The sequence below is a fragment of the Callionymus lyra genome, chromosome 9 (assembly GCF_982586985.1).
Source record: "Callionymus lyra chromosome 9, fCalLyr1.hap1.1, whole genome shotgun sequence".
Taxonomy (NCBI): Eukaryota; Metazoa; Chordata; class Actinopteri; order Syngnathiformes; family Callionymidae; genus Callionymus; species Callionymus lyra.
Window position 1 is genome coordinate 22,648,193 of NC_141826.1, and position 54,735 is coordinate 22,702,927.

At 37.0% G+C, this 54,735-nt stretch overlaps 1 protein-coding gene across 1 annotated transcript; it reads right to left on the reverse strand.

Moving 5' to 3' along the window:
• Window positions 1-5,127: 5,127 nt before the first annotated feature.
• klhl4 (kelch-like family member 4) lies at window positions 5,128-45,364 on the reverse strand. Its single transcript, XM_087798746.1, has 11 exons — window positions 44,560-45,364; window positions 29,913-30,080; window positions 27,482-27,618; window positions 21,243-21,439; window positions 16,877-17,089; window positions 15,593-15,779; window positions 15,300-15,524; window positions 12,692-12,854; window positions 9,286-9,498; window positions 8,376-8,547; window positions 5,128-5,552 (listed from the first exon to the last, which is right to left on the reverse strand). Exons 1-11 carry the CDS (start codon window positions 45,003-45,005, stop codon window positions 5,493-5,495), a joined length of 2,181 nt encoding a protein of 726 aa, XP_087654872.1. The 5' UTR covers window positions 45,006-45,364; the 3' UTR covers window positions 5,128-5,492.
• Window positions 45,365-54,735: the final 9,371 nt, after the last annotated feature.

The following is a 54,735-nucleotide window of genomic DNA, read 5'->3' on the forward strand; positions in this document are numbered from 1 at the left end:
TTAATGTTTGTTTTTTCCATGTCGTGACATTATATTTTTAATGTGTTTATCAGAAAAATTATTAATTTAAATCATTTTATTTGAAAGATTATTCAAAACTAAATTGTAGATGTTGTTGAAGGAGGTTTATTATTTGACACTGTTATTTGAATTTGCTGATATTCTTATTAGATTTCAAGCATTGCTTTGAATTGTAAGAAGTGTTACATTCCAGAATCTAGAAAATAGTCCAGTTCTGATAATTTGCTTTCGTTCCATATATAAACCTGTGACAAATTGATAATGTGACTTTATTTATTTGATATATGTTCGGCACCTTTGAGTCACTATAATCAATAAAAACTCAGCTTTTTTTGATAAAGATTGAATGTTTCCATTTTTAAAGAATTGTTTTTAGCCTCATTTCAAATGTACTGGTTCAGCACCAATGGTCACAATGTTCTTTTGTGCCAGAACATGAAAGGACTCGAAATAAATACACAAGATACATAAAGACCAAGCACAGTGTTTGTAAAATAATGCAAGGCCTGAAAATGCTAAATGCGAACCTGAACCTTCATTGATCAACTAATCGAGGCGTCATGTACCAAATCAACCGGATAAGACTAGTAACTAAAAAAGCCTCAGTCGTTCTCGCTATCATGAGAAGATTCTACAAAGTTCTCTCCACTATGAAGAGAGAAAATCTGATGTCACACATACTCGCCGTCAAACCCTCCCTGATAAGACTTGGCTCCGAACAGACGGACGTCAAAGCACTCGAAACGCATCTCGGAGACGAAGGTTATGAAGGTGATTTATTCACTTTTATCACTCGGGTGTTTATCTGAGTTAGAAACAATTTATTAGATTGAATCTATGACTCCGTGACTCCAGACCTCTTCGAAGACTCTGACGGAGTGTTTGCCATCGTGATATATTATTCTCCGTTTCATTCAGACTCTCAACGCTCAAGATCACGGAGTTTAGTTGAAATAAAACGATAGATCTCTGCGACTCTGTAATGTTTTCATCAAGAGTTCGTATCAATAGAGAGAAGCACATATATATGACTTCTTATATCAGGATAACGTGTGTGAAAACTTCTGCAGGAGATAAAAACAGAAGCTACTTCCCTCAGTCTCATGTTTCCACGTCCTGCTGCTTCGTATAAATGTATCTCATGGCAGAGATTCTCGTCATTTAATCCCCTGTAAGGTGAGTTTAGGTAGAAGATAATGTCCAGCATTGATTTCCTTTACACCGTCGGACAGTTGATGCAGATAAACCAAAATAGAAAGTCGGTAAAAGGAAAAGATTTATCACCGAAAATGAATGATTAACAGAAAGTGTTGCTGTTAGAATTAATGTCTTTTCACAAGCTGTTCGTGCTTCAATGGTTTGTTTTGATCGATCTTGTTTTTTCTCTAGAAAGCCATTGACTAGTGTTGAAGTTCTCGAGAGTAAGTAAGTAAGTAAGTAATATATATTTATATAGCGCTTTTCGAGAGTACTTGTTTCGTGGTCTTGCCTCGGTCTCGACAGACTATGGTGTTTATGTCTTGGTCTCGGGGTCTCAGGGTCTCGGGCAGTATGAGCAAAATCAATTGACGGAATAAAAAAATGTCAAAGTTGACTCCAATGTGAAGCTAATGTTCTTCAACTTGAGCAAGTTTGTGTGTCATTGTTGGTCTTGGAAGATTCTTGGTCTCAACAACGAGTCGACAGTTTACATTACAAAAGAAACATTTAAAAGGGCAACTAATGTGTGTGTTAAATAGAAGTTGGACTCTATTGTATCATCAGCGTCTGTTTATAAAAAACTTTCTTTTCATCGAAATATTGACATTAGAAAATGATCTTAAGCCACGCCCACTTAAAAACACTTCGTTTTTCTGGAGATTAAATCTTTTTGACCATAACCACACCCACTCTGCTGTGATTGGTCAAGCATCAAGGTTTGTCATCAATCATCCATCCTCTAAGTCTCCACCTCCAAGGGACTCGTTGTATAAACAAAGCGGGGCGTGATTACAGCTGGCTGGAGGAGGAGTGAAGTCATTATTACGTTATAATGGACTCCGCTCTCATAACCTCTTGTTCGCCCAGATTTCAGACAAACTTTATAAAGTAATAAGTTCAAAACGTGGTCATGATGAGGAACTTACTGCATCTTGGAGAGAAAGATTTCAACATTTAAAACATGTAAGTCAGGAGGTTTTCACACGCTTCCAGATTTCTGTCGATCAACCTGAGATGGAAATGTATGAATGTATCCAATACGCGTCCACACCTGACTAACTAACCCGTCAAGTGAATAAGTTCATCTCCTAATATTCAGAAAATGTCTATAAATATCAGACCACATTGACAGATTCAGCACGAATTAAATAATAAAAACCCGGAAAAGACTCACTGGAGCATCAAACTTATGACACGATTATGAGATATTATGTTGTTATATTGTATCACTGCTGGTCTATTTATCACTCTTGTGTGGGAAACAAAGAGATAATTATTGGCTGGTGAAACTGCAACGACGATTATAACAGCGAACTAACAGCTCTGTGCTTTAGAAAGATTTCAGACAAGCATTCAAGAAGTTCCTTGTTGTTTTTCTTCTGACTTCAAACCAGATCTGACTACTTTTATTTGTTTAAGTCAGGAAGCAGCAGGTAATAAACAGTAGTGATTGTTTGATGAAGCTTCATGAAACAGTGTCATTAGTCTAAGAGTCCACTAGATGGCGTCTCTGCACTATTTTCCTTCGTATGCTTTGTTTGTTCATTTTTAAACTGATGGCGCCACCTACTGACCTCTGAACAACATGACCCTGTTTCATGAAGCTTCATCAGCGCATCACTAGTTTACGACATTGTCGTCTACTTTCCCTTTTAACAAATCTTGAATCTGGAGCTCAAATGATTGAAACATTTGAAACACTGAAGTGGATTTTATTTATAACATTGCATGCTGTACAAAATCATGTAAGAAGAGAAACATTGGCATTAAAATGTGATATGAAACAAGAGAATATTAGTTGAACACTGTTAGTTAAAATCTTTTTTGTTTTCTTCCAAGAAAGTTGTGTTTCCAGATGTCCTCAATGTAACAAGAAATACTTCAAATAAAATGTAATTCTGGATAAATCCGGATAAAAGTCATTTACAAAGATACTGATGATTTGAATTACTGACAAATCGGTAACTTATAATGTATAATTCAATAAAAAAAAACATTCATTTGGCCGGCATGCTCAAAACAACATGTAAGTAGTAGTGATGGTCTGATGAAGCTTCATGAAACAGTGTCATTATCTTCAGAGTCCACTAGATGGCGTCTCTGCACTATTTTCCTTTTTGTTTTGAACAACTGTTCTCATGAAACATCATTTTTAAACTGATGGCGCCACCTACTGACCTCTTAACAACGCGTCACTGTTTCATGAAGCTTCATGAAACATTGTCATTATCTTCAGAGTCCACTAGATGGCGTCTCTGCACTTTTTTCCTTTTGTTTTGAACAACTGTTCTCATGAAACATCATTTTTAAACTGATGGCGCCACCTACTGACCTCTGAACAACACAACACTGCTTCATGAAGCTTCATCAGCACATCACTAGTAAGTAGAATGGTTCCAGCCACAAATCAACTTCAACTAAGCAGTTCAAAGTCACCAACATCTGTACAGCAGTATGAAATATCAATATGATATATTTTCTAGAAATTCACATTTTTGCGAACCTTGGTCTAAAATATCTAGGACAAGCAAATTACTTTGGTGTTGAGTAGCTACAGGCTCGGTAAAGCGTATATTCCGTAAACAAGAAATTAAAGTAGAGTTAAAAAATACTCAGACCTCACAGTGACAGAGAAGCATCAGTCAAGGGATGCTGGGGCTGGTTTTTGGCACGACACGCTCCTCTCTGATGGTTTATCTTGCAGGTGTGAAACCCAAGCACAGAGGAAGCTAAAAACAGAGTTTTCTTTCCTAAAATGAGTCATGCTCAGAATCAAGATTATGAATTTGTATAAAGTCTTTTCGCTCCAGCATCATCAGAATTTACATTATATTTAACTTTCTTCTTCTATGTTTCTTTAACCAGTGAGCAATAATAGTGAAAGAATTAGACGTGGCCCATAAATATTTGGCTTAGAATCCGACATAGTAAAGTAAAAAAGAATTTCAAAAAGTTTGTTCAGAATCTGTTTGCATAGAGCAAGTACTAGTGATGTGTTGATGAAGCTTCATGAAACAGTGTCTTATCTTCAGAGTCCACTAGATGGCGTCTCGGCACTATTTTCTTTTATTTTGAACAACTCTTCTAATGAAACATCATTTTCAAACTGATGGCGCCACCTACTGACCTCTAGACAACATGACACTGTTTCATGAAGCTTCATGAAACAGTGTCATGTTGTTCAGAGGTCATCTTAAAAATGATGTGATGTTTCATTAGAACAGTTGTTCAAAACAAAGGAAAATAATGCAAAGACACCATCTAGTGGACTCTGAAAATAATGACACTGTTTCATGAAGCTTCATCAACACAACACTAGCAAGTAGCAGTTTTCTGTATAGATTTTTTACTCAGAAGTTTGATGTCATGACGACTGACAGCCAGAGAAATGAATTAATACTTTTGTTGCTCACCTGTAGAATTTCTTCTAATGTTTTTTTGTTTTTTTTATTCTAGAGGCCCTTTCCAATGATAAAATGTATTCAATATTTATGTAATAAATAAAGAAGTAAGCCTCCTTTAAAATAATTAAATAATAATAATTTCAGATTTCAGATTAAAACATATATTTAGAAAAAAAATAATAGATGTAACATTGAATTTAAACATTTCTGTTATATGTGACTATCCCAGCTACATAGGGCAAAAGTTGTGGGGGGGGGGCTGGAGTCACATAGTCGCACAAAAAAAACAAACTTGAGTCATTAATTGAACCTCTGTACTTGGAGAGGAAATCAGAGGGTTTGTGAGAAAACACACTCTGATCAGGGAAGAAACCGGTTTGAACTGGAGCTCCTTGCTGTGAGGCTGCGACACAAGACAAAACATTCCCTTTGGCCATTTTACATCGACTAATCCAATGAATTCCTTTTCAAGTCTGTCATTAAAAACACATGAAATGCATCATGAAAGTTCAGTAGATGGTTGTCGTTGTTTAATCATTGTCGTCATGGTACACTTTTCTGTTTATAAATGTGTATTTAAGTTGTTTGTTTTCTTCATATAAAATCCTGTGTAACAAAAGACAAAGCCTTGGCACCGAGTCGCTCTCGCTCCGCCAAGTCCATGAAAATTCTTGATGGGTTAAGAATGTGAAGCTTCTGAGCGAGTCGGCCCCAGTGGAAACACTAATGATGGGCCGGGCCTCGGACTGTTGTTGGAGAAGAGAAGGGAAAAAAAAAAAAAAGAATCAAAAAGATGTGTCCTTGATCCGTCGCTCCTCTTTGTTACTCCTTCATTTGTTTTTCCAAGCAGACGTGAGACGAAAGCGCTCAAGGCAATTTCACCACGACCACGCAGGCGCCGGCTCGGCCGACGTTGAGCGGGACCTCCTGCGGGGAAGACGGAGATGTTAGCTCGCTGGGTCGCGTCTGAACCTTCCAACGCGCCCGTTTTACCTCATGCAGATAAGATGACGAAAGATTGGAGCAAACATGCAGCAGAAAATTGATAAGAGCCACAAACATCATCGGAGCGATGGAGGTCACTGATTGTCTGCTGGTGTCTTTACTCACACAAACTTGTTTCACGGCTACTTCTGCGACTCGATAGGATTCAGCGACAGAGTCGGGAGTCGATCAGTAGCGGGAAAACATCCTAAAGTGTAGTCTTCAACCGCGACCACAGGGGGCAGCGTTCAGGTTATTTTACATTTTTAGTTTTACCTTTCTCTTGTCGTTGCTTTATAACATTTTTAAATAAATGTATTTTCATTCCTCACATCTGAGGCTTAATGCAGAAAAAAGTTTATGAGCAGCTTTAAATCTTTGACCATAGTTCTCAATAAAATACTATATTGGTTCATTTAGAGTTGTAGTTGTAGCTGCTGATGTGTTGACGAAGCTTCATGAAACAGTGCCATGTTGTTTATAGGTCAGTAGGTGGCGCCATCAGTTTAAAAAGGATGTTTTATTAATGTTGCGAAAATGTTGTATCCAAAACTCTTTTAGATAGTATGATTTTTTTCAGGCTTGCTTGTCTAATATTTAGATTTGCACAACATGATACCTGAATATATGTTTGTTACTGTTTATTTATTTTTTATTTTTGTTGCACTACCTCAGATCTCAAAGTTGTTATTATAGTTTTACTTTTTGTTATAAAGATTAAGCGTGGGGTTCTGTTAATATAAGCAGAGGTTGTTTTATGCATTTCTCTTGTTAATTAGATTATTTTACATTTGGGTTTTTAATCCTTGGGGTATTGAGAAATGGTATCAAATATTTTCCGGATTATTGGTATCAAGTGGAAAAATGTACTATCATGAATATTATTAATTTGCTTTTTCTTTATCCACGTAATTGAATACCTTTTTTTTAAAGCAATGCACCAATTGCACAACACGATGCACGTTGAAACAAGACCAACTAATTTAGCACTGGGGCATCTTCAGAAGATTAATGGATCCAGATGGTATTTGTCTGTGTTCTGTTATTTTGCCAACAGGCCAACATTTAATGGCCCTTGCACTTATTGTTCACCAAAGCGTACAGTAAGTACACAACAAGCCTAGAAATAGTTTCTCCTAACCAAAAGAAAAGTACTTTGAGAGCGCAGACCTCCACGAAGCAGCCTCATTTACTGAATATAATAGTTTTACTTTTTTATCTACATAATACCCTTTTTGGCATTCGAAATATAATTCCTGGACCTCAATGTGCCAGCAGGTGGCTGTAGCGTCATGAAACTTCCTGCTCATCAAGAACTGCTAATTCAGCGCCACAGAGAGAAGCATTCTTCAAAAGGTCAGTGGATCCAGATGGGGATTCTGAATACCACCAACATTTCTTTACATTTGACCACATGTTTTTTTTTAAATTATTTTGCCAACAGACAAACATTTGCGACCTTCTGAATTTCATGGTTTAATCCTGTATACTTAAATCCAAGATTCCTGTATGATTATTATTTTAATCATTTCCCACCAAGCCGTCTCATTAACAACAAAATTATCGGTTTAATAAAGCCTGGTATAATAATCCTAAATTTGTTTGATCAAAAATACTCACAAGGGGCCAAAAAGTCGGGAACAAAAAGTGTATTTACCAGGAAGTCTGATTGCAATATTGCATTTTTATTCTCGAAGTCTCAATGAATCTTAATTATTTCAGTTTTTTCCTCTTTCGACAAACACTAAAATTCAATTCTTTCACGATGCATTTCACTTTAAACGAAAGTCTCTGCATGATTGTTGACATCCATTATCTATGTTTATTGGCTCATCTTACCTCAAAAATCTTTACGGGTCACAATACCAAAAATTATGTTTAAATTGTAAATCAATTCGAGAAACCATCCAGCGGGCCACTTAAAATTACTTTTTAAGCATTTGAAATATAATGGCTAGCAATGGGCTCAACCTGTGCGCAGATGGTTGTAGCGCTTGGGGGGGATCGCTACATGTCAAAAACAGCTAATTCTGCACCACAGAGAGTGACCCTCTTCAAGAGAATTGTTGGTCCAGATTGTAATTCACACGGAAATAAATATAAATAAATATTGTATTTATATTCGTCCATGCAAACCGACCGTCTTCTGCATTTAGGTTGTCTTTTTGTTTATAATTCAAAGCAAGATTCCGGTATGATTTCTATTTGTATTTTTCCCATCAAGCCAGGTTCACAGGGACCTGAAGCCAGATATTAGCGACAGCAGGTCAAATTAATCAATCACAGAAGGATGAGTCAGAGTGAAACCATTTGTTTTCTGGAATGTTGGAGCGATGAAGTGTTAATCAAACAGTCAATCGTGAAGAGAATGACAAGTTTGGCTTGTAGTTAAACATCAACTCTCATCGTTGAGAATTATGAGTTTTCCAGAATGTACGCAGAGACGTATTACTTTGGAGTGGGAGTTCCACGCACACGATACTTGGAGTGAAACCAGGAGTCTGGTTCGCCATCAGTCATGGGATTTTGTCAGCACAACACCAGCCTCAGGGATCCATCTGGCAAGCGCTCGTCTGTTTGACACCGCTTTTAAATGTTTGCCGTGAAGTACGAGCTGGAGTTTCAGAAGTACTGGAGCTGCTGCCGCAACGTCTTAGAAACACGTCTCGACTCAAGGGTGGATGTTTGCTGCTGCTTGTTCTCTCTTAGTTAGAGGATTACAAGAAGTCTGGTGGGTGGAAGAACAAGGAGAAGAAAAAAAGATACCTCGGTCCACTCGTTGTTCTGCGCGTCGTAAGACTCCACGGTGTTCAAGTACGATTGACCGTCGTAGCCTCCGACGGCGTACAGTCTGTCGCCGAGAAGACAAACGCCGACGGCATCTCGTGGAATACTGAGGGAGGAGACGGTGGTCCACGTGTCCGTCTTTGGGTCGAACCTAAATGAGTCAACAAATAGAAATAGAGAAACTGTGTTAATACTTATTTTAATATAGATTTTAATGTTAATTTATTGACCTCTTTCTGTAAATAAAAACAAAAATAACGATGTCAAATAATCTAGAAAATAATCTTAAATTATTATTTTAATTATTGAATATTGTGACTCTTGAATTGAATTAAAAATGTTAGTATATGAGGCAGTACAGTCAGTCCTACAGCGTTTGAAATAAAACCTTCAATACACCGAAAAACCAGCAGATGACGCTAGATACTCTGAAAAGAAATCGACTTGCACAACATTTTCCTGGATCGACTCCAGCTCCACACCTACACTGACTCATACAAAAGTGTTGTTTTCATTCCATTTCTGGCGCTTTGGTCAACACAACTCATTGTTTAAACTCTCGCAGTGCAGTGGACGAGACTCTGGCTTGTAAACTGTAATACTTATAATATATAAACCTCGACTTTTTTTATATTTTAACTGTTGTTTTTAATCATATCTGTCGAATTAAAGTTAGATTTAATGCATTATTTTGGCTGTTATTTATAATCTGCAGAGCACAAAATGTTTTGTATAGAATTAGCCATAACTTCATGAAATTATTGCTAATCTTGCTAATCTTTGCACAAAAATATACTCAAATATATTCTTAACTTGAGAATAAATGTCAGTAATTCACAAGTCACTTTGTACTTGATTGAGAAATAGTATACCCAGTACTATTCCCTACCTTTCCACACAATCGGAGAGTCTGGAACAGTGGTTGGACGCGGGGGCGTCGTGCCCCCCCACCGCGTACAGGAAGTTGTTGTAGGTGGCCACGCCCACGCCTCCTCGCCTCTTGCTCATGGGCGAACACATGCTCCACTTGTTGGTGTGAGGATCGAAGCACTCCATGGACCTCAGGCACGAGCTGCCGTCTCGGCCTCCTACGGCAAACAGTCTGGAAGAGAGAGAAGCAATGGAAGCGTGGGTCTCTTTGCCTTGACGGCTGCCCCCTCGACACTGGCAGCAGCCGGTTCTACTCTCGTCAATCAAGGAGCTCCAGGTCTTTAAACTTCCAAACAGGGTGTGGAAATGTTGCTGCATAAACAAGAACTGAGGAGATGTTACTGCTGGTGTTTCAACATCAGCCATAGATTTAACTCGGAGAAATCCAAGTCTTGTGAAATTCATACATTCATGATCAAATCTTTTCCTGGAGCAGTTCCCTGAAGGTTGCGCAACTACTTCAGATTTATTACTCTTCGAGTTACGCAGCTTTCTTTTGGAGTTTAGACTCCAGTTTGTGGTCAAATAAGTGGCCACTCTAACCCGATACATCTTGTCTAAACGTGTTAAGACTGTAGGCTGCAGGATGGAAGGAAGGTTTTAATCTTTTTCTTTCACAACAAAACTATTTGATCATTCGATCCAAAAGTCGTTTCAGTTGTGGTTTTGCTAATATTGAAGGAGCCCCAGAGCATTTTTATAAAATCTCAAGATAATTGTATCTCACGATATTTGTATCTCATGACATTCATGTCGCGTTCATTTTTATGAAACCAGTAAGTAAGTAATTAAGTAATTTATTGAGCGCTTTTCTAGACCAGGGTCACAAAACAATACTCAATAAAATATATACTTAAAAGGTCAAGATAACACAGAGACAAACACTGGAGTCTCAGAGAATCAAGGAAAAGCCTTCACGAATAAAAATGTCTTCAGATGTTTCTTGGAGGAGTCAGTAGATCCATCAAGAAACTGGCAGCCAGTGAAGAGTTTTAAGGATCGGAGAAATGTGAGTTCTTCTACTAGAGCGGGTCAGAATTCTCGCTGCAGTTTTGTATTAACTGCAGGCGAGACAGATCCTTCTGGTTTAGACATGAAAACAAACTGTTGCAATAGTCCAGACGAGAAGACACAAACGCAAACACAAAGTTCACGACGTTTAAAATAAACAGTGATCATCGCAACTAGTGATGGAGACTAGTGATCTGTACGGCATTTGAAGCAAGTTTTAAACAAAGAAACAAAAACAGAAAGATTAAATAGTATCACTTTGTCTGTGTATTGAGTTTTACACATGATGTATTTGTTTATCACCATTTAATTAAGTGATGACCAAGTGATCGATAGAGAGACCAGGAGAAGATGGAGCTGGAGGATTTATTGAAGGAGGATTTATTGAACGAGAGCGACTTGAAGTGCCGCCTCCGTCTCACATTGATACCTACAGGATGCAGCTGTGAAACTAACAGACACTTTCCATACACCCACTTGCAAACCAAGGCCTGCTAACTGCTCATCAATAAAGTTCATCACTTCCTCTTTGCTTGAATATCTTTGACTGCAAAGTTTCTGTGCTATAGATACACTTTTTTGATCCCTAGAGATCTTTAAGGATCCTGATGCTAAAAAATAATACAATCTCTAGTTAAGAATCTCTTCATAGGTCATTTCTGAATGAAAATAAATAATGATAAGATTCTGTTCTTAAAATTGACCTTCTCCTTGTGTAAGTGGGCCAGGTATTACTCACTACATGTAGGTCTAAATTTTTCACTTAATCGTTTTGGGTAACTTTGTATGGGCGCAGATTTGTTTTTAAACACAATGTTATTCATGGAGCACAACTTAGACCTGACCTACATTATTGCTAACTACCTCCATCAACAGGCTCATCTTTTCGAAAACCTATTTTACTTGTTGGATTTAAGGATCTTAGAATGTGTTCAGTGAGTTTTGTTATCTTTTCAGGATTGAGTAAATAAATATTCCAAAATAAAAATATTTACTATTTTTCATTGTATATTTTTCTTTAAGCTAATTATAGGTTAGGTTAGGTTAGGTTAGGTTAGTTAGAACTTTATTGATCCCTAAGGAGGTCTCCTTCGGGAAATAGTTTTTTTCCAATTAGCCACAGCAAATAAAGAAATTTTTCATAAAAAAAAAAATCAAAATAAAATAAGAACAAGAACAAATTATCTTGTCTTTAGAGAACTTTATGACTTTATCTGCTGAAGAAAACTTTTTATTTTTATACTTTTTAAATGTGACAATTCCAACTCTACTGACTCACATGTTTGACATGTTTAACCCTTCCTCTCCAAGATGCAGTAAGTTCCTCATCATGACCATGTTTTGAACAAATTACTTTATAAAGTTGCTCTGAAATCTGGGCGAACGAGAGGTTACGAGAGCAGAGTCTATTATGAATTAATAATGGATTCACTTCTCCTCCAGCCAGCTGTAATCACGCCCTGCTTTGTTTATACAACAAGTCACTTGGAGGTGGCGACTTCTGGGATTGATGACAGGCGGTGATAAAGCTCCATGTTTGACCAATCACAGCAGAGTGGGTGTGGTTATGGTTGACAAGATTTCATCTCCAGAAAAACCAAGTGTTCTCAGTGGGCGGAGCTTAAGATCATTTTCTAATGTCAATATTTCAATGAAAAGAGAGTTTTGTACGGTTTTGTACAATAGAGAGAATTCTGACCCGCTCAAGTAGGAGAACTCACATTTCTCCGATCCTTAAAACTCTTCACTGGCTTCCAGTTTCTTTCAGGATCAACTTTAAAATTCTGGTTCTTACTTTCAGAGCTATTCATGGTCAGACTCCTCCTTACATCACTGATCTGATCCAGCCTTACATCCCAGCTCGGGCTCTGAGGTCTGTGGATCAGAATCTACTTATGGTTCCACGCACACGGTTCAGGACCAGAGGAGAGAAATCTTTTCAGGCTGTTGCTCCTAAGCTTTGGAACGATCTTCTCTCTCTTTGCGCTTGATGGAGTCTACTGACTCCTTTAAGAAACATCTTAAGACGTTTCTATTTGTTCAGGCTTTTCCTTGAATTTCTCGAACTCCTGTGTTGTTCTCGGTGTTGTCTTGATCTTTGAAGTATGTACTGTTTTGAGTATTGTTTTGATTGTTAAAGCGCTTTGTGACCCTGGTCTCGAAAAGCGCTATATAAATAAATATTACTTACTTACTTACTTACATCTATTTAACACACACTTAAATCAACACAATAGTTGACCTTGGTTGGCTTGTCAGCTGTATTTCGAGGAATTTGGCAAAGAAATTTCCCCAAGGTTTTGAATACTATCTATCTCTCAATCTATTCCTACGATAGTCAGAAAAACACATACTTTCCGTTCAGGGCTGTGACTCCCATGGTGCTCCTCGGTGTCGACATACTGGCCACGTAGTTCCACTGTCGGGCCTGCGGGTCCCAGCGCTCCACGGTGTTGAGGTAGCTCCAGCCGTCGTGACCTCCCACCGCATACATCGGACCCTCCAGTACAGCAATACCTGGAGAAACAATGGAAGATAAACTTCATTTTGAGCCATAAAATAGAAAATAAAGTCAGAAATCATTCAACACAAGTCATGAAAATAGAGGTTATTTAAGGTCGGAGAAGCGGGGAATTAGATTTCCCCTCCAGGACAGATTGTTTAAACAGGAAAACTATAAAAGTAATTGTCAGTGTTCGGTTCTGGACTCCCAGAGGAAAGTGATTTTACTCCGCAACAATGCAGATAGACCTTCGATAGAAAACATATTTTTGTGTTACCGCCCTTATTTCTGTTGGCAAAGTTTGTTCAGGAAAACTGGGACAATGTTGTTCTGCAAGACAAAAGTCTGACTCAGTCGTAAACAATTCTTTCTGATTGTTCTGTAGAAATAAAAGATTTTCTTTTGTTTCTTGGCAGCACTTCACACCACAGGAATCGGATATAGGGAGGCGGAAATGTTCCGCCTGAAATCTGAATTCAGATATCAGCAGGATAGACGAGAGAACGAAAGACAACACAGGTAATCTGCGCGGCGTAATCTCCCGCCTCGCCGATGCTCCGAGACCACCTCATGGGAGCGTGCGAGACGTAATCTTTGCGCTCTGTTTGACAGATCCTGTTTCAGGAAAAAAAACGCTTTTTGACACAAGATTTATTGGACAGGGAGGGGTTCACGGGAGCCTTTGATGTGGGAATTGAAAAACATCAAGTCAAAGAATTTTCTCACATGTTTTTTTTAATTCCAGAGCAGTTACCTCAACTTTTACTCTTCAGAAAACATGTTTCAGCTAGAAGTCTTGGAGCACATTTTTTCAAAATGTTTTTCCTTCCCATGTGTTTTTGTTCTTACTTTTATTACTCTCACATTCAAACCCTAATAGAGGCAACATTCATAGAAAATAAGTCGTTTTATGTGGTTCAGAATCAACGTAGATTCATGGTTATTCAGAATCAGAATTTTTTTTTTTGCAATTGTCAGTGAAGGGATCCACCAATTAGGAATTTGCTTTGTAGTTGTAATGTAGTTGAGAAACATTAAACATTAAACAACATCTTAATCATTAAACATGAAGAAATGACAAAGATGTAACTGGTTAAAGGTAGCGATGTGTTGATAAAGCTTCATGAAACAGTGTCATTATCTTCCACTAGATGGCGTCTCCGCACTATTTTACTTTGTTTTGAACAACTATTCTAATAAAACATCATTTTTAAACTGATAGCGCCACCTACTGACCTCTGAACAACATGACACTGCTTCATGAAGCTTCATGAAACAGTGTCATTATGTTCAGAGTCCACTAGATGGCGTCTCTGCACTATTTTCCTTTGTTTTGAACAACTGTTCTAATGAAACATCATTTTTTAAACTGATGGCGCCACCTACTGACCTCTGAACAACATGACACTGCTTCATGAAGCTTCAACGACACATCACTAGTTAAACAGTGCAGATATTGATATGGTGACCCATAAAGATCCCAGTGAAAGATAAGGAACAGAGATTATAACAATTATAAAGAGACTTCCAATGACAGTAAACCCTGGTTTTCAAAAGACAGACAAACACAGAGACGATGAAGGTAAGATTGCGCCTCCAAGAATAAAAAGACATATCACTAGTAGTGTCAGAGTAGCATTTTTGAGAAATCGGAACTAGATTTTAGACAGATTTGATTCAGTACTTACCATCAAAAAACATATTTTTTAATAAACTATTTAAACTTGTTTCTAGATTTGACCTTTTATTTCAGACATTGGATCTACTTCTTGTTCCAGACCTTGACTGTTCTTCTGGCCCATTGTGTGAATGAGTTTGTTACCCCTTGTCTATAGAAAACTAGCTGCTGGGGGGAAAAAAGTAGTCTTTCATGATGGAATAGTTGATAGAGTCAGACATGAGAGCAACAAGAATACTATAACCGTGTGTTTTACCAAAAATATGTTGCCTATGACCACAAATACCTTGAACTGTACCCCTTAAATCGCCTGTAAACCTTTCATACTTTAACATTGGTTTGATCTTAAACTTCTAATGGGGACCTTGTAAGAGCCTCTGTTTTTTTGTGTTTTCTAGTCAAATTTACAGCTGGTAGTTTGAAACCTCAGATCTAATTTTTAAATAATGCTTAAAACCCCCTGGAAAAAGAAATTAACAGCTTTGTTTAGTTCTTAAAAAAAACACTAAATTTAGTTGATGTTTTTCTTTATAAATACATCTTAAAATCACTCAATCTGCTTATTTACACTTGTTATACTTATTGCGATATATTATCTACGCATTTTCTCACATTATGTACTTTTTAATATCTACGATACCATTTTTTGCATTTAAAAAATCTAGCACGAGAGCATGCACTTTCAGCCTCTCAGGGATCTTCGAATCATCTGTGGATCCAGATGGTTATTTAGAAGACTACCCCATTATAAACACGTTTCCACGACAAAAAGACATCTTACCAAGTCCATGTCTGTGGGTTGACATGGGCGGCATGGTGGACCACACGTTGTTGATTGGATTGTAGCACTCCACCATGTTCGAGGTCTTCAGGCCATCTCGTCCCCCGACAACATACAACTTATTCTCAATAACTGCCACGCCGAACTGCAGCCGGCGTCCGTTCATGACTCCCGCTTGGACCCACGTGTTCGTCCGCAGGTCGTATTTCTCGATGGTGGTCGAGCCTGAAAGACAAAATACAATCTCCATGAGTGAACGATACTTTTTTAAAAGTCATGCTTCCAGGTTGTACCTTTAGTCGCATCCATCCCCCCGACGGCATAAAGGGACCCCACGGTGGACTTCCTGGGTTTGGTTCTCGGGCTCTGAAACATTGGCCGTCGCTCTGGCAGGAGGTGGTACTTCATAGCCTCCATCAGAAGCTTTTGACATTCAAGGTCATCGGAAAACATCTTGTTGTTTTCCAGGTCGGCGAGAAGCTGCAAATCAAATCAACAATCTCAGTATGAGAGTAGAGAGCGTTTTAGAGAGTCAAATTTGATCCTCGCTTCATTAAAAAGTCCTTCTCATTTTCCTCTCTTTTAGCTTTCAGCAGTTTTAATAATCCATGCTGAAGGGAGTTTAAAAGTTAGAAGAGAAAAAAGTTGACCCCATTTTAGCCTGATTTCCAGAGAACATTTCAGTTTCCTTCCAAGTTGTAACAGAGCATGGTCCATGACCCCAGGCCGGACTGGCTTCGAGTCCTGGCTCTAGAAACAAGGTCCCTATTATGGTCATCGCCCCTCAGCTCAGGAAGAAATCCCTGTAATCCCATTAAGTACTGACCAGGGAGTCATAGAACCGAGACCATAACACTGTTTGTTGATGATACGCATGTTTATCTGTCTGGTTGTGATCCATTGTAACTTTGTTAAAACCTGTATTTGTGTGCAGTACATTCATTTAGATCTGATAACTCACTCCTTGTTGATAATATTTTCATTTGCTTAATGGTATATTAATGGATATTTTGTTAGTATAGACAATTTGTAGACAAGTGTTTATTTAGACACCATTCTAAACAAAATGATTGTATAAAACATGGACGTTGTTTCTGTTACATCACCTGTCGTTTTTTGAAGCCAATTTTTAGTCGAATACATTTCCATATTTCCATATATGTATTGTATTTTATTAGGCAAGGTCAAGAGGCGGAGTTCATTATTATTGAGCAACGCAACCCAGCCGTTGACTTGTCACTCAAACCACGCCCCTTATTATACAAATCCAGGAAGACGGACCAAAGGGAATATAATTAAAAGGGAAATGTACGAATACAATTCAGTAAGTCAACGTCAGAAACTGCAAATAGTATACTTTTAATGCTGTCAAAGTCTGATTTTTGGCCAGGTGTGTATCTGACTTCCTCATTCTGCAACGAGCCCCAAGTGGACACTCTAAGAACTGCACCTTTTTGCATTTTTAAAATAAGATGTAGCAGTTTCTGCGTATGTCATAAAAGAAAGAAATCAGAGGCAGATGAAAAGCTTGAAAGGGCAGTATCTAAGAAGGCTTCAGGAGAGCCATTATGACTCACCGGTGGAGGAAGGAGAGGCAGACGGATGTACGCCAGGAGCACCCCGAGGTCCCGTTGTCGTTGCTGCACGTCGTACCTCAACCACATCATTAAAGCCTGGAAGATAGTTTCCTCATCTGGAACATTGATGTCATCACTTGACAGCAATTTAACAATCTCAGCGGTGGGTAGCAGCAGGAACTCCTGGTTCTGGATGACCTCGAGGAAGTTTTCCTGTTGCAAGGAGGTGAAGATGAAGAGACAGGAAATTAGCAAATCTGCCATGAATACTGGATTAAGTCTAACGTCTCATATCTCAGCATTACTGCTTTTCTTCCTGATAAAATGTTCCGTGTGCGGCTCATTTCATTTAAGGGTCCTGACGGCAGCATTTTGTAGATCAATCCGCTCACCAACCATCTTTACTGCTGATCTTTCATGAAGCTGAAATGCTTTTTATGTACGTTATGACAAACAGAAAGGGGGGGCCGTATTAAGATACGCCGTGGTTTGCTTGGAGCTCATCTATATTGCTTTTTTTTTTTCAAAGATTGATCTTCCATTTACTGGCTACAAGCCCAAGTCATTTTTACAAGCCTCTGCAAGGACAATGTCTCCGGGAGCTTCCATTAGAGATTATGATACACAAAACAACCGAGTGCTACAACAACTCTACACAAAACCATTGCAGTCGTCATCATGGCTCTCCGGAGCCGCCGAGTATTAATAATTAAGGAGAGTAACTTTTGACAAATGAACCCGACTAGAGTGGATAGCGATTACAGACAAAAAACAAAAACATGCTTCCTATTGATCATCGCCCTCGAAACTAATTGCCGTGTCTCGCGCTAATCTATTATGAAAGTTGCTCTTAGGAGCTTAACACGGAACGTCCTAATGAAAGATGGGGGGGGATCGATCGGTCGGAGTCAAGCGGAGCGTCGAGCTAACAATTAAATGTCGTTGGTCTGACAACACAACAGTGACTTTGTTTAATAACGTTTAAACAGGATTTGTTTTTTTTAAGCCGTCAACTAATTGCTGAGGAGATGCTGCAGAAATTAGAACAAAGGAGGATTTTTTAATTGATTCAACAGCTTCTGAAGAGCAATCTCATCCTCACGCTGGTTCATGAAGGGAACAGGAACCAAATATTCAAGAGTCATTATTCGTGTAATTGGTTTTTCTCTTTCTCTTCTAATTATTGTCTTTTTTTATTAGGCGAGCGAGAAAATACATCGATATTACCCCACAGATTTCCTCCAATACTTAGTTGTTTCCATGGCAACCATTTGAATAAAAGGCTCCAGGTTATCCTGTCCCTGGTTGTCCTCAAAGATCCTCAGGAATTCTACTCTGAGCCTCTTATGGATGACCAAGTGCCTTACCCTCGCTTTAACTGTTGACAGATTTTCGGAAAAATATGATTTGAGAATAACTATCGGAATTTTTTTATTGTGTTGTGAAAGAGACAAAAACCCAACCCAGGTTACCTCACCTAACCATGGTTCTACGAATGAATGCGAAGCCCAACTGGAGGGCCTCGCATTATGAAGTCGAACAGGAGGTTTTTCAAGATATATCTGTTGAGAGGAAGACAAACCTGGGCCATATCACTGCATCTGTGAGGCCAGAGTAAAACTACACAAACTATATGTATAAACTAGATATAGTTATTGTTGTTGAATTTCTAACACTGACTTTTTACATCATCGAAATCAATCTTTGAATTTGAAAAAAAAAACATGAAATTTCAGCAGTTATTCCTTCAATGCATGTTCAATTCAATTTTAAAATAAATCAAATGTAAAGAAATACATCTGTTTAAAGAAGAAAATGTAAAAAAAAAAATCTAAAGAAATTCAACGTAAAAGAATTCAGTCTAAGAAATTCAGTGTGAAAAAAAAAACCTGGAAAATGTAAGGTCACTATGCATAGCAAGTATATATGTCAAGCAACATTTTAACATCTAATTCTTACTTGGCCTTTTTTAATATTTAAATTAATTTCATTTATTTTATATTACATTGGATTTTTAATAGATTTTTTCAACAGTTAATTATTTAAACTGACTATTTTTTAATTAAATGTTTTATTTATTTTTGTTTTTTAAGGCACCATAACAAATTCCTCTCACTGGCAACAAAAGTTGATTCAAAGATTCTGATTCAAAGTGTTGCACAAATTCCTGGTGTGAGTATAAACAACTAAAAATGAACCTCCTGGTGTTCATTATGTTTATTCAATAGTTTCGGAGAGTTCTCGTTTCCCAAACAATAGAACAAAGCTCTGTCTTCTGCAAAATCGGAGAAACAATTCCATAAAGGAAGAGGATGTTGAAGGAAAATCTCTCTGGGTGAAAAAAAAGAAAAAAAAACTCTTATCAAAACATTGCCGGCGACGGTCAGAACCCAAAAGACAAGGGTTCCAGGAAGCCGACAGCTCCGGGTGCTCATTACTGGGGTGATTGAAAAGGAAGTCACCCCTCTTGTGCAGTTTGATGATTAGATTAACCCCCCGGCTCCTGCAGGGTCTCCGGTAAACAGGCCGAGCAGATGTCCTTTGGAAGATAACGCCTGTCGCTCCGGCATGGCCGACGAAAGGTGCTATCGGGGGGAAAGTCCGCCCGTGAATCCTAATCCGATGCAAATATCTCGCATCCAGGAATGTATCGAAATCACGCTCGGCCGACCAATCGACACGCGGCTGCGTCTCCGACAGCCGTGTCATCCAATTAGATCGACTGAAACCGAGTCACTTTTCCATTTCTATTCAAATGAGCCCGGTGGCAAATGAGATCCGGAAAAAACAAATATTCATTATTTTACAGGTTACGAGGTCATTTGAATCCAAACATTGTCTGAGATATATATGATTTCCTGTTTAGCTGGTTCGCGAACACAACTTTATAGAGCAAGCAGGAGTCAAAAACTTTTAGCTCTCACTGGTCACTTGTCAAACTGATGCTATAATTACCAATTAGTATCAAATTCCCATTAAATTCCTTCTCTTTTCCTCAGTTTTATTGTTATAAGAAGTCTCTGTTTGATTCTTGTCAACTATAATCTCTGTCCCTTATCTTATCTTAATCACTGGCATCTTTATAGATCACCAAATAAATCAACATGAATCTACTTTTGAGGAAACTATCCAGATAGAACTATCTATCTATCAAATCACTGTTTAACTGATGGCGCCACCTACAGAGGTCTGACTAATAAGACACTGCTTCATGAAGCTTCAACGACACATCACTGGACAATGACAATAAACATGAATCTACCTTCGACAGAACCATCCGGCAGGAAACGTAAAATGACTCGGTGGACACAAGGGTGTCGGTGAATATAATAGTTAACCCTTGTGTTAACTCAGGGTCAAAGTGACCCAAAGGCCTAAAAAACCCTTTAACATGACCCAGAGACAACAAAAGGGATACCATGAACACATTTGTTTTCTGGCCTTCGGTTCACATTGATCCCTGAAATAACAAAAGGGATATATACATATAATATTACAGATACAGACAAATATGTGTTATTTTTAGGATACTGTATAGATATTTAACAGCAATTTGTCAATATTTATATACAAATGTATTGGTTACATTTCCATGAATATTATTAATAATATTATTATTATAATTATATTAATAACTCTTTCTTTTTTTTCAATTCACCTTCAAAATATTACGGTGTTTGTTCAATTTTGTGTCGCAATTAAACTTCCGGACGCTAGATGGCAGCAGTCATTAAGTCCTCTGCAGCTAAAGGAACAATGAAATCCTGAAAGATCCTGAAAATGACTGAGGACGAGAGGATACAGTGACTCCAGCAGCGTTTAAAGCTGATGCTTGGACATATTTTGTTTTAAAAACAAATGAAAGCAGTTACGACTTCGTCAAGAGTCATGTGGTCTGTAAATACTGCAACACCAGAGTCAAGTACTCGACAATACTGAGGACATATCCTTGTATCTAGAATATCACAATATATCGTGTCGTTGTCCCTGTATCGTGATGTTTATCGTATCGCCAGATTCTTGCCAAAACACACTCCCATATATTTAAAAAATAATGTAATGTAATGTAATATTTCTCTTTCAACGGGAAATGAGCGCCTCCTTGTGGCGGCAAACTCTTTCACTATCCTCTATTAATTCAGCCTTTCATTATAATATGTCGCAGCTATTATGTCCTCGATGTTTGCATTGGCAAGAAAATAGATTTCACCGCTCAAATCCTCCGCAGTAATCTATATAATATCTGTTTATTTGCCGCTTTGCTCAGTCCCACAGATTTGTCTCGGGTTTTGTCAAAGGAATTCTGAGCCGGACAATGTTTGCGTTTGATTTTTCAATCATTTTTTTTCTATCCGTCGGTACATACCATAGTGAAAGTGTGCGCGACGTTGAGCAGGTCCACGCAGCCCTGGGCGTCGGCGAAGGAGCGAATGCCCAGACAGTTGGACGGGTGGAGCTGCTTCATGAGGAAGCTGCAGCAGACCTGGATGACTTGAGGGAGCTGGAGGAGGCAAGCTGCTGCCAATAAACTCTCGATGGTCTCCTCCTTCAGCTCAAGGACACCTGCAATGTCACAAGACAGGTTGTTTTTTTTATGTGATGACTCAAGATGGCGTCTCGGCAGGCGGTGCATTTACTACATTATCGAGAAAGACAATAAAGCTTTTATGAAATCAGAGTCAAATACACTAAAGTTACCATCTGAAAAAAATGTAATTTAGAAAATTGATGCTAGAAGGTTTATTTCATAAACAGCAATAAAAATACATTATTTTAATGAATTTTGTCTCCTACAGCTGAAAATAAAATGACATAAATAAATATTTAATTTGGATCCAAAAAACCTTTAACTGGCTCAACATTCTGAACATCCTTAGGAAACGCTACAACGTTATATTGATTATATTTATGAACACAAAGACGCATTTAAAAATAAACGTTTCGTTTTCAATTGTGACACATGTTTTGTGTCCATGGAATCGGCAACAAGCGAATCGATTTTAACAAAAGAGATACTATTAACACATTTGTTTTCGGGCCTTTGGGTCATCTTGACCCCTGAGGTAACACAAGGGATATAAACATATAATATTACAGATATGTGTTATTTTTAGGATACTGTATAGATATTTAACAGCATATATGTATGAATTTATTGGTTACATTTCGATAAATATTGTCTAAATTAATTCAATTGTTTTCTTCAATTCACCTTAGAAATATTAGCAGTGTTTGTTCATTTTTGTGTCGCAATTAAACTTCCAGCCGCTAGATGGCAGCAGTCATTATGTCCATTACAGCTCAAGGAACAATGAAATCCCGAAAGACCCTGACAATGACTGAGGACGAGAGGATACAGTGGACTCCAGCAGCATTATTTTTAATTAATTTTGTCTCCTACAGCTGAAAATGAAATTTCATAAATAAATTTATTTAATTCGGATACAAATCGGATTAAAACCTGTAACTGGCTCAACATTCTGAACATTCTTAGAAACGGTACAACGTTATATTGATTATATTTATGAACACAAAGACGCATTTAAAAATAAACGTTTCGTTTCCAATTGTGACACATGTTTTGTGTCCATAGAATCGGCAACAAGCGAATCGATTTAAACAAAAGAGATACTATTAACACATTTGTTTTCGGGCCTTTGGGTCATCTTGACCCCTGAGGTAACACAAGGGATATATACATATAATATTACAGATATGTGTTATTTTTAAGATACTGTATAGATATTTAATAGCATATATGTATGAATTTATTGGTTACATTTCAATAAATATTGTCTAAATAAATTCAATTATTTTCTTCAATTCACCTTAGAAATATTAGCAGTGTTTGTTCATTTTGTGTCGCAATTAAACTTCCAGCCGCTAGATGGCAGCACTCATTATGTCCTTCACAGATCAAGGAACAATGAAATCCCGAAAGACCCTGACAATGACTGAGGACTAGAGGATACAGTGGACTCTAGCAGCATTATTTTAATTAATTTTGTCTCCTAAAGCTGAAAATGAAATTTCATAAATAAATATTTAATTCCGATACAAATCGGATTAAAACCTTTAACTGGCTCAACATTCTGAACATTCTTAGGAAACGCTATAACGTTATATTGATTATATTTATGAACACAAAGACGCATTTAAAAATAAACGTTTCGTTTCCAATTGTGACACATGTTTTGTGTCCATAGAATCAGCAACAAGCGAATCGATTTTAACAAAAGAGATACTATTAACACATTTGTATTCGGGCCTTTGGGTCATCTTGACCCCTGAGGTAACACAAGGGATATAAACATATAATATTACAGATATGTGTAATTTTTAGGATACTGTATAGATATTTAACAGCATATATGTATGAATTTATTGGTTACATTTCGATAAATATTGTCTAAATTAATTCAATTGTTTTCTTCAATTCACCTTAGAAATATTAGCAGTGTTTGTTCATTTTTGTGTCGCAATTAAACTTCCAGCCGCTAGATGGCAGCAGTCATTATGTCCTTCACAGCTCAAGGAACAATGAAATCCCGAAAGACCCTGACAATGACTGAGGACGAGAGGATACAGTGGACTCCAGCAGCATTATTTTAATTAATTTTGTCTCCTAAAGCTGAAAATGAAATTTCATAAATAAATATTTAATTCCGATACAAATCGGATTAAAGCCTTTAACTGGCTCAACATTCTGAACATTCTTAAGAAACGCTACAACGTTATTGTTGTTACGTATTGTTACGTATTGATTATATTTATGAACACAAAGACGCATTTAAAAATAAACGTTTTGTTTCCAATTGTGACACATGTTTTGTGTCCATAGAATCGGCAACAAGCGCATCGATTTTAACAAAAGAGATACTATTAACACATTTGTTTTCGGGCCTTTGGGTCATCTTGACCCCTGAGGTAACACAAGGGATATAAACATATAATATTACAGATATGTGTTATTTTTAGGATACTGTATAGATATTTAATAGCATATATGTATGAATTTATTGGTTACTTTCGATAAATATTGTCTAAATTAATTCAATTATTTTCTTCAATTCACCTTAGAAATATTAGCAGTGTTTGTTCATTTTTGTGTCGCAATTAAACTTCCAGTCGCTAGATGGCAGCAGTCATTGTGTCCTTCACAGCTCAAGGAACAATGAAATCCCGAAAGACCCTGACAATGACTGAGGACGAGAGGATACAGTGGACTCCAGCAGCATTATTTTAATTAATTTTGTCTCCTACAGCTGAAAATGAAATTTCATAAATAAATATTTAATTCGGATACAAATCGGATTAAAACCTTTAACTGGCTCTACATTCTGAACATTCTTAGGAAACGCTATTACGTTATATTGATTATATTTATGAACACAAAGACGCATTTAAAAATAAACGTTTCGTTTTCAATTGTGACACATGTTTTGTGTCCATGGAATCGGCAACAAGCGAATCGATTTTAACAAAAGAGATACTATTAACACATTTGTTTTCGGGCCTTTGGGTCATCTTGACCCCTGAGGTAACACAAGGGATATAAACATATAATATTACAGATATGTGTTATTTTTAGGATACTGTATAGATATTTAACAGCATATATGTATGAATTTATTGGTTACATTTCGATAAATATTGTCTAAATTAATTCAATTGTTTTCTTCAATTCACCTTAGAAATATTAGCAGTGTTTGTTCATTTTTGTGTCGCAATTAAACTTCCAGCCGCTAGATGGCAGCAGTCATTATGTCCATTACAGCTCAAGGAACAATGAAATCCCGAAAGACCCTGACAATGACTGAGGACGAGAGGATACAGTGGACTCCAGCAGCATTATTTTAATTAATTTTGTCTCCTAAAGCTGAAAATGAAATTTCATAAATAAATATTTAATTCCGATACAAATCGGATTAAAACCTTTAACTGGCTCAACATTCTGAACATTCTTAAGAAACGCTACAACGTTATATTGATTATATTTATGAACACAAAGACGCATTTAAAAATAAACGTTTCGTTTCCAATTGTGACACATGTTTTTTGTCCATAGAATCGGCAACAAGCGAATCGATTTTAACAAAAGAGATACTATTAACACATTTGTTTTCGGGCCTTTGGGTCATCTTGACCCCTGAGGTAACACAAGGGATATAAACATATAATATTACAGATATGTGTTATTTTTAGGATTCTGTATAGATATTTAATAGCATATATGTATGAATTTATTGGTTACATTTCGATAAATATTGTCTAAATTAATTCAATTGTTTTCTTCAATTCACCTTAGAAATATTAGCAGTGTTTGTTCATTTTTGTGTCGCAATTAAACTTCCAGCCGCTAGATGGCAGCAGTCATTATGTCCATTACAGCTCAAGGAACAATGAAATCCCGAAAGACCCTGACAATGACTGAGGACGAGAGGATACAGTGGACTCCAGCAGCATTATTTTAATTAATTTTGTCTCCTAAAGCTGAAAATGAAATTTCATAAATAAATATTTAATTCCGATACAAATCGGATTAAAACCTTTAACTGGCTCAACATTCTGAACATTCTTAAGAAACGCTACAACGTTATATTGATTATATTTATGAACACAAAGACGCATTTAAAAATAAACGTTTCGTTTCCAATTGTGACACATGTTTTGTGTCCATAGAATCGGCAACAAGCGCATCGATTTTCACAAAAGAGATACTATTAACACATTTGTTTTCGGGCCTTTGGGTCATCTTGACCCCTGAGGTAACACAAGGGATATAAACATATAATATTACAGATATGTGTTATTTTTAGGATACTGTATAGATATTTAACAGCATATATGTATGAATTTATTGGTTACATTTCGATAAATATTGTCTAAATTAATTCAATTATTTTCTTCAATTCACCTTAGAAATATAAGCAGTGTTTGTTCATTTTTGTGTCGCAATTAAACTTCCAGCCGCTAGATGGCAGCAGTCATTATGTCCTTTACAGCTCAAGGAACAATGAAATCCCGAAAGACCCTTATAATGACTGAGGACGAGAGGATACAGTGGACTCCAGCAGCATTATTTTAATTAATTTTGTCTCCTAAAGCTGAAAATGAAATTTCATAAATAAATATTTAATTCCGATACAAATCGGATTAAAACCTTTAACTGGCTCAACATTCTGAACATTCTTAAGAAACGCTACAACGTTATATTGATTATATTTATGAACACAAAGACGCATTTAAAAATAAACGTTTCGTTTCCAATTGTGACACATGTTTTGTGTCCATAGAATCGGCAACAAGCGCATCGATTTTAACAAAAGAGATACTATTAACACATTTGTTTTCGGGCCTTTGGGTCATCTTGACCCCTGAGGTAACACAAGGGATATAAACATATAATATTACAGATATGTGTTATTTTTAGGATTCTGTATAGATATTTAACAGCATATATGTATGAATTTATTGGTTACATTTCGATAAATATTGTCTAAATTAATTCAATTATTTTCTTCAATTCACCTTAGAAATATAAGCAGTGTTTGTTCATTTTTGTGTCGCAATTAAACTTCCAGCCGCTAGATGGCAGCAGTCATTATGTCCTTCACAGCTAAAGGAACAATGAAATCCCGAAAGACCCTTATAATGACTGAGGACGAGAGGATACAGTGGACTCCAGCAGCATTATTTTAATTAATTTTGTCTCCTAAAGCTGAAAATGAAATTTCATAAATAAATATTTAATTCCGATACAAATCGGATTAAAACCTGTAACTGGCTCAACATTCTGAACATTCTTAGAAACGGTACAACGTTATATTGATTATATTTATGAACACAAAGACGCATTTAAAAATAAACGTTTCGTTTTCAATTGTGACACATGTTTTGTGTCCATAGAATCGGCAACAAGCGCATCGATTTTCACAAAAGAGATACTATTAACACATTTGTTTTCGGGCCTTTGGGTCATCTTGACCCCTGAGGTAACACAAGGGATATAAACATATAATATTACAGATATGTGTTATTTTTAGGATTCTGTATAGATATTTAATAGCATATATGTATGAATTTATTGGTTACATTTCGATAAATATTGTCTAAATTAATTCAATTGTTTTCTTCAATTCACCTTAGAAATATTAGCAGTGTTTGTTCATTTTTGTGTCGCAATTAAACTTCCAGTCGCTAGATGGCAGCAGTCATTATGTCTATTACAGCTCAAGGAACAATGAAATCCCGAAAGACCCTGACAATGACTGAGGACGAGAGGATACAGTGGACTCCAGCAGCATTATTTTAATTAATTTTGTCTCCTAAAGCTGAAAATGAAATTTCATAAATAAATATTTAATTCCGATACAAATCGGATTAAAACCTTTAACTGGCTCAACATTCTGAACATTCTTAAGAAACGCTACAACGTTATATTGATTATATTTATGAACACAAAGACGCATTTAAAAATAAACGTTTCGTTTCCAATTGCGACACATGTTTTGTGTCCATAGAATCGGCAACAAGCGCATCGATCCATTTTTATGTGGGAATTCTCATCCCGGCTTACAAGATGTGGCGTTTACGAGCACTCACCAGAGTAGGCGAAGTGAACCAGTGATCTCAGAGCTCCCGGGTCCACTCCTTCCATCTTGATCTCCTCTTGCTTGGCTTCCCTCACGTCGCTGGTGAACATGGCGGCAAAATAGTCCGACACTGCACTTAAGACCAATCTGCCATTAATGGGAAAAAGAAAAAATCAATTAATGTGATTGCGGCGGATATGATGGAACGTTTTATTAATCTAGTTCTACATCCGTGAATGAAAGATTACAGTCTGACTCGTGGTCTTCATCTTTCTCTTTGAATAATCAGATATACATCTTTACGTTTCATAATAGGGAAGCTTCAAAAGTAATGAGAAGTGGTGAAGTGTCAAGTAACCATTTCCTCTCCCTTTCACATCTGTTTTTCACATATGCACATTCAAGGTCTTTATCATCATTAAACACCTCTTGAAAATGCATGATGACGATATTTCTTTAAGGATTCCTAATTTAAAACACAAAGAGTATAAAGTTACATTGTTAATTAAAGTAAGTAAGTACACAAGTAGTACATGCATATCGTGCTTAGCTTTCACTCTCATCGTGGCCAAATGACATGTTGAAAAAAATCAGGAACTGAGTTGCTGTTCATTATTCTAAATAATTCAGAATATATGATCGTATTATTTTGTCACAACCATATAGTTCATCAACATCTTCCACCCTGTGTATACAAGGTGTGATGCATTGAATTTAAAGTTGAAAAATGAACGGAAAGATGAATTTGAAACTATGATTTTCGTGTACCTTTGCTTTTGAAACGTACAGGGAAATAATTCCTTTCTCCGTTATTCTATCCATTTTTTGAAGTTCTGCACTTTCTGTTTTCACAGAACAAGCAATAATACACTTGTTTTCTTTACGGGAGCCGGCATTTCCCATGAGCACTCGCTAAAAAATAGTTGCCATGTCCCGGTTTGCAGCAGTTGAACAAATTTTCTGTTTCTAGACTTCTATTGTCTGAATGAAGGATTAATACTGATGAGGTCATGAATCAGATTGTGGAAAATGAAATATGATATGTTATGACAGCTTTGTTAATAACATAACTTTGTACCGTAATTCAAAATATGTATATTTGCCAAGCCGTCCGAAACAGGAAGTATAATTGTTTTTATCTTCAATCTACTGTAATTATCTCTGTGTTTGTCGTCCTCTATTAAACACAATATTTCCCTTTAATGTTTCTATTAGTTTCTTTATCATTTTTGACATCAATACACTATGTTTCTTATCTCATTTTAAACATTAGCATCTTTATACATCACCATACAAACATGAACATTAATCCACTTTGAAAATCCTTTCTCTAATATTTTATTCATTTTAAAGTTCTGGACTTTTTGTTTTAACAAAACGACCGATTTTTCCTGTTTTTTCTGGTTAAATTAATCCATTAATTCCCTCTTAGAAAAATAGTTATCTTACCTTTTTTTATTTGAAAAAGTCAACATGCTTCAGGAAAGTTAACTCTAAATTCTTCGTAACAGTAAGTATGAGTCTGAATGTAACATTATTAGTGCAAAGCACTAGAATGTACATTTTTCGCGACATAAGTCGCAAAAACCTTCTCCTGCTCTGGCATACGTTCACGTAGAAACACCATTCAAACTTTAAAATGTAGATAAAAATTATCAACGTGGGATTTGACTCCTTTGTAGCTTTCATGGTTTTTTTGTCACGGGCAAAGCGCACAGCAACACTCTCGTGTGTTCCCGACGGGGAATTGTCTAGTTATTTGTTATGCTTTGAGGCTCAATACGTTTTAATTATCACTGTGTTTGTTGTCTGTTGAACATTATCCTCCAGCATCACTGTTGACATCAGTATGTTCAGCTCAAACACTGACATCTTTATAGGTCAACATATCAACATTAATTTACTGTGATTTGAGCCAAACGTCAAGACACATAAAATGAATTTGCGGATCATTTACTCATTTTTAATTATTGTTTTCACGACAATAATTCACGCAAATGCATGAGGAAAAAAGTCTCGAGAAGGACACTTTTCTTCTGTTCGACTCTAAGAGCAGGAACAGGGAAATCGCAATTTCCCGCACACGCCCAGTGAACCAGATAATTGAAAATGTTTAATTAAGTAACTCAATCAAAGTGCTCCCAATATCGACACCAGCAGGCAGAACATGTGTCCACGTCTCTGCTCCTACAAGAAGATTTTAATTCGATGAACGTTTACATGCAGACCACTGAACAATGACTCATCCCACTTCTTCCCGCTCCTGTTATCCGTCACCCGAGAATCTCTTTGATAGCTTTGATTCGGTTCGACCTGAAAGTTCAGACCAAAGCTACTTTTCAATCCGATCGGTGGTGAAATGAAGTGAAGACATGATGTGAATGTGCAGCTTTTAACCAAAGCAGGCGCAGGAAAGCAGGAGCTGAAGGTTGAACACGAACCTGTGGGCTGGTATTTTATGATCCCCCGCGATCAAGAGGACGTCGCACAGCTGCTTGTGCTGGAGGTAGGTCTCCATCTTACGGAAGGTTTCTTCCGCATGATTTGTAGCCTGGAAAAATTCATCGGAGGAGTTGCTGTTCATTTTGGAGAGAGTGCTCAGAGCCAACCTGAAAGACATATGAACGAAAAGTGTTGGAATCACTTTCTGGAATATTCTTTTATTCCATTCTGAGGATGTTCTCCGGCTAATGAGCCCCTGCAGCGAAAAACACATCAGATATAGAGTTTCCTTGTAGAATAGTAATGGATTCTACAAGTTTATTAAAGTACATTTACCCTTGCTATACATAGTTTCTGAAATAATGGCATAGTTTGACGTAAGAAATAAAGAATACATTCTGTTTCAGAAGCAAAACATAAAAACAACATTTTGAACAAATGCAGAATGAATGAATTCATGCATTATAAGTGTTCTTTGTATCAATTTTCTTCCATTATTCATCTTTCAAGTCCAACAAAGGTAATTATAACCTAATTTAATACACCATTGAACATCTAGAAAGCACCGAGCCAGTGCATACCACTGCCAAGGAGCCAATATCTCCTGAAAATGAATACAATTAAACATATGTATCTATAAACAAAATATGTTTTTGAAATCAAATGTATATTTAAATAGATGGAATATGTAATTATAAAAATAAGTCATGCCTAACTGGGAAACACATGTACGCATATTGGCAAGTTTTTATTACTCAAATAAGTGACCAAAAACAACACATATTGTGGCCAGAGACCACATGTTAGCTAGGTTGTAAGCTAGCAAGTAAGTCCATTTCAAAACAATCCTGAAAATTCAAAACAGATTTATATCGAAAAAATAACCTCTTTGGTGGAAGTAGTGGATATTTGAGACATTATGTTTATGTTTTCAGGAGTAGACAATGTAAATTTGGGGGTTTTGGTGGAACATGTTTAAATAAAAAGCAGCACTTAAATCGATAGATATACTTTATTGATCTCTCTAGGGATCTCCTTCGGGAAATTTGGTTTCCAGTTCACAGCAGCCAGTTTCATAAAAGCAAGAACAAAGTGCAAGGAATGACAAAGTGCAAATATAAAGAACATAGACCAAAGGAAATAACACTAAGAAAACAACACAAAGATTAACATAGAACACTTGAACTAAAACTAAAACTAAAAACATTTAGGCAGGAGTTTAAAATAATAAACATATTTGTGGTTGGCTCCCTCCTCTGTAAAAACAGTGCAATTTCATGGTTGTGAAAACAGAAGTGTCTCCCGCCCCGCTGCCACAGTTTCCATGTTCATATGTCTACAAAATGAGAGAATATACTCGTGTTGTGTCTGTTTTCTCTACAAGGAAACTCAAACCACGATGTAAATGAATGCAACTGCCGTCTCCCATCTCCTGCCGTGAACCAGTTTTGTGGCACTTTTAAAGGCATAGTTCACCCAAAATTCAAACTTCTGAAAATAATCCCTAACCTTAGTCGACATTAGGGTGAGTAGAAAATGAATTTTGGGTCAACAAGTTATAACTTGTTCTTCAAAATGTCCAAAATATTTTACACAAAATATATTTAAAAAAAAGTGTTTAATTAAAGCATAGAATGAAGTTTCATATTAACTGAGTGGTTAGTTTTTTATTCCAGAAAATAACTTGAATCTGCAAAAAGAGAAGCTTTTTAATTTACTGGTAAATTAATTCCTCAGCACTATTAAGTGAAATGAGCTGTAGAGGTGACAGATTTAAATGGTTTCCCCTCATAGAGCAGGCGAGGAAATGTTCCGACACAAATATGTGTTCGGAGCGCTTTGATGATCGAAACAACCGAATCAATTTAACTCTCCATTTCTGTTCTTCAGTCAAATTAAGACCGAGGCTGTACGCGGACAGATAATAAATGAAGGGCGACACAAGAGGGATCATCTGGACTCGTGGAATTTAGCGAATCCTTTGTGGCCCGTCGAGCGTCTGCATCTTGTTTGCCAGTCTTAGCTGAAATTAAAACTGTTGTGGATTAAACTGCATACATAAGTGGATTCGCTTGCGCTCCAGCGGGACCAACACAATCTACACAATGTCGATCTGCCTCGTTTTTTTGTTTGTTAGCTTTTGTCTCGGGCGGACGCCGGGCCGTGTATCTCGTGTGTGCACGAGCGTTTTATTTAAAACCCCCCGATTTAAACATGCGAACAAGCGGTTTCATCACGCCATTGTTGCGAGGCTCCATCCGTGTCCCCCGGTGGCTGCTCGATTACACACTGTCTTACAGGCGAGTAATCCTTCCGACTCGCGGCGACTTGTTTACACCAGACACTCCGCCGTCCTTCACAAAAGTCCACTCATTGACATTTTAGGATTGTTTATTACGCCGCATCAAAGCGTCCTCACTGTCGTATAATAGCGCTCCTGTTGTGTCGCGCGCCGCAGGAAAAAAAAAATGTCACGCCGTATAAAAGCGACAGTATTTTCTCATTCATGGCTCCTCGTATAACCTGGCGAGGAAAAAAAAAAAGTTACAGTTTCGTCAATACGAGCGCCTGGCACGACGACACAAAATAAGATTGACAACATTGCGGCGGTGTCGCTTTTATGGATGCCCTGATTAGCACAGTAACACAAAGTTCCCGGGCAGGCGTTTTCACTGGCAAAAGCAACACAATTTTACCCCTGGGAGTATTTTTTTTACGCTCCACTCGAAGGTTTGTATTCCACAGCCCTAATCTTTATTGGAGGTTTTTATGCAAAATGTGGGTGAAATATATTGCCTCTGTCACGATAACTCCCCAGTGACGCCCGAGTCTTGGAGGGGAACACCAAACAAGACTTAACAAGTAACGAGGCCATAAAGAGAAGAAGTGTTGCCTCGGTGTTTGCTCAAAGGCACGCTGAAAGGATCTACCGTGCCCACCAATCTCTCAGACACTAATTGCTTCGGTATCACGTTCGTGGGAGCAGTAAATTTCTCAGAGGTGTGCGTCCCGCCATCGAGACCGGGTTGTATCAACGGAGGTACAGCCAAATTTTATTAAGGCACTAAAGCCCGGGAACACCAGCCAATTTTACGAACGGCGCTAGTTATCACATGATTTAGGTAATTAAGCTGCGAAAGATAATCAGGCTGCAGAGATCCTGGCACCAGCGTCTTTCTGTTCACTTTATATTCGCACAAATTAGAATTACTGCTTCATCAAAACATCCCTTTTTTAAGGCTTTTTTATGAATCTAACCCCCATTTTTGTTTGTTCTAAGGTGTCTTTTGTTGTTCCCTTGGTCTTAAGTGTGTTATTGAGTGTATTTTGTTGTGTTCAAATTTAGCCCCAAAACAATACTGACTGTACGATGAATAGACTGTTAAAGTTGAGAAAAATTTGCTCTAAAATAATGCAAAATTTATTTAAATCAGTCTTTCGAAACTGACAAAAGGTTTCCCAAAATAAAAGAGATAGAACGCAACTCAATCTGTTACAATTTATCCCCTAAAAATAATACTGTACGATAATCATCATCAATAATACTGACAGAAAGCACTCTAGAATCAGTTACAATTTACAAAACATGGCCCCAAAATATTTATCACAGAAAGGATTGTTTAGTCCACTTAAATTTGAAATATTTTGTTTACAAATAATGTTTGTAAATCAATCTTGTTTAAAGATTCCAAAACAAAATGACAAAACTTTGCCCCCAAACAACACTGATGGAATGCAACCCTGTTAATTGCAGAAAGGAAAAGTTTATCCCCAAAATATTTCTGACAGAAAGCCACTGATTGTCTATTATAGTTGAGAAACAAAATGATAGAAATTGTACATAAATTGACGAAATAAAAGTGTCACTTCTATTATAGTTGAGAAAAAAAATCCTACCTTTTTTTTTTCGTAAATCAGTCTTTTGAAATCAACAAAATGAAAGTGATAGAACGCAACTCACTCTGTTACAATTCAGCCCAAAAATAATACTTACAGAACACAACATTTTATCTTTTTCAATTTAACAAAATGTTAACCATAACAGAATGTAAGTTAGTCTGTAAAAAAAACAAAAAGACAAAAATGAACTCCCAAAACAATAGATAGAATCAAATATAAAGTCCTAAAGCCTTGTTCCACTGTCTCTAGTTACAAACCAAGAACCTGCTTGTTCCTGCTCTCACCACAAAAATACCCATGACATTATTGAGTGTTACAAACAACAGTGTGTTCTGTTTAGAGTGATGTCTCACCACAACATTCCTCCAACCCTGCAGGCTCGTTTCAACCTGTTCTTCTCTTTCGTTATTCGTCTTCGGGCATTTTCTGCTTTCTCTTCTCTGCTACACTATCGTTCTGTTAGAGTCGAATCATGAACTAGTTTTTACTAAAGTGCAAACACAAACTCCTTTCTTTATATATACTGTACATATCAAGATACTTTTTTCTACACAACCTATACTGTGTATAATCACTTTATCTGAGGTTTTTAATACCATACAAAACCTCGAAAAACATCTAAAATAGTACCATAAATAGGCTATTAAGTTTACTTTTATGTATATTATTGTGCCTTTAACATGCCTAAATTAACTTAAAAGGGAGCTAGTGTTATTTTTCAGCCGATCGTGGCGGATTCGGTAAAATGACGCCGACATCTAAGGATGAAAAGAAGGCCAAAAACGCCAAACTTCTTGTGACAAATGTAGCACTAATAAGTAAGTAAGTAGTCTTTCACAGACCAGGGTCACAGAGGTGCTTAAACGACAAGCAAATTAAAAAACTTAAAAAAAATAGAGACAAACACAGCAGCAACGAGAAAAAGCACAAATTAAAGATGTTTCTTGAAGGAGTCAGTAGATCATCGAACACAGAGAGAGATGGTTCCAAAGCTTAGGAGCAACAGTCTAAAAGGATTTCTCTCCTCTGGTCCGAAAGCGTGTTCAGGAACCATCAGTAGATTCTGATCCACAGACCTTGGAGCCCGAGCTGGGGTGTAAGTCTGGATCAGATCACTGATGGAAGGTCTGACCATGAATAGCTCTGAAAGTAAGAACCAGAATTTTAAAAGTTGGTCCTGAAAGAAACTGGCAGCCAGTGAAGAGTTTTAAGGATCAGAGAAATGTGAGTTCTTCTACTAGAGCAGGTCAGAATTATTGCTGCAGAGTTTTGTATGAACTGCAGATGAGACTGATCCTTCTTATTTAGGAAATGGTTAGTGCAAAACCGCATTTGGCCTTTCCGAACGACCAAAAACTAGTCCAGGCACAGATGGTGGTCATTCTGATTCCAAAAAGACCCCCCTGGACCCCTGTAAGCACCCGTGAGAGAACCCTCTGGCCCAAGTTCAATTTATATATATATAGAAAAAACAACTAAGATGGGATCCTAATAATATGTCTGACTCAACTTTTCCTTGTTCTTTTGTTTCGCAGCATTCCTGAATTCCAAGGGAAGAAGTTACTCGACAAAAAGAGAACGATCTTACGTCTACACGGATCAGCCTCCAGCTGTCAAGGTAATGAGTCAGACGTGCAACTGAGAATCCTGCTCTTATTTCAGCTACAGTCAAATCTACCCCGCAGAAAAAAAACTAGTCACGGCTGTCGGGCCAAATGGGAAATGTCTCTTTCAAATGGATTATTTCCCCCTGCAGGGCTTTTTTTCTTCTTCCCTCAGCAGCCTGAGCCTGAGCTCAGAAGCTTCCATCCAGCGTGAGTCCAGTAGATCTACTCTGCTTCGTGAGATATGGCGTCCTTCTGGACACTGAAGGTCAACACTCTCCAGAACTCCAATGACGTCTCACTGAAGATTCTGTAACAAACTCGCTGTCTTACACCGTCAGAGCAGTAATACCTGCGTTAATAATGAGGGCAAAACCGGTGGAACCTGTTCTTAAAGTGGAAGATTTCTCTGTTGCACGAGAAATGAAAGTCAAACGTGGAAGAAAAAGGATTTCAACTTTTCACCCCAGTTTTGTACGATTCGAAATAAATAATTTGCTGGGATCAGCGTATTTCCTAGCTCGGATAAAACCAGGATTAGCTCTCGTTAAAAGATACACAATTTTTAAACAATTCCGTGTTTATGCTAATAGGAAAAGTTTTTTTTTTTTAAGAATATATTAACATTGAATATTCTACAGACTCAAGTGTGACTTGTTCTTCAACACAACCTGTCAGTATTTTTTTGCAGAATTGCAAACATAAATTCATTTTTTATTTATGGGAAATGCAAATCCTTGTTCAACGCCATCAATTTATGCATGTTTGTAAAGGTGCGGCTGTTTTCCAAGGCTTGTTTTCACCTTTTGCTTCCAGTAAAAGAGGTAAAAAAAAGCAACATTTCAGTGAATTATTCATGACATGTCGCTTTCCAAAATATACTTTTACTCTATTCAAGTCTTTAAACCTGATCCAGTCTTTTAGAGCGAACAGTTCAACGATGTAAATAACACGAGTGTTTGGAGAAAAAAAAGATCTTGGAGAGCAGAGAGGAATTGGAAACATTTCTATGGAAGCGCTGCTTAATGACCGTGTAACAGAAGTGCTGAACTAAAGGATCCAGGCTTTGAAGAGAAGCTCAACCACGACCTGACTCACAACCGCAATATGTAAAAGATCTGCTGCTGTGAGCTGCATGTCAAGTCACTCTGTCCATAAATTATATCATTACAACGCTGTGCATGTTTAGAGACTTCAGAGCGGAATAAAAGATCTTTTTTTTTAAATGCAGCGTTGCTGATTTATTGCCAAGTAGAGAGTTATTGTTTAAGACTTTTATTTGAGAAACCATGTCAGACGTTATTTGTGTTGTTTTATTACTGTGCTGTTTTAATGTATTGTGTCATTTTTAACTGTACTTGTTTGCTTTTATGTAAAGCACTTTGTAACTAGGGTTTAAAAGGTGCTATGTAAATAAAAATGTTATTATTATTATTGTCATTCTGAGTCATGTGCAAATATCCTTACAAATCAAAGTTGATATGTTGACCTATAAATATACCAGTCTTTAAGATAAGATATGAATGAATTAACTTATTTATTTCGAGCTTTTTCAAACAAAAAATGTGTAAATTATTTGCACATACAAAATAAAACATAACAAAACCATGTATCAATTATTATTTTGTTTGTGGCACATTGCTACATATTTTTAAACAGATATACATACAAGAAATACATATATATATTATTATATAAACACTATAACATAATATAGTGTAATATATATGGTAGGTTTAAATACACATGATAAACATAATATATATTATATACTGTATAAGGGATGGATACACTGGATTTCAACAATACTAAACAGGTTAGAGATAATTCATATAAATTGAGCCTCTTAGAAATGAAAAGAAAAGTATAAAATCAGACTAAATTCATAGATTTTATACCCACAAAACGTGAAATCAGTCAAGCTTTTTGTTGATCTGGAATAGAAAATATCAGATGTTATACATCAACCTTGTGCTGAGAGTAGATATATAAATATTATCAGGAAACGTTTCATTAAATGAAACACAGAAGCCACGACTATGGTGGACAATCTGCCGTATTGACCAAACTCCATTTAAGTCACCGACGTTGCTCAAGGGCATCTGAGATTTATCCTCCGGCTCCTTATTAGATCGACCTCATGATAGCGATCTCCTTCTTCTACCTTTAGATTACAAACATGTTTGCAGTAAACACAACGATCGATTTTCTCAGTTGTCTTTGCTGTCGTTCTTTTTTAGAAACAGCAGATTTTAAAGCATTCCTTTTTTATGTTATAGTCGATAGTAAGCATGACACAAAACACAATTACACAACTAAAATAATGAATATCATCATTTTAATGAGGTGTAAAGTTTTTAAAAAGGTCAAAAGGTTCAACAGAATGATCCACATTTATTAGATCATACAATCAAATTGACCAGCATATTTTAACCACAAGTAAATTCCTTGTTCCATATTATAAACATGAAAAAAGAAAGAACCATCATTTTAAAATTTACCCTGAAAGAGTTTTAAGGATCGGAGAAATGTAAGTTCTTCTACTAGAGCATCTCAGAATTCTCGCTGCAGAAAGTTAAGAGAATAATGTACCAGATAAGTGTAAATTTTAAGCGACACAACTAATTATTTTAAAACTTAACTTAACTATGTCAGACGTGTGATAAATGGCAATAAGATTATTATAAGATCCAAGATTATGGGTAAATTGTGGTGCAGAAAGTACTCACTAAAGTTAATTTACTTACATTTATTTATCATAATAATTGTTAAGTTCTTTGACAGGGAGCGTTAGTTTGATCTGTAGCAACTAATACACTATATTAACGAGTGGGAGAAAATACATGCTTAAATACATGGTTGAGTTGTTCTGGAGAAGACAAAGAAGTTCATTTACGAAAAAATAAGAGCTTAACTTTGTTTAAAAAACTAGATTGATGATCATGTACAATGAGCAAAGCAGAATTCATGCGTGGTTATGGTCAAGTTACAGAAGAAAAAAAAGTCTTCCACAGAGACATCTGTGCACCTCAGCTGATCATATGACTGCAGAGTCACGTCCTCGAGCTAAGACTTTAGACTTTAGACTTTTTCCTAAGAATCACAAGTGACATTCCAGCCATTTTTAGCAAAGAAAATAGTAGAAATTTGATCATATCAGTACAGAAAGTGTCATGGAGCTGAAAGGAAGTATGGAAGGAATGATGGACGATCAGTGTCATAACATTGAAGATTGTACATTTTAAATGTTGAAACTGATTGATTTCTCTTATTGAAATGTATAAACTTATATTTGTATATTGAAAGGATGAATTAGTTGTTTTTTTTCAGTAACTGTTTTTTTAAGAATATTTTCTAAATAGATTAATTACACATCGTTTTTTTTTTTTAATTGGAATTATTAATTTAGCATTTTTTATTTAATATATTTACATTTTTAGCTTTTTAAATCCAATATAAACATGTTGGTTTACTAGAACCAGCAGACAATAACGTTTCTTTGAAACCCCTTCATGATGAATTGCAGCCAGGGTTTCTACGTCGTCATGTGATCGTCTGCTCGTCACGTGATTGGCTGAAAGTTCGATAAAAGTATCTCGGTACTGTTTTGCTATTGGCTGGTGACACTATTATACAAAAACATTTTATATTGAATTTAAAAGGCAATTAATTAAACAATATTGAATTTAGAAAAAGTATTTTTTAATTATTGAATTTATAATTTCAAAGTCTATGTGAAACAGAAATGTATTCATTTTGTTAATATTCAAATTAAATGAATTGTTAAATAGAAAAAAAAACTCTACCTTTTAATACACAAATTATTTAGTTACATCCTCCCACAGTCCGAAAACATACTTTCGAAAAATTGTCCATATGAGAGTGTGTGTGAATGGTTGTCTGTCCTGCGACAGACTGGCATCCTGTCCAGGGTGTCCCTTACCTCTCGCCCTATGATACTGGTATAGGCTCCAGTCTCCCCGCGACCCTGACCCCAACCCCGGGATAAAGCGGAAGAGAATGAATGAATAAAAAAATATATATATGATTCAACCTTTTAAAAATAGAAATGATTGAATTGATTGTTAAAAATAATAACAAACCTTCTTTTCTTTTAAAAGTGTGGACACCTCTGATACCAACAGTAAAATTGAATATTAAAACTGTCACTACGAGGCTGTATTGACGTATTTTAAGTTGTATAATGGATGTAAAAACATCAACAAGAAAAAAAAGAGAAGAAAACTCTTAATCACACATTTATAAGTGTGTCGTTGAGCGTGGATCACACTGCGCCGCTCGTTTATGATCATCGCGAAGCAAATGACTGGAAAGGAGCGCCCGAGGACACTGTTGAACCGAGCCGCGGCCTCCGCTAATTGTACCCATGTGAAATTCATGACCAGCTGTGTCAGGGATTGTTTTCTTTTAATTGAGGCAATTTGTGAGAGTAAATGATGGCTTCACATCTGAACAAAAAAAAAAAAAAAAGCAAGTGGATGTGTCAGGAATAATAAGCTCTTCTGGACGGCAAAGATGAAAATGTGATTTTAAAGTATGAGGACTCAAAAGAGAAAATGTTAATTTATGGAGTGTTGTGGAGAGTTTGTCACTGGCAGGGTTCATGTAAGCCCGGAGGCGTTATGAGGCCGCGAGCCAGTATCTGACTTACTGCCGTTGACATGAGGAGGTGGTGGATTTTCTTTTCAGGGAAGGCGGCGAGGGAATTGAGGTATCATTCAAACTAACAGCCGCTGACTCCAACCTCTGTTAGTGTTTATGTGGGAGAGGTCAGGGTTTCCATTCCACTCAGGTTAACTCGGCCCATATATTCCCGGGGCTTGCGATGGCGAGGGAGGTTCGCTTCGGAAGAGGACGCGCCGGTGAAAAAAAAGCAGGTAAAGGTTGGGAGTAAAGTGTGTTGTTATAAAGACGATCACATCACGATGATTTAACAACCGTGTGAGATGAACATTCGATGCTGACGGATGAGCTCAATACGTTCATGAGGTTTTTCCTGTATGATTATTTATGTTCAATAAATTCTCTCTCCAGCATCGTGTAAAGAACCATTTGGGAAAATAAAACCATTGCTATAAATTGCAAGACAATCATGAACGTGTACATGCGAGACGTTTGGCTTTATAATTTTGACGTTAAAATTCCAATCATTCTGATATTTAAAGTCAGTAAACTTCGTTTCCTAATTCATTAAAGGATAAAATAAAAACATAATTGTGTCAGACAATAATAAATATACAAGTTATTTATATTAGCTCATTTAGCTAGTGATGGTCTGGATGAAGCTTCATGAAACAGTGTCATTATTCTCAGAGTCCACTAGTCTCTGCACTATTTTCCTTTGTTTTGAACAACTGTTCTAATGAAAAATCATTTTTAAACTGATGGCGCCACCTACTGACCTCTGAACAACTTGTCACTGTTTCACAAAGCTTCACGAAGCAGTGTCATTATCTTCAGAGTCCACTAGATGGCGTCTCTGCACTATTTTCTTTTGTTTTGAACGACTGTTCTACTGAAACATTACTTGACATGATGGCGCCACCTACTGACCTCTGAACAACATGACACTGTTTCATGAAGCTTCATCAGCCCATTGCTACAATTAACCTAGCATGTCATCATTTATTGTGTATGTCATATAGCTACATTTAAATAAATAAATAAAAAAAATTTACAGAAAAAATATTGGTAATTGAAAGTTTTTATTAAAGTAAAATACAGTATATGTCTCTTTGAATCTTCAGAAAATGTTCTCCAACTTCTGTGTTGCACTTGTATTATTTGGTATGATTGTTGTCTTAGTGTTGTTGTTATTTATAATTATTGTGTTTATTATAATTATAAACGTTTTGCTGCGAATAGGAGAATAACAATAACAATAACAATTTTGATTCAAATCAGTCAGTGGAAGAAGTAACTATACGCAAAAAGTAAAATCAATATAAATTAAATGGGTTATAATATTAATTTTGAACATTATTTTGATACATTTTTCTCCAATTGATCTAGAGCCATGAGTTGCCGACCTCTTACCAATCACCTATCGACTAAATATCTCATAGATTAATCACATACATGTTGTAATTTTAAATCATAATTCATTCTCCTACCATGTGTGGATGAAATAATGTAAATTATTTACTTAAAAACACTATATTTTTTGCAGTGATAATCCGAACAAAAGCCCACCAGGGGTGTTAAATCACAAAGCACATTTGACAAAAGTGGCTGCTAAAACTTCCCTATTTTTCACAGCCGGCAGGCGGAATCTCTAGATTGAGCCTGAAGGATTGTGACAAATTATGTGTCAAGGATTTATGATGTGCGACGTAATAGGGCCACCCAGCTGGTGGAGTAAATGAATGTGCATATCTCAGTGACATCCCCACATCTGCTCCACTGACTGACGAAAAAACACGCAAGCCTCGATGTGTGACACGGCGTCTGGCCTAATTCAGCGAACAACTTTAATACGCAACATCACTTCCAGAACCTCGACTCACACGGACGTGCTCTTATCTTGAAAGGTCTTATCTCTGATGGATGTTTCACGTCTTAATGATTGGGGGGTGTTTTTGAGCCGACAAACCGAAATAACATCAATTAATAATTCATTACAAGGTCGCCCGGTCTATAAACTTCCATTAAAGACCACTTTTTAAATTTATTTTCCCCTCATACATAATTATGTATGTCTTAAAACAGGAAATACTATCCACGAAGAGGACGATTGATTTTTAATTAACTCGGCATCGCAGCGACACGTTTTTTAAGAATCAGCGGCGCAAGACCGTTTTAATATTCTAGTATCATTGTCAGGGTGTGATGGCGGCGGCGTAATTTACATGGCCACTGTGGACTCAAGGTCTCTCTGAGTGCCGGGACTTACACTGCTTTTTCTGTGGGGCACATCTTTTATGCATGCTCTATTCCCACCCAGGGACCTGCGAGACGAACAGCTGCCAATTATTCAACGGTGAAGAGGAGAATTTACTAATTCCAAATTGCATCGCAACTCGGAATAATTCATGATTGGAGAAAGTCTCCCATTGATAATCTTGATGTTTGTTATCCTCGTTAAAATATATTTACCCAAAGGATATTTTTAAACGAGGTAACTAAATGAAAAAACATAATATTTGCCTTCCTACACATACTGTTGGTGCCAAAAAGATAGAATATTATTAGCTTTATGATTAAATAATGAATCTGAAAGGCTTGTTTTCACCCTTTTTTTAGTAACTGCCATATATTTACTGTATAGTGTTTTCATGAAATATATATATATATAAATAAGTAGGTTTGCCTTTGAGATATTTTTTATATTTATTATTGAAAAGCTATATCTGTTTACTATCACAGTGTTTCCTCTATGGAACACTCAGCCAAGACATTATTTTTGGTCAATTATAATTTAACTATTATTTGATATTGATAACGTATGTTCCTTATCTTGACTTAAACACTGTCATCTTTATAGATCACAAAATCAACAATTAACCCACATTGATCTGAGTGCCACAATAAAATGACATGGCTTGCTAGATTTGGACCCCCGGGGGCCATGAGTTTAACACATAAAGCCCAAACTGCTTGAAGTTCTGAGCTAAAGTATGTTTATCAGATTTATGTGACCACATACAATATTATTATATTCGTATCACTGCTGTTTTTTTTCATCACTGCGTGTTTGAGAAATAAATGTGAGGATTAGAAATGTCAGTCAATGTCTCTTTGTCAGGAAGCCGCCTTCGACCATTAGGATAATAAATAATTCAAGTTTTCATTTGGTGGAACAATTTGGGGTAAGATAATTAACGTGCCTGTGAAACTGCAACAGAGCTATAACAGCGAACTAACAGCTCTGTGCTTCACAGGATTCTGACAAACATGAAAACTGTTCCACTTCCTCACTTGTATGCAAGTAAAATGTGTGACTTTAAACCTGATTTCTATTCTTTCTTTAATTACATCGTAGGTCAGATTTCTAACCTGACATCGCTCAAAAGAAATTGCTTGAAAAATTAGCATGAAGACTACTAACCTCTCAGTGAAGGTTTAGTAGGGGGAAGGGGAAATTAATATATTTCCAATTGCGATGGAATCATATGTATAACATACGCCATAAGTAAGTGAGAGTTAAACAATTTCAGCTCCTTTTGGCAACTTTAAGGTCAATAATCCACAGACAGGTTATTTGATTTCTTTTTAAATTCCCATTACTAGTAAGTAAGTTAGTAAGTGAGCATTTCATCATATTCAACCGAGAAGCTTCTTCTCCACGAGGGTTCAAATTCAAAAGTGCCTTTCTGTTCATGTCAGCATGAAGAAATGTGGGATTATATTACGAGATGTATTTAACAAAACAAAACGTAATCTCAAGCATCAACACATCGAACACCTACACTGACTTGGCAGCATCACATGCTTTAACTATTGCATCACATGCTGGAAAAAAAAAGTGTAACTCTAACATTATCTTAAATTCACTTAGTTGTTCAGTCAGGATTTGAATGATGGTTAAAAAAAAAGGTAGTTTAAATCAAAGTTTGGATAGAATAGAACAAAAAATATGGGCCATTAAAACCCTTTTTGTTTTTGATTAGAAGCTGACAGAGTAAAATAAAAGAGAACTATTTCAAATGGACTGTTAAAAAAAAGTATCCTGAACAACCACATTATACGAGCTAATAGGCTCTCGGGTTGCGAAGGGTGAGCAGAGGTTAACTGGACGATCCATTCATTGAACCGCTGCTCGTGCACTGTAAGTCTTGTGGTAACACTCCGACAAACACAGCCACGAAACTTGCAGCCACCCTGCATCACATTCCTAACCCAGACAGAGGCACAGATACCACATCGGTGCGAGGACTGCTGAATTATTAATAACCTACTTTATTGGTTTACTCTGCTGAACTTGCTGTGGCGTGAACAAAGAGAGCGAACTGCTCCCCGGTGAGTCGCGTTGGCCTAAATTAAGTGGTCAGGTAATGTATTCCTTGTTAGATTAAGCCACAGCATGTAGTTAGCTAGTGATGGGATTCATCCATGCTAGTTTTTAAGCTACTGTAATGCCCGAAAAAGTGAAATCATCTTTCACATCTTTGCACCGTCATACCTCTCTCTGGTGTCCGATAAAGCGGGTTCTTCTGCACTGCTCTTCAGATCTTCTTTCCCACTGTTGCCCTCCTCTTTCCTGTTGGTCCCGGGCGACGAGCCGGTCTTGGAGGAGACCTCGTTGACCTGGAGCCCCTGGATGGTGTGCTGGTGCTGCTGGTCCCATGACTGCTGGCCTCCCCTGACGGACACAGGTGTGGGCCGCGGTGCCAGGATGCTGTGAGCCGGGCTGTTGTTCTTCCGTCCGCCCCCTCTATCCCGAGAGTGACTCTTCAGCCGTCCCTGGCCCGGGGTCCCCCGGTGGTCCGTGCCGTCCTGCTGGATGTAGCCGCCACCGCCGCCGCCGCCGCCGCTTCCTGTCGAACCCTGGGACGAATGGCTGAACCATCTCCAGCGTAGCCTGAGGATCTGCTTCACATCGAAATCCTTCTTGCCCGAGACAGACATCCTGTTCTGGGTTCGGAGACGGAGGTAAAGGTACGTTGAGTTCCCAAAAACATGGAGAGCAGAGAGTCTTGATCTGGAGTCCTTACAGACTATGAAACAGCCGCTTCTCTTCTGTTATTGTCTCACTAGTGTCATGATCACCCCTCCTCTCCTCTGCTCCACGTTGTTCTTTTTTAGAGATGGATAACAGTCCTCTGCAGCTTTTGTTCCTGTGCCTCAGACTCCTACCCTCCCTCCAACTCTCCTCCTCTGTCTTTTTCTCTCCTTCCCTCCTGAGCTGCTGCTGCTTCTTGTTTGCCGCCGCTGCCTCTGCTGCTGCTTTGCCGCTGGAGTTAATGCACATGCATGATCCTCACTCCCTCTCCCCTTCGCCGTTTCACTCTCCCTCACTCTCTTGTGTACACACACACACACACACACACACTCGGCCAAGATCGACACATAGAATGAGGAAATTCTCCCCGAGCGATGCCTGGTATTCTCGGCCAATGTTTGCTCTCGCTTGCGAGGGAGGTGGGATATCGCGGAGCCCCGGGATGATGAGGTCACACCTCGGCAAAGTAAATCACCCCTCGCTGAAGGATGGAGAGACTACATCATCCTATAAAAAAGGCACATTTACAGTGCTTGTTATACATGAATTCAACTTTATAAAAATCGAGCCAACCACATCTTGCTCAGTCTGGCACTTCAAGCGTCAAAGACAAACCCCCATGGGGGGGGGTTTCTTCAAGTGTAGGTAGTCATGCAGAAAACATATTCTCCTCCCGTCACTGTCTCAAAACCCCCCCCCTGCGATTACAAGTGGGGAATAAAACAACATACTGATCAACCCTCAAGGTCAATAAGATGCCATTTTCCCTACCAGAGATTCGGAAACGCACCTCTTTGCATTTCAATAAAATAGCTCTCGCTGCTGCATGATCTCACCACTCGGATAATCTAGTCAGATTATTCACTCTGCACACGGACTTGTTGCAAGCGAGTTATAGTTTAAAACAATCAAAACACGGGGTCCGTATGTTCCGTCGCTCCAACACGACGTCACTTCCCGTCCCAGTTCTTATACTTCGCTTCGTGGAGAAAGATGGTAAAATCCAGTGTGTCACGGGTCGTTTATTCGCCGCTCCAGGTCAAACAAAATACAAGCTTTAAGATCGCGACCGGACACACTTTGTCCCGGCGACTGTAAAGGTCAATGGTCCCGGGAGAAAAAGGCCCCGATCTGTAGAAACATATATTTAAGTAAGTAAGTAATATTTACTTATATAGCGCTTTTCGAGACCAGGGTCACAAAGCGCTTAAACAATCAAAACAATACTCAAAAAAGTACATACTTTTTCAAGATAATACTGAGAACAACACAGGAGTTCGAGAAATTCAAGGAAAAGCCTGAACAAATAGAAACGTCTTAAGATGTTTCTTAAAGGAGTCAGTAGATCCATCAAGCGCAAAGAGAGAGGAAGATCGTTCCAAAGCTTAGGAGCAACAGCCTGAAAAGATTTCTCTCCTCTGGTCCTGAGCCGTGTGCGTGGAACCATAAGTAGATTCTGATCCACAGACCTCAGAGCCCGAGCTGTGGTGTAAGGCTGGATCAGATCAGTGATGTAAGGAGGAGCCTGACCATGAATAGCTCTGAATGTAAGAACCAGAATTTTAAAGTTGATCCTGAAAGAAACTGGAAGCCAGTGAAGAGTTTTAAGGATCGGAGAAATGTGAGTTCTTCTACTTGAGCGGGTCAGAATTCTCGCTGCAGAGTTCTGAATCAACTGCAGACGAGACACATCCTTCTTGTTAAGACATGAAAACAAACTGTTACAATAGTCCAGACGAGAAGAAACAAACGCATGGATTATAAGCTCCAGATCATGTTCCGACAACATTTTCCTAAGTTTAGAGATTTTTCTCAGTTGAAGGAAACAGTTTCTGGTCAGTTTCCGGTCCGGGAGGTCGTCCCTTTCCGGCCGAATGGTTCTTTCAAGTTCCCTGTGTCCCGACCCCCCGTAGAGAGACATCCTAATATGTTTTCTTGTAATGTAATCATTCAAATGTTTTCGGGTGGGGGTTTCAGTCTTTTAGCCCCCCTTTCCCGGGTGTGTCTTGCTTCGTTCTTTGATCTACGATTTAAAGTTTGATTTGCAGATAAACAGATGTTTTAAATTACCGGTGTCATAACTCTAATTCTGATCCGAGCTTGCCTCGAACCACTGAATCAGTCTGATTGGAATGTTGATTGTGAATGTGTATTCAAACGTTTAAGCTCTTAGATGAAGCGAGTCATTTATACTTTATATTTTGATTATCTTTTAGCATTAATTTAAGTATAAGTATAAGTATAGTGTATAATAATTTTAATCTAACAAGTTGCGTTATGAATGTGTAAACCTCTCGAAACCGAGGGGGGGAACCAACTATATATACATTTTTTAAAAGCTTGTGAAGTGAGATATTGGTCGTCTTTACAGAAAGACGCGTTCACTGGAGCGGTGAATTCAGGAAAAAACAATCCACCAAAAGGGTCAAAGGGTCCCTGAAGGTGATCCAAGCGTCACGTTTGACCTTTCAGAATTTTTTTTTGAGCTTTCAATCTATGTGACCGTAGTGGAGCGTGAGGAAACTGATGGAAGCCTAGACAGGACCTGGAGTGAACAGAACCATGACGATCCATTACTGGAAAACTAACCAGGTCTATGGAAAAAAAAATAAAGTATTGTTTTTTTTGATGTGGCTTTAAAACATTTAAATATAATTTTAATCAAAGACTTTTACCGTTTGTGTCTAAAAACATACAATATATAAGTATAATCTGCCCTTTTGACCAGACGTTGAAACAGGATGTATTCCACTTGATGTTTTCATCACCATCAGGTTTCACCTACGGCTGAGTTCAATCGTTTTTTTTTTGCCGCCTGCGCTGCCTCCTACTGAAGGATGTGTTTGCGAGGAGAGTTATTCTGGCTCTGGCGAAGAGATCAACACTGTGTCAAGCTGTGAAAAGGTAACATGTTACTGAAGCTCAACTACAGTGCGCTCACGTTTTGGATGCGTTTTCCTTTCATATATCCATCATATTTTTCTGCTACCAGTAGTGGCTGCTAGTCATGGGTTTTTTTTAGCATTTCATTTAAATATCGTCGAGTAAACGCAGAGGAAACGTGAATTAATGAATGATGTAAAATCCACGAGAAGCTTGTAAATCCGCCATCTGTACTGAATTCATATTTATTCAAGAGTTTGTAATGGTATTAAAAAAAGCGATGAACATATTAACTCCACACAGACACACGTCATAAACTCCAAATTGAGTCGCCTTAAGGTAGATTAACTCGGTTAATGCATTCAAACGGTAGAGTGAGCTTCAGCATGGAAAAGAAGTGATGTCTTTAATTAAAAAATAATAATATTTATTAGCAAATTTAGATAAAAAAGACTCATGATATACTAGAAATAAACACAACACGCATGCTTGAGAATTGTTAAATGAAGTTTAAAACGTGAATAAAAGTCAAATTATACTTAAACTGGACGTATAAACAGATGACTCATACACGACGGCTTCCGTCCATCAATCTTGCAACGTGCGGCTTGTACTTTTATACTGATTAATAACAAAATGTAATGAATTAAAACTCAAAAAGAATTCAAATGTATATCTTGGTTTGCCGATATTTACACGTCTAGATGTATTATTTCGTCAGGATAGCAGCCAACAGAAGATCAATTGATGGTTACATTTACAATACTTTATAAGAATTGCAAAATGCATCCACTTACCGCTTAGAAAATCAGACTTGAAGCTTATTCCAAAGATGTGTTTCGCTGTATTAAAATAAATTTGAACGTGTCAACGTGCAAGGGATGGTTGGTCTGCTCTCGCTCGCCCCGTTCTCTCTCCACAAACATGTTGGTCTCTCTAGAAAGGAAGCTGCTCTTTCCTCTTTCAAAGGAAACTTTTGTCAAAGTTCCTTCCTTCCTGCTCTGAACAAACAACCCTGATTTTAGGTCACTGTTGGCGATCACATCCTGTAGTCAAGAATATATTTGTTAAAATAAACTTAATGTTGGACTTTCATTCTTAAAATGTCTGATTTTTTAAAAATGTTGTATTGAGTTTATTTTGATAAAACAAATAACAATAATAATTGCAGGAATTACAAAAAATAAAAGTTAAATATTAAGATATTAATTTTGAAGGCATGTTTATGATGAAAAAAATAATAATAATTTGTTACATTATCACATCTGCTGCTACATGTTGACTGTCATCCTTCATTAGCATCTGGTTAGCCTCCGCAGCTAGTCATGCTTCACAGGATCAGCAACTCTTCACCGACAAAAAGGCGACAAGGACGACACATGTGGACAAGACAAAAACATGTGAGTGATTCCTCAACATGTTATTTTTATACCCCTTTACGAAAAAAACGTTTAAAATCAGCTTTTTTGTGACACAGACCATGCAACAGCATCTGGACATCAACCCCTGAGCTAGCTTGTTGAGGGTAAGCTACTTCTGGAATCAACATTTGATGTTTTTGAAGATTTTATTTTATTTCAAGGCATTATTTAAGTTGGTTGAATTGTTAGTAACTTGTCATAAATGAGATTTAGACCATTTCTTCAAGTCGAGGGTCAGCACTCTGGAGGTGAAACAGGAGTTTAGCATTAAGCTAAACTTTTGCTAATCGAGCTATTGCTAAAGCTAACAGTGTCAGGGTGTGACATTAGATGTGTAGCTTGTATATATGTACATATTGTATTCATAATCCTTTCAATTACAAATACTTTAATACTTTTAAAGCTTTCACATAAAAGTAATAGTTGTACTAGAGACTTGAAAAACCAACAATTAATGAATATATTTATAAGACTTTGTAATTTTATTCAAGTGCTTCTTAAAAAATGGAAAATAAACAACCACAAAGGTTTTTTTTAGTAATACTGCAGAGCTTTAGTGGTACTTTCCATGTCGTAGAAAGTAAACAATACGTTTACTCCCGTCTAAAGTTTGTTTTTAATTAAAGGTAACTTTACGTCATCTCTTTTTTCTATCCATAAGAAGTAGACACATTACTTTGAGTTAGACTTTTTTGTTATATTACTTCCTTGCAATCAAGGTTACTTAATAATGTAACTTAATGTTTGTTATTATTAGTGGTAGTAGTAATATTTTATTGCCTTGGTAAGCAATCCAGTGAATTTAATGTCTTGATCTGTTAAAGGTAAAAACCCAAGTGCAAATGAAAAGTAACATATTCAATGAATAACAATTTAATTAAAACACAGTTTAAACAACACCAGAGTCCAATAACGTTAAGTTAAAAAAAAAACAAAGCGTCCACCGAACCAGGGAGATAAACAGCAAAGGAAAAGAAATCAGAAGAACAGAAAACAAATCAAAGAGGTTGCAAAACACTTGCAAATATTACTTACTTACTAACTCACTTAAATAAATAAGAAAAATAAATCAAAGCACTCAGGTACAGTGGTGGCAAAAATACAAGAACATGGGAAAGGAGAGAACAGCAAATCAAGGGACGAAATAAACCAAGATAAAAGTAGAACATGACAGGATTGACATACAAAATAATCCTTGAAAATATATCCTATGATTTGTATTGTTTAATTAAAAGTCAATGGATACATGTACAAATATGTACACATATATGTATGTACAAATATATACTTCCTCCAAGCCGGTCACAGCAGGAGGCCGTCAACAATGAGTCTGGTTCTGCTCGAGGTTTCTGCCTTCTAAAAGGATGTTTTTCCTCGCCTAGCCACTCTGTGCTTGACTCCTTATTGAGTTGATGGGATCTTTTTTTACTTTCTCCACTATAGTCTTACTTAAACTGTAAATTGTCTGGTTATAATAAGACACTTTAAAGCAACACTGGGTAGTTTTTGGTACCTTAATATTTTTTTACTAAAATACTTGTGATGAAACATCAACTTAAAACTAGTTGATTGACTCATATACCGTGGCTTGAGGTGTTTGGTGTGATTTTTATTTTCATTTTAAAGCTCCTGGGGATGGTAGGAACACGCTCCGTAAAAAATGTAAACAACAAACTTCTTTACGGCATACGTCACTTCCTCATTACCGCCTATCGTATATAGAGGGCTAAGCATTGAAGCAAGCGAGGGACCCGCCACTGCTATGGCTGGTCCTGGGCCAAAGAAAAAAAAAATTGTCTGTAGAGACAAAGAAAAGAAAAAGAGAATCTATTTCGGATGAAAGGACGGTCAAGGCTCTGGCGTGACGTCAGAGACGAGGAAGGATTCACGACCGACGCTGCTTTGGCTCAGTTCTTGCTGGACAAGTAAGTAGTTTTAAAGTTTCGATGCACGAGTCAAAATATTCATTTTATCGATCAAAAACCTGCGTGGTAGCGATAAATATTCACCACGTTATAGTTCACAGTTCAATACGTACAAGACCAGACACGAACCCAAACATTTAAAAAGTAAAATCGATGAATGAAGACAAAAAAACGTTTATCTTAAATATTTATACTGTGTAAAGATCAGTGATACTGAATAACTGGTTTTATCGTGTCTTGTATGTGACATAAGTTTGAGATTATTAATTTTCAGAGAACATGTTTATGGCCAGTTTTGTAAATATAACAAAGGATTTGTTATGGTGTTGAAAGAACGATAGATTCAGGACTGACTAGTTAGCGTTATTAACTTTTTTTAGTCAGGCCTGATGTATATAGTTCACTTCAGTAGCTTTTAGGTTAGCCTGTAAAAATGACTTCTTCAAGACATGGTTTTACTGTTAGGTGTGTCTAGTGTACTGTGTTGTTTTATATACATAGTTTTTGTTATTGTCTTTTTTATAATGTATGATTTATTGGTAATTATTGTTATTTGTATGTTAAAATTATCTGATAAAACATAGAAGATGCATTTTTCCCATTGTGGTACTTTGTCTATTGCTTTTATTACTGGTGTGTATACATGTACACAGCTTGTGTTTCTCAGGCACTGCTCATGATTAATTTATTGTATTTCTCTACAGCTATCAAAATAAGTCACTTCTACAACATTCTATCCATCATGTTCGGAACAAGCACACGTGGGCCCCTGGATCTTGTGAGCATGAACCACTGGGTGAAAGTATCAGGAGAAACTATGGATAAAACAAGGTAAATTACATCTATTTATGGGTGTGTTTATTTTTGCTTTGCATGTATCCATCTCACAATTACATGTTTGATTACAGGTTCAGCGGCTCACCAGGCTCTTGTTGCCATTGTCCTAGACAAGAGATGGTTCAAGAATGTAAGGAAGTTCATCAACTAGGTATGCACTCCGATTTATCAACACTCAAAAACATATCAAATTCAATATCGTATTCTGGTTTCTATACACTTGTATGTTTGTTCTCATACTCGACAGGACAACATCGGATCTGAAATATTTCCAGAACCAAATCTTGAGGTTCTCCTACACTCCCCTAGTGTATCGTTACCGGACTCTGATTGGGACTATTGAATACAATAGTCACAACGGCATGAAACAAAGATGGCCACAAGATGTAAGTATATATATCGGAATGGAATCGAAATGGAAAAATATACCACTAAACGATTGTTTTTTCTTTCATTTACAGAAAATACTTCTATAAGAACTAAAAATCATGGAGCATGTACACCTGGAAACCAGTATAATTTCCCCTTGGATCTGGAAAAGTTTGCCCTGTTTCTTACACCTGTCCATGTTGCCACAGCACAAACTGTCTATAGACTGTTTTGTCTTTGCTCCACTCCACTCTTGTTCGTCATCTACAGCGAATATATAATTTCAGGGAGCGCAAAACCTCTTTGTGGAGAATGTACAGCTGCATGTGGGCCATATAGCAGACACAAAACCTGTTTTAAAAAAAACACAAATGTTACTTTACAAATGTAAAAGAAATATTTTTAATGATCTGAATAATATTGAACGTTATGGGCAAGAACTTAATTTCAGAAGGTATCTTATTATTATTGATACGAATTTTCGTTAAACAATGCAGCAAAGTGCTTTTACTTTTTAGTAATTAAGAAATTACTGACAACAAACTTGTAAAGAGTAATTATAGTAATACGTTCATCAACATTTTCCACATAGACTTAGAAATAATACAATATGAACATAGTTTTTAAAAAGGACATCATTTTACTGAAAGACTAAAATCAACACTGCACAATTTGAACGAAAACACTGAAAATTGATATTCAGAAAATACATCTCATTAATTAGTTTACTGTGAAACTATCTAATAGAACGTCTTATTTAGTCTTGCGGCTCTAACTTAATCGTGCTGGTTGTGGTATTTTATTTACAAAGCCATCCTAACACATCATATTTCATTATCCACAATCTGATTCATTACCTCATCAAGAGCGAGTGCTCATGGGAAATGTGGTCTATCGTCGGGATAAACACTACCACTTTAGTCCACTGCCATCGCTCAACTAAAAATCGCCCAGTTCTGCTTTAAATAAAATTTAATAAAATTGAATTGAATTGAATATGTATACACGTACACATATGTATTCACATACACGTATGTATTCACATACACATGTGTATACACGTTTATACATATACACTAGGGATGTAACAAATTACCGATATAAATTGGAAATCGGTTTTGATTTAAAAGATGTGAGTTCAACGATACACAAGCCCCTGGACCAATTTAAAGGTACCACTAATCGGTCGATGGCCCGATCACAAAGTTATGAATTGGTTTGTTGTATCAGCAATACAGCTGGAAGCCACGCTTTCTTATTCTCTGTCTCTCCCTGTGTCACTGTTAAAGGAACAGCAATACGCAAAACAACGTTATAGAATTTTTTTACTTTCGTTTTTTCCAAATGTTATTTCAAATTTGTGCAGACCTAAAAAATAAAATCAAGACATGTTGATCTTTAATTTCTTTTAGCCTACATAGAAAATATTTTGTATTTTTCAGTCAGTCAGTTACAGAACTTTACATTATTTTAATTTAGGTTAACTTTGATAGCAAATCATTTCATTTTGAATGTCCTATTATTTAGTTTTCTGCATTGTTGAAATGATACAATAGTGATACAATTTTAATGATGTATATACATGTATATACAACCCCTTCAGAGTCAAATAGTGCTTTACATGAGAAAATAAAAAAACATGAGTCCATTCATCAGGACAAGCTGCAGTTCATGTACAGTACAAAACATTGTTACGATAAAGTAAAATACCAGCTGTTGAATGCAGGGAGAGTGGCAATAACAACCAAAATTGTATTATTTTGTATTTTTGTTCAGACATAGTAAGTAAGTAAGCAAGTAAGTAAAGGTTATTTGTAAAGCGCCTTTCTAGACCAGGGTCACAAAACAACATACAGCTAAAATACATGCTTTAAGAATGCAAATAAGAATGTCTTAAGGAGTCTCTCTTGAAGGAGTCAGTTGATGCATCAAACACAGAGGAAGATCTGTCCAAAGCTTAGGAGCAACAGAAAACTGAAATCCTTACAGAATGGAATCTGATTTTTTTTTTTTTTTTAAATGAATAGTTCCTGAATCGGTTCGTACCCTCTGTATCTATCGAATGGCCTTATATTGGAGAGATGCACACCTATAATATACACATACTGTATAAATTCACCACGTCATCAGATCCCGAGTTCTCTCCAGCACCCCCATGGACCCTCCTACACTCTCCTCTTTTCTCTCACTATATCCTCCCT

Bases quoted from the DNA above. Each gene is read 5' to 3' on its own strand.
- klhl4 (XM_087798746.1), bottom strand. From the start codon at position 45,005: ATGTCTGTCTCGGGCAAGAAGGATTTCGATGTGAAGCAGATCCTCAGG. The intron at 21,440-27,481 runs GTGAGTGCTCGT...GTGACATTGCAG, and splicing joins GGTTCACTTCGCCTACTCTG to GTGTCCTTGAGCTGAAGGAG. The intron at 8,548-9,285 runs GTAGGGAATAGT...TGACTCATTTAG, and splicing joins CTCTCCGATTGTGTGGAAAG to GTTCGACCCAAAGACGGACA.